Source organism: Choristoneura fumiferana, chromosome 18, assembly GCF_025370935.1.
Source record: "Choristoneura fumiferana chromosome 18, NRCan_CFum_1, whole genome shotgun sequence".
Lineage (NCBI taxonomy): Eukaryota > Metazoa > Arthropoda > Insecta > Lepidoptera > Tortricidae > Choristoneura > Choristoneura fumiferana.
In genome coordinates, this window is record NC_133489.1 from 5,986,527 (window position 1) to 6,050,430 (window position 63,904).

At 37.3% G+C, this 63,904-nt stretch overlaps 1 protein-coding gene, 1 long non-coding RNA gene and 1 other non-coding gene across 3 annotated transcripts; 2 read left to right on the forward strand and 1 right to left on the reverse strand.

Annotated features, from left to right (window-relative positions):
- The first annotated feature begins 11,435 nt into the window (after positions 1–11,435).
- TRNAV-AAC (transfer RNA valine (anticodon AAC)) lies at positions 11,436–11,508 on the forward strand. Its single transcript has one exon. It is a non-coding gene; the product is annotated as a tRNA-Val (tRNA).
- Positions 11,509–11,791: 283 nt separating this feature from the next.
- On the reverse strand, positions 11,792–17,763 carry LOC141438260 (uncharacterized). Its single transcript, XR_012452467.1, has 3 exons — positions 17,651–17,763; positions 17,363–17,513; positions 11,792–11,924 (listed from the first exon to the last, which is right to left on the reverse strand). It is a non-coding gene; the product is annotated as an uncharacterized lncRNA (long non-coding RNA).
- A 15,537-nt stretch (positions 17,764–33,300) lies between these two features.
- Positions 33,301–37,290, forward strand: LOC141438441 (uncharacterized). Its single transcript, XM_074102316.1, has 2 exons — positions 33,301–35,570; positions 37,201–37,290. The coding sequence occupies exons 1-2, from the start codon at positions 33,711–33,713 to the stop codon at positions 37,288–37,290; spliced, it is 1,950 nt and encodes a 649-aa protein (XP_073958417.1). The 5' UTR covers positions 33,301–33,710.
- The last annotated feature ends 26,614 nt before the right edge of the window (positions 37,291–63,904 follow it).

Consider the following 63,904-nt stretch of genomic DNA (forward strand, 5'->3'; position numbering starts at 1 on the left):
ATAACATCTTATGTCCTAATGTAATGTTCGTCCTAATCATCATTTGCCTTAACGCTTTTTTCTCTGAAACCGTAATTTTTCAGGGTTGTTATAAAATAAAAACTATCTTAACCTATACAGTTCTACAGAATTAACACTTCAAAATTTCTGAAATATTTACGGTTTCAAAAAAAAAACCGTAATGGAAAATGATGATTAGGACAAACATTACATTAGGACATACGATGTTATGAATCGCGAATGGCACCCGAACTGCGTCCCCAACGGAAACGAACTGCTACCAGAAAAGTAGGTTAGGTTAGGTTAGAACGGCGTCCCCAACAGAAACGAACTGCTACCAGAAAAGTAGGTTAGGTTAGGTTAGAACTGCGTCCCCAACAGAAACGAACTGCTACCAGAAAAGTAGGTTAGGTTAGGTTAGAACTGCGTCCCCAACAGAAACGAACTGCTACCAGAAAAGTAGGTAAGGTTAGGTTAGAACTGCGTCCCCAACAGAAACGAACTGCTACCAGAAAAATATGTTAGGTTAGGTTAGCACTGAGTCCCCAAAGGAATCGAACTGTTACTAGTGTTAAATCTTAGAGTAAACGTTAAGTATATTTTATGACAAATAGTGTTTAGGGCAAACGTCGTTATGGCAAGAGATCATTATGACCAAAGTTATTAGGAAAAATACAATTAGGACAAAATAAATTAGGGATTCCAATATATACCCATGATTATGGCATTCATTTATTCACTATTAGGATAGATAACTATTAGGACATATGAACATTAGTACTAAAGACGATAGTGCACATAAGTATTAGGACATACAATACTAGGGTAAAAAAAGTTATGGCACTTACATTAGGGAATACGTTGTTATGGCAAAAGATCATTATGACCAAAGTTATTAGGGAACATACAATTAGGACAAAAGATATTAGGATTCCAATATAGACCCAGTTTAACTAACAACGACCAACTTCATAGAGTTTCGGTGTAAGTACTTTCATGCAGCCGATCGTTGTACGTGTAACTGGTGAGTCCGTACTGAGTCCGCTCTGCTTGTGGTGTAAATTTAATAATAACAATAATTTAAACAATACATATTTATTTTCATTTAAAACCAATCTACCAACGAAACCCAACAATGTGAAATAAAAATAAATTAAACATAAGTATAGCCTTTAGTAGATAGCCTTAAATACAATAAGATGGATGTATAAAGTCTCTGGGTAAGTAAGATAACACCAATTTAAATAATGAAGAAATGCATATTACGAGTATGGTCTCTTCACTCTAACAGCCTTATTCATAAAAAATCCTTAATTGAGGTTTGATCGGTCTGTTACTTAGCAGACTGATTAAGCTTGTTAGACGGTTGTCAAGAAGTATGATTCATAAACGCTTGCTAGCAGTCTGCTAGTTGTTGAGCTGCTGATAGACGGATTAGACGCGTTATGTTGGCCACCTTGACAAATCAAAGACAAAAAATGGCCTAATCGATAATTAAAAAAAAAAATTGACAGCAGTGACAGCAAATTACCAGGAAAAAAAATAAAAAGCGAGATGTTTGTTTTCCCGCCATTTCCGATCCGCATGTTTATGTTGTGCAAAAAGCCATAATTATGTTAATCATCCTTATTTTTTTTCATATTTATTGTTAATTTATTGTTGCTAATTTAGAGGATTTTTAAATACAAATTCCTGAAAATAAATTTTCCTGTTTTTTTTTTAATCTGCGTAGCCCTGCCTTCACTATAAATATCTTCGGTACCTATGGTTTTTTGCTCTAGTCAAAGTCAGCTGTTCAAACTTGTGGCGGCCATTTTGTGACTTAGCAGAGAGATAAAGGAGGGTCTACGGTCCTCTAACTTTAGCAGAGCCTTGATCGACTGATTAGCGCTAACAGACGTTTATGAATCATGTTTTTTAGCATCGGGCCTTCAAGGAGCCTTCAAGGAGGCTCTAACTTTTATGAATAAGGCTGTAAGTCGCTACACTGTCCGTCGGCCAAGGATCAGTAGTAAAAAGTAATTTTTAAATCGATTTTTTTAGGAAAATAGTGTGGTAGTTTCTGATTGCCTTTCACACTATAGTGTAGGAGTCTGGAGTTCGTTATTGGCAAAAGAGAACGCAATGTCCATTCTCACATCAGAGGCCGAATTGCCTAACGTTTCCGACGCTCGCGATCGCAATCAAAAGTTTTGTATGCATATATCTGTGATTTGATTGCGATCGCAAGCACCAGAAACGTTAGCCAATACGGTCTCAGGTCCCTTAGTCGCATTTTATCATTGACATCTAGTATTTTACGGCACTAGACTGGCTGTTTGGATGGAACAAAACGCGCGGCGCATCAATCATCATTATTACTTTGACACAACCCCGTCACTGACGTCAACAAACTATAGTGAAAGATTCACAAATCCGCGCTGTGAACAAAAGAAACATACAGTCTATATGATGACATGATGTCGATGCCTTTTACTACCCTTGACTTTTACAACATCCTGTATTGAAACCAGGCACGGCACGGATAGAATTTTTAATATCTATAATGTCAAAATAAACTGTCCCTTCTGAATATTATGCGTCATACATTACATTACCTACTAATTTTGCTGTCATATAGCATTCTCTCTACGGGCAAAGCAAGACATTATTTTCTAATAGCATGCGAAGTCAACAAACGTGCCATTAATAATTCCTGTACCACTAATTAACGTGCCAGCCGCACATCTTTCCACAGCCATATTCGGCCAGTACACGCTGTTGCAAAACTACGCCGTTATCAAAGAGTTTTTCGAAATGGCTGAAATATGTAAAAAACCGGCCAAGAGCGTGTCGGACACGCCCAAAATAGGGTTCCGTAGCCATTACGAAAAAATTAAGTGGTATAAGGATTTCGTATTTTATACGGAATCTTTCAAGTTTAGGTATATTTCATACCTTAGGCTGCTATTTAAGAGTGGAACTACTAACAATTCTCAAGGAAACTTAGCCGTTATAGTTTTCCTTGAAATTTTGATATACTTACTACTATACTGAATTTTTTCAAATTTTTCCACCCACCGGTTTAGATTTTAGGGTGACGCTCGATTTTAATGAAAATTTGCACTTTAAAGTTGAATATTTCGCAAAAAAATTAATGAATCGATAAATCGTTTCAGCAAACCCCTAATGGTTTTAAAATACCTATCCAATGATACCCCACACTATAGGGCTGAATGAGAAAAAAAATCACCCCCACTTTACGTCTATGGGAGGAAACCTAAAAAAAAATTTTTACAATTTTTTATTGTATTATTTTGTCGGCATAGTTTACATATATATCCATGCAAAATTACAGCTTTCTAGCATTGATAGTCCCTGAGCAAACCCGCGGACGGACGGACATACAGACAGACAGACATGGCGAAACTATAAGGGTTCCGTTTTTGCCATTTTGGCTCTGGCTCCGGAACCCTAAAAAATCTACTCAGAACATTTTACGAGATTCGGTTGAGGAATGCAATCTGTAGAGGAGAACAAAAGCCGTGGTGGCTTAGTGGTAGTATAGGTGGTTCGACCGATGGCGTCTCAAGCAGAGGATCGTGAGTTCTATTCTAACCCGAGCTCATTCCCTCTCATAATGATAAAAAAGCTTGTATCTCCATTTTTCAAAATTCATGTGCGTAATTACATTCCTGCGAACCTGCGAAGCAATTCAGTGATGTGTGTGATGTTCCCAATCCGCACTGGGCCCGCGTGAGAACTAGGGGCCAAGCCCTCTCATCACACATTATTCTTTGCAGATGGTAACAGCTACTTATATATATTTTTTGTATGAGAAACTTAACAATTACGTAGAATTGTAGAACGTATGTACTCGTATTTCTAACTTCTACTTACAACCCATTCTTTAATGTGTGTTTGTAAGTACAAATATTGCCAGTTGAGAAACATTGTGAATATTGTCATGGTTTCAAAATGTTAAACCTATTTTTTTGATCACTTTCTTGATTTCCGATAGGGCTGAAATTTGAGATATATACTTAAGTAAGTTTAATGACAATAATCTAGTAGTGATATTTTGGAAGTCCGCCAGGACCATCGCCGCAAAACGAAACCCTTCAACGGGCAATACTTATAACTTGTTGCGGATTCGGGCGACAATAAAAGTTATCATCATCATCATCATGGTGGCCTTTTGGCTATCCAATGTTGGATGTAGGCCTCTTCCCTCTTCGTCCACTCTTGGCGATCTTGTGCAACTCATCATCCAGCCTCGACCTCCGTGCCGTCGAATGTAGACCATCCAGCGCTGCGGTGGTCTGCCGCGCTCCCGAGTTATCCGCTCTGAGTCTCTATTCAAGGACTCGTCTTGTCCAGCGACTCTCGTCCATTCTCGCAATGTGTCCTACAAACAACAAAAGTAAACTTACATTCAGGCATTGAAATTTTTACCATAACCTTGTACTGCCTAGGAGTCGATCCTAATTACGATTACAGTTAGAAGCCGGCGTTCAATTTCAGAATACGCCTAGCTCGATGGCAAATGCGCCATGTCCAAATTGTTGAAACTAAATTAGCGCAGTAAGCAGTCTAATGCATTCGTTTGGGCGAGTGGTTCATGTTTACCTTCACCCATAACAGCTGTAGTACGTGTTCATGTCTGAGTTAATTAAGGTGAAATACTTATAAAATCCTTACTAGGTAATATTATAAATGCGAAAGATCAATGAAAATAGTACTCGTGCCAAGACGCTGAGCGCCACAAGCTTTAAGGATTGATCGTTATAATTTCCATTGCAGGCTTAAAATAGGCAGGGCTTACCCACAGTACAGAAAAAAGGAGCTGTATAACGTCTTCATACAAACGGCCAGAACGCGAGTTATACCTACGCGCCACGAATTCTCAGCATACTTCGGCAACCATCAGTCGCGAGTGCTCCGCGGTTACGTCCGCGGACTCACGCGCATTTATTACATTCCTTAATGTGTCACAACGATATAAACAGTATTGTTCGGTGTACTGATGTTTAAAGTCGTCTTATAATGTCATACTTAATAAAAACGTATCTAATTAAGTTATTTACTAGACTACGAATTTTTTATACTCTTAAATTCAACAATAAAGCTTTTCACACATCCCAAAAGAGCCGCAAATACTTCTCGGTAGGTATAGGTATAGCTAATTTGTAGGTAACAAATGAAGCCAAATAAAACCGTTTAAAACAATACGTTTTGTTTTGTGGCTTATTAAAATAACTTAAAATGCATTTGTTAAACACTACTTTGTCCATTCTTTTCCATAATTTCCTAAAGCTCCTGATCCTTTCCCTGCTTTAAATTTCATGTAACATTATCAAATCAAATATATAACATCTAAGGCCCACTGGCAGTAAACACATAAATCTCGAGTTAGCGTTAAGCTCAGTTTAGTAGTGTCAAATTGTATGGAACTGTCAAGCTTAAGCCTGGATTAACCACTAAATCTAGATTTATTTTTTCCTGCAAGACGGCCTAAGTATATAACTGAAGAGTGACAGTTAGTGGAGTAGGCAGCTCTATCGCGCGTTTGTTTACCTGTCGAGCCGGCGTAGGTAATTATTATCAACCGAGTTAAAGGCCGAGACGTTATACTGCTTATTTCTATAATGTGGCTTACCACTTTGTAACTAAAGTAGGCAATGTATCATAACTCATAAAATAATCATACAGTGGTTATTTTTGATTGCAAAACCACGACAAACGTCTCTGTCTGCCTCTATCTATTTGTCTGTCTGTATGTTTATCTTAAGAAATAACTGAAATGTAAGTACATAAAGAATGCCTCAAATAGAAATAATACTTACTTCATTTTTTTTTCAAATTACGGGATGTCTTACCTACTTACTTGAGAGGACATTTGACTAGGTGAAAATGCAAAATGCTGATGCAGAATAAAACTTTTCATTAGACACTGAAGTTAATAATCATAGACAGCCATAAAGACCAGAATATTATCAAAAAGCAATAAATTTTGACCTCTCAAGCTCCATCAAAAATGATCACCAATTCTTTCTTCAATTTAAAACCTGAAGAGCTCTCGGAATATCTAATTTTGCTCGGCCGTAAAATATCTTTTTCATTTATAACCTTTAATTTTATTTCTTTTAATAAAAAGGTTGAGCAAACGGTCTTTTTGTCTGACAAGTTAATAGAAGGGCGAAAAAACGGTACCTTTGGGTGTAATTTATGCGTAAAATGAGCATAACTGGGACACGTTCCGCTTTTATTGTCGCGAAAAGTAGAAATGTTACAACTTTTTAAGTAGTAACTTGAAACTTAAGTACCTTTCCGTCACCGCTACAGAGTAAATAAATTTTGACGGGAGAAATTTTCAGAAAATTTAGGTGGTCAAACTTAGTCGGATGAACATTGATATCAGAAAATAGCATCCACAACGATACCTACCCCAATAGATCTTTAAATGATACTTAATTTGAACAAAGGGGATTTTTATTCCGGGTACGTGTTAAGTTTCCGCAGCATAAAATTAAGGGCATTAGCTATGAATATATTTTTATGGTTTGATATTGGTTCGAATGTAGATAAGTAAGTTGTCTTCAACTCTTCCAAGTTGAATATTACACACACTTCGCGTTGAGTTAATACGGATACAGGTGAAGAGATAAATTTGAAATTTAAACACTGTCAAGAAAAAGAAGAAGTAGAAGAAAAAATTAGAAGAAGTTGGCAAAATAACCTGTATCAAATATATTCTTACAAAAAAAAAACAGTTTTTTTTGTTTAATTTAGATTCGTAGAAATTCTAAATTATGTATTGTCTCGAAAAGAAACCAAATAATTCAATAACTAACAGACAGCGTACAGCTTAAACCACTTTAACTAGGGGCTTGTGGTAAATAAATTGCCTAAAGATCATTGAGAAACACTATGAAGCAAGTTTTCGAAATACGAATACCCACGCAATAAGAAGCTACTCTTAATAATAGGAATAAGCTGATTTTAACAGCAATATCAGTAGCCGTGCAAAAAGCACCCCACTCAGCTCAAATTGCCTTTCAAAATTTCCAGTTTCCACTACAATACAGTCGCCCTGTATCCAGATATCTGCGGTTGCTCCACACCTTTATATCTATACCCTGAACGTAAATTCAACCAAATACCGGTTCTGCTGTTCTACCAACAGGCATTAAACTACTACCCTTATTCCTTGGCGTCGAAGGCAGTACCGTAGTTGAAGTGACTGTATCTATAAGGTTGTAGAAATGCAGGAGGCGTTGCAGCATGCAACTGCGAGCGAGGAGTTGCTAATATGTGTTATATACTTATATGAGGATCTGTTAGAGAACTGTAATAAAGGATCGAAATTGAAATGGGACATCGGCTTTTGTTTGTTGAAGCGGTTAATTGGTTTGATATAAAAAAAAACAAGGTGATGCCCTGACTTTACTAACTCTGCCTTATCTCGTACCTACCCTACTTGGTTTAAAAATATGATTTGACTGTTTCATTAATGAATGTAAGATTGAACTCATAGACTTAATTTCTTAATACATATATTACAAATTTCATACACATCGTCCTGTTTTTCTTTTAGCTTGAACGAAAACTAAACAAAAAGCACATACACTCGCAAATTTGGTACTAATAGAGGAATAATTTATATTGCATTATAACTTATAAGTAAGTCAGTTCAACTTAGTGAAACTGTGGTCTCCAGGGAATGCAAAATTGACCTAAATATGTCAGAAGGACGTGATTGGGTAAATTTGATTAATCAAACACTACATGAATATGTCGGGCTACGTGTATGACATAATTACATTTAAGCAGAAAACGAATATGTAAATACGTCTGTTCCTCCCAAGTTTATAACTTATACAATTTTCAAGAAAGTTTTTAGTTTTTGGTTCCTTATATTTGCTTGATTTATAAGTTACAAACTAAGTAACAATGTTAAAAACTTAATACTCGATATTTATCCACCTTCAATAGTCTAATTGACTTGAAATTTTATAGGATGATGAAAATTACTGATGGTTTTCAAGTAACCGCTACGCGTAACAGCTAACATTTCTACCTACTTGATGTATATTTCTATTGCTGCTAACTTGCTAAGTACAGTCAGCATCAAATATATAGTAGCTGCCAAAATGGTCGAATAGTTCAGCACGCGATACAAAATATATGGCGTCCGTAAGTATTTGAACACTTTGGCTGCTACGATATATTTGATGCCGACTGTACAACAACAATATTAATAAGAATTATACTGCCCTCCTAAGCCAAAAGGCGCTATCTCAGAAAAACAATCTTGTGCTATTTATACAATTTGATGCAGAATGTTTTAAGCTAAACAATAGTATTAACACGTTCACTACGGCATCGGGTCGAATATATCCGATGTAGAACTTTCCTCCGGTGCGGGGATGAAATTACTGTTCTGAACGCTGGTGCGGGATAGATATCTCTGTATTTTGAATAAGTAAAAAAGGGACAGCTAGTGTCTTGTCAATGTTTCTTCAAATATAGGCAATTTACGCAAAAAACACTCATCGGATATTTTCGACCCCGTGTCGACCAGTGCGAAAGTATTTTCATCTAGTGCGTTTATCGGGCCTTAAAGACCCGATGCCCGGTGACCCGATAGCCGGACTAGATTAAAGCCTAGTTCAGCTAGTGCAGTCTAAATGTGTAGGTGGATGACAGTTGCAGTGCGAGATAACGTGAATAAAATTATCGACCATGAAGCGGTCGAGGAAAATGTTGTTTATGAGTGAAAAAGATGAGAATGAACCTGAAACCATTAAAAAGAAAAAAGAGGCTTTACCTGCCAGAAAAATAATAATTCGTAAGCGAAATATTGCTACAAATAATGTTTACACGACAATGGGCATAAAAAAACGAAATTGTTCGGGATGTTACGATAACTTACGCGAAACATTGAATAGCAAAGATATAAAGAATAAAGTCAAAAAAGTGAAAACAATGTGCGAAGCGTGTAAAAAAACATTTTGTCGCGAATGTTTATAATGTATCACATAAGTTCAATGTGTCGTCATAAATAACATAAGATACATGACATAACTAAAAACATTAAGTGCTGATTGTACAAACTATTATTTTGTATCGATATCGACATTTTATTTCTACCTCCAACACTAAAAAAATATCGATATTGTAAACAGTCAGTGCGGACATGGGGTCTAAAAGATCCGACAGATTGTTCTTTGGTTTGCCATCAAATCATACAGTGAATCTACCTGCGATTTGAAGATAGACTAGGTTGACTATGTAAGAATATGTTGTTTTAAATATATATGTATGAATCATCATAACTATGTAGATATTCACAATTAAACAAGAGCATACCCAACGGGTCTCTTTGACCCTTTAACGCACTAGAATATAGTTATGCATCGGATCTAAAAGACCCCATGTCGTACCAAGTAAAGTCATTGAAATTCTTTGCCGTAGTGAACGTGTTAATAACTCAAAAGTGTTTTTTTTTTGAGATAGCGCATTTTAGCTTAAAGGGCAGTATATTAAATTAAAAATCAAGGATGGTACCAACCAATTAAAAAATGTTCCTATACTGTGTACTTTTTGCTTAAAAGCACCCTGCTAACATTATTTTTTTAAAGTTCTTTGTATGGAACACTCAGAATTTGACTTGCACTCGGCCGTTTTTGTCATAAACCATCCATACATTTAATTATTATATAAATTTATTTTATAATTTAAAGTTAAAAATACCACCTCGATTTCCATCAGGTACAGCGACTAGCCGAGACCCGAAGCCTCCAAGCATGAACTAGCCAGACCCTTGTCAGAGGGTAGTCGTCATTTCACGCGTATCTTGCCCCTGCAGCCAATTACATTGTGATTGACCTGCGACCACCATCCTCTGACCTTCCACCCTCCCTTCGACCCATACGAACCCAGACCATTTCGACAAAGATATTAGAGAAACGACGGCTCTTGGAGAATTGGACAGTCATGTGTACCAAGTGTCTGGTCGAATGGTCCAATTGATTGGGACGCCTTTACTTTGTTCTGTTTCAATAATGAAGTGATTGGCTGTATCTAAATACTTATAGGATTTGTAAATAATTGGGTGTTAAGATGATTAATTGGATATCTGACCACATGACATCATATCAAACACATGAGAGATCCCTTTTTAGGGATAAGCTCGCCTTTGTCACAAAGATGGCAAATTGCTGATTTGGGACCATTTCGTGACATGCATTACTAACTACTTTTTTATTTATTTATTTTTTATTCTTATTCTTATCCATTCTTAGCATGTCACGAATATTTTTTTTCTTTCTTTCTTTCCTTTGCTCTCCTTTTCGTGTATTTGTATTTCTTTGTATTTTATTTTTATGTGCAATAAATAGTTTACATACATACATACATGCAAATGGAAACGATAATATCGTCCGGAATGCTGCATGTTTGTGCGTGTGTAAGTTAAAGTACAACAGCATGTTATTTTACCTACTGACTGACCAAGTAATCACCGCCCAAACTCTGAAACTAGAAAGCTGAATTATTTTATGAAGAGTCCCTTTACGATGTTGATAAAGAATATGGATGGATTTATATAAAGCTGGGCATAAAATATACATATGACGTACAATAATTTAAAGAACGGCAAAATAGCCATACAACGGAGCCATTTCTTGTTAAAAAAAATACGAGAACATACAAGATTAAAAGAGTCGTAGTCGAGCAAAATGAAATAAACTCAACAGGTGCTGAAATGGTTTCGCTATTGTAGCCATTCAGTGATAAAAGGAATTGTACTTATCGGTATTCAACGCAATAAAATGAAATGTCAAAGCGAGCCTTTAAGAAATCACAATGACAAGTATTTTTCGCAATAAAGAAACGTTACGGGCTATTTGTTGGAAATTAAAACATTTTTTATTTTGAAATGTAACTTACCGGTAGTTCTCATACTCTGATAGTCTCTAGTCTCTAGTCTGATAGTCTCTGAGCAAAGCCGCGGACGACGGAGAGACAGACAGATCTATAAGGGTTCCGTTTCTGCCATTTCGGCTACGGAAACCTGATAAAAAACACATGCCAAATTTCATGTGTCTAAACATAGCGTTTGAATTGTTCGGGTTTTGTCCCTATCCCGTGTGAATATCGGGGTAAATGTCTACGTGTTGTTTGACTATTCTACGTATTACTCTTATGGAATTACACACACGGATAGACGCACGCACATACAAACTTACGCATTTTTATTATAACTATACATAGGTAATATAATAAATTACCTATAATAAACATACCTACATGCGCCTACGTAAACGTAACAAAAATATGTACTACCGATACGATATGTTACGATATAGTACGAGTAGGTAAATAAATATTTTGTAAATATTGTTGTTGGCTTATCGTAAGACTAATACCTTAATTTGAAGCACATCACATAAGTTTCCGTGGTGTAGCGGTTATCACATCTGCCTAACACGCAGAAGGCCCCCGGTTCGATCCCGGGCGGAAACATTACTTTTTTGCTTTTTGTTTTTTACTGCGGTATACTTTTTGTCTCATTTTGTTAGCATTTTATCGATGATCCAAGGTCGAATTGTAATTATGATAAAGTAGTAAGATTAATTTATGTTATTATAATATAAACACGTATGATTTGATTAGGTACGGAATAGAATAAAAAGTTATATAGCTTTTTCATTATGTAAAAATAGTTTAATTTTCACTTATTTTATTATTTTTAACGATATGTACCTTAGAGTGAGCGTGCTTATTTATACTCTAAGGTATGTACCTAGGTAGTTTTGTTGTCAAAACACTTTTCTGGTTCTGTTCTGTTCACCTCTCCACACCTTATTTGGTTCAAAATTTGTATTCTATTTCCAATTTAGTGGCTCAGGGGCAAGGTCGAATTTTGATCGGCAAGTTAGCTGTAAATTAAAGTGACAAAGATAATGATGCCGTGTGGGTTCAACACTTAATGTCAAGTTTAGTATTTGTAAGGAGGCAAATAATTAAGGACCTGTTCTAACTATTTCACCCCCTTTGACAACTTCCTGATACTTATGTCAGTTATGTCTAACCTACCTGTATCATTTTTTTTTTACAAACGGGCGTACCTATCTGTCCAACATTTTATTGTAAATTATCATCTTTGAAAATTTGGGCACAAAATTATAAAAACGCACTCCAATGTAAACTTTGTTGAAATCTTGTTGCACATTTAACCTACTTCTGTAAAAACGATAACGCCTTAACTTGTCAAAACGTCAAACAATATTCGAAACAACGCCTGAGGGTGACCAAACTATCTTGTCTTACGAAATACGCCTAAATTTTGCCAGTAAATCATTCGCTTCCGTAGATAATTTACTGTCTTGGTCTGTTTATTCAAAAGGCCCTATGTTAATGCAACTTTAACATCAGTTACTCCTTTTTGTATGTGATGTTGATATTTTGTCGACGCGCTAATAGATGTAGGGCTTATAGTAGGTAGAGCAAATGTTTGAAACCGTGACACTTTTCATTGGTTCATTTTTAATGATAATTAATTAGGGCTTTGGTGTAGTTTAGTGTGTTTGGTGGTTGTATTAGCTGTTATTCTCATATTCCCAAAGTTTGAGTCCTGATTATAACAACCTCTTGTCATAAATTACATTCCACGTAATAATGTGCATAAATTGCAAATATCAAAATTATATAGCAATAAATTACAATTTACGCAAAAATTTGCTCAAAAATTTACTACATAACTGCTCGTGGAACTTGTCCTAGGTATAATAAATAATAACATATAATAATTATGTACTCGTAGTTAATCAAATAGGGAAGCAATAATAGGTATAGATGTATAATAGATAGGTACGTTAAATCGCTTCAAGTGTAAAGAAGACCCATTGTGCTCCTGTGAACCGGGAGGTGACCGAGAGTGCGACACACGTGATACTGGACTGTCCAGTGTAGGGTGTAGAACGCCATAACTTGGAGAGCGAGATGGAGACAAAACTGAATAGAGCGAGCATAAGGGAAATAATAAAAGGACAAAATAGATATAAATTTATAAATACTGTATAAATAGCAAGGAAGGTAATATTAAGAAATAAAAATAGGTAATTAATTATGCTAATATAATATAATGTAATATATTAATACTTAGCATACAAAATAAGAGTTACAAATTGTAGTTAAACAGTAGCGTAAACATATTGATAAGTAGGTAGATATGGGTTACGTTCACGTTACGTTAGATTAAGTAGAATGTAATATAATGTTAAGAAGACTAAGATAACAAGTTATGTAGGTACGCAATAAGTCAGAATAAAGTAACGGCTACATTATTTACCCTAAAATTACACAAAGCTCACAAAGATAAAGAAATTAGAGTAGATGGGAGTCCCACCCATAAAAAGCAGCGAAAGATGATGGAAGCAAGAAAGAAAAAGCATGAGGAATAAAAGTACGAGAAGAATAAACGCGGGAACTGGTATGAACGAGATAAACATAGGCTCCGATTATGTTGGAGGTTTAAGTATTATAAAAAAAAATAAGGTACGTTCAGTATTTACCTAAGCATTTTGAATACCATTACGAAATTGCTGAATTATGTTTACAAAATGATTCATAATTGAATAACTTTTGAGCTAAATTCCCAACTGGAAAACCTATTTGATTGTGAACAAGGTAAATTTTCATCATTAATTATGTTACTGTTTTCTTTACAAATAAATTTGGAACAAATTGTTGTAATTAGGAATACTTACGACATTGGTGCTGGCTGAGCAAGAAATACGCGAACATTAATTTGATTGCTGTACCTATTTAATTAGAATAATAACAAGAAACTAAAGCACGCAACTGTTATTTGTGGAATTAGTCACTTTCACAACAGATGTCGTTTTGGTGTTTACAATGTTATATGCGATTGTTTTTTTTGCATCATTATTATAGCTTTTATTCTTAACTTACGCAACGTTCGTATTATTTGCTCACTTGCAGAACAGACTTGCAAGAAAAATAATGCAAATTGAATTACACTGCGCCGCTAGATTGACCTTTTCAAATTTGTACGCTTTGCGGCCTCGCAATGTACAGTCGGTCCGCTAACATAAGTATCCACTTTTCTATACAATTAGTATGAAAAAGGATACATAAGTTAGGGAACCTAAACATTGCAACTTGGATGATTTTTCTTCCAGATTTGAACGGGGCCTCGGTTTGTAAATTACTTCCTCATGTTTGTATGTTGTGGTTTCAAAATTTGCTTCTTGGTATCCATTGATCTGGAATTAGGTGACAATACAGTAATCTGGTAGTGAAATTGATGGTACGGCCAAAATCATCTCATATACTACAATAGTTAAGCATTTTACGGCACAGAGAAAAAAAAATTGCACTTGCATGCAGTTGGCATGACAATGCGTTTATATGATAGACACAAAATTGATGCCATAGCGCCCTGGCTGGCTGGCTTTACTAGTATTTAATTATTGATAGCACAGACACGACATACACCTTATTATATGTACAGTCGAACCATTTGATTCCTGACCCACCGTAGAACGTTCTTACAGTAAGTGTCATAATTTATTTTCTTTTCAAGCAATACCACTATGACTTTTTCTACGAAAAGGTTCCACAGTGGGTCACGATTCAGTTGGTTCGAGTGTACCATCAATTTTGACAAAAAACATTTATATGGTACACATGACTTGATGCTGCAGTCAAACGCGTCTTCTTGTAAGAGAACTCCTATGATTGATAGCACAGACAAGAAACTTTGCATGTACATTCATTTTTGATGATATCCTGTATATAACGCTATCGCCGTGCAGTCTTCAGTAATTAACATCTCAAAAATTTGTTTTTATAAGACAAAATGTTCACGCTGCATTAAATGAAACAAGTTGTTTGTTGCCTTCCGATTCATTAACCCCGTAACAAAACAAACTTTATGATTAATGGAGCTGCGACTTTACAAGCTGATGTTATGAAAGAAAAACTTTTCAGTTTGTAAATGATTGATTAGCTGCTGGCAAATAGCATGAGTTGTTACAATCTGTTTTTTTCTCTATTGCTTGTCTTGAGTAACAGAAGATAAGGATCTGAATTAGTAACATTTTTAGTTTATTTTCAACTCCACACCTGTGAGTGTCAACAAGCAACTAATCTATTTATTAAGGGTCCACTTTGTGCTCGTACAGCTGTTGCAAGGTTTACATTTTAAACTTTAATAGGCAGAATGAAGTACACGTATTGCCGCTAAGTAGAGACAAAAATAAAGGAAAATTAGGTCCAAAACTGAAAGTGTGCCCATTTAAGAGATGTGATTCATTGATACGTTATACCTAGAGGTACTTCACAATTATATTGCCTCTAGCTAGTAGATTTTCAGGTACTTAGTTACACATAAAAAAGTCGAGAAGATTCAGCTACATGTTTTGGTAGTTTTACACCAGCTTTCCAAACACCACCTAAATCTGGACCTATTTTCGCTGCAGGGTTGCATTACCATTTTTATGGCGGTGCGTCTGAGTATTATGCAGATTGGCCCGCGTAACTACGCCAGCGATGTATGGTGTGTGGTACACATTTGTTTTAAATTGAATGAGAACATTGTTATATTTTACAGATTTTTACTGATTCTTTTCTCATCGGATATCTTATATCAATGATTAATTCTAAAGTAGGTATATCAAATCTGCTCATCTCATCATATTACTAGTATCGAATCCCATCTTACTATCCTAACTAATTATAAATACAACGGGTGTGGCCTGTAATACGAGCAAAAATTAAAACATTGATCGTCCTCGTCAAACTGAACAACATTAGTTCAATGACTTTTTAAAATAATGGAGTCTTTGAATTTTCCTTTTTTCTTACAAATTAAATACTGCTATCAATAGCCATCCTAGAACACAACTTTACTGACGTCGCCTGCCACGCTATAAGCATCAAGCATTTCGCTTTACACTGCTTCTTCGAATAAACTTAATATTACAGGCCAACTCGTATAGATAATAATAAGAAAACAAGGATGTCCATAGGTTTTACCTGAGTGACCCCAAATATCTGTTTTGGAATCATATTTTGAAACATGTCTGCCGCTTAGGGTTATTTTATGTCTCATCATAGTAATCATCAATGGCGAAACTTTTTGGCTATCACTTAAAATTTGACTAGGTACTTTACATTTTTTCAAGACTTGATCATCACTTTGATTTTAGTTGTAACGTGTCCTTTTATAACTTTATCATTTCAATGGGAATTGGAAAAGAGTTATAATAATTTTCTTCGTTGATAGAGGAATATGAGTGTAGAAAATTCTTTTCTGTGATTTTATTCACAGAAAATTAAAAACTAGTCAAGTGCGAGCTCGACCCGTGCACCGAAAAAAAATCAAACTCATTAAGTCCAGGTTCATGTTTGATGTTTGTTTTTTCCAACGCTTAAAATTATAATCTAGTTATCAGTGGCAGGCTTTGCAATACGAGTATCAATAACTGATGAAATATGAGCCGAAATGCTACATGCAAAGCCACACACCTTCGTTAAATTTGCACCAATTTTTCCGTTCTGTAAATCTAAGAATACTTGCAGAAACCTACATACACCATCTCTATTTCCTCTTCTTCTTTTGCTTGTCTTTATTTTTCTTTATCATCGCCTTATTCCTTATATGCTTTACCTTTTTGTGCCACTGTTGGGTGTCGTTTTTACTAAGCCTTGGCTTTTCTTATGTACCTCCAGAAATTTATCACCAATGTGGTTGACGTCTTTCTTCTCATTTCTTTCATGTATTCATTAAAACAACATGACTGTTATACCGTATAACAAATTATTTATTTTTGCATCGAGTTCTTTTACGTTTCTCTTTTTTGTACCACACCTTGCCATGTTCTGTTAGCGAGTGTCGCGCTAATCTATGCAAACCCGGTTTAAGATTGACTTGTTTGCAGCACTTTGTTCGTACACTGATTGTGCGATAGGCACGCTTGAGACTAATTTAGATGAAAGCATCGCGTGTAAAGGAAAAGGAAGCAAAGGATGATTTTTCATACGTGAACAGCGAGATGGCACTAACAACCTCAAAGAATCTTATTTAAAACGATTATTTAAAGGTAAAATGCGTTCTAAATTTAGCCTCATTTTATGATGAATTCAACAAATTTTCACTACCTACATATTTTTTATACTATTCATTAGCATTAGCAAGTAGGTAGTCTGGGATTAACATAATTATTTACTTATTTTAATTATTTTAAACTTCAATTGGTTTTAAGCTATCAACGTCAACAGCAGATGTTGCAGTTGCAAACGCGGATGCTAAGTATAGTCAATCAAACTGAATTTGCTTATTTTCTCTTACCCTTCCACAGTCGGTTTCAACTTGATTTCTTTGGTCGGTATGTCAATATAAAATTTGTAGCATAATTTTTCAGTCTGCTGCGCGATTCAGTTTCTTCAACTAGACTTTGTCACTTTAGCAGATTCATCTTGTAGGACAGTCCAATTTATGGCTGCAAAAATTACAAGAAATAGTTGGGAGCTGTGTTAATTTTGAGTCATGGCCGAATTACAAACTGGCAGTCTCAAAAAATTGTAATCACACAAATGTTTTCTTTAGTCTTAAAAGTCATTATAACAAAATAATAACCCCGTATTACTGCATACTTGGCCGCAATTCAAATCCTACAAAGAGTAGCGTAAAACTACAACGGAGTCTAGAGAATTATACAGAGCAAGCTCAGAACCGGCGTTTTCGAGAAATATGCGTTGCACTTTACGATTATTGCTTCCTTTGCGCTCAACGGTGATACTGGATATTTTATTGTTTATTACATCCCCAAGGATAAGGAGGAAATTGTTTTTAAAAATGTACTTTGCTTTGTTTTATTGAGGGTGTAATGCGAATGGAAGGTCAGCTTTCAATTGTTTTTTGTGCACAGTGATTTAAGGATTTACTTTTATGAGGTTAAATTATATTACGAAAACCAAAGAGTGCACACATGGGCTTTTGTGTTAAGTATACAGAAAAAAGCCCCAAAATTTTGTGTTGGGACAGCATTTGTTTTTACGTGCGAATGGTATTTTCAAATTGTAATAGGTACTTGAAAAATTATAATACTAGTTCAGGTGAACCATAATATGCGTCTTATAAAAAAATGCAAGCACAGAAACAGGCAAAATTAGAATAGGATTTATGATATTGTCACCAAGCCGGGCTGCATTAAGTTATAGATATCTTTGCATAGTGTAAGATAACTCTGGGATTCGTGAAAGATTTGGGGTGGTCTATATCATTAATCTAATACCTACCAATTAGGTGCAATCAAGGAAACTGAATCATGTACCAAAGTGGAACTTTTGTGCTACTAATGTCATATTGACATCCCATACATTTGCCGAAGAAGTCATAGCGAAATTGATTATGAAAAGTTCCACCCTGGTACGTGATTCAGTTTCTTGAACTGTACTTTGACAGTTTGGTTTATTGATTTTTGATTCAGACTTTTTTTGTCAATAGGTAGGTTATAGTTTTAAGAGCTTCCTATTAGGTATTGTTGGGTACTAAACATATTTCGCATGTATCTTTTTGCTGACATATTGTTTATTGTATGATTTTATTTATAGATGAAAACTTTGATGCTCCGTGATGTATATACATAGGTACTATAATACACAAAAGCGTAACTTTAAAATTTATCTTTGTAACAGTACAAGGAATTTCAACTACAAATCTCTGAACAAAAACTCTAAAGAATTTCTACTCTTTCACTACGTAATGTAAATGAGCACATTACACACAAAAAGGGAAAACTTCATGAGCTAGCAAACTTAATTACATTACTCGTATAAAGCTTTAAAAAATTAACTTTCCAAGTGAATTTTCATACCAAATTTTATTACGCGGTGCAAGTTGCTTTACATTGCAGTGGGTTAACGAGTTTCAAGTTTTAAATGCGAAACCGGTTGACAACATTTCAACCAACATTATGTATTAACATGTTTTTTTTTTAACAAAATATGGAACCGACTTCAAAAACCTTGAAAATAATTTTCTACTATTTTGAAGTCGGTGCCTCAGCACGAGCCAGCAGGAGTAGAACTATAGTCGTCTAACTCACCTACGTATGTATTTGGCTTTCATCAGTCCTGCTGGCTCGTGCTGAGGCACCGACTTTAAACTAATAGAAAAATATTTTCAAGGTTTTTGAAGTCAGTTCCATTTTTGTTAATCATAGTTTTTAGTGATTTGTCCAGTGCCAAAGTGCATCTCACAACGATTTCATTAAGCTCAAACACGGCATAGTTATATTATTTTATAACAGAGTACCGGTACCTACCGTCTTCATCATCATTTCCAGTTCACCAAATGATACTTTCTGAAAGTAAATACTTGACTTGGTGTTAAAAATGCCAATATCGCTATAGGTGTGCTTCTAAAATCCGAGGGTGCCCTCGATTTCTCTAGGATTCCATCATCAGATCCTGACTTGGTGTCAATGGGACCAACTCGGAAGTATGTCCTTTAGAACTAAAAAATAATTTTGAAATTCGGCCCACAATTGGCGGAGTTATCGCGTAACAAACATACAAAAAAAAACATACACCCGAATTGAGAACCTCCTCCTTTTTTGAAGGCGGTTGAAAAGTATTTGGCAATGGAGAAAGTGATATATAAAAATTGAGTTTTAAGCCGAGTTCAGACTTGCAAGAAAAATCGTGCAAGATGCATTGCGTTGCGGCGCTCGATTGACCACTACAAACTCGTTGGCTTTACGGCTCCGCAAGGTAATGCAACTTGCATGATTTTTCTTGCAAGTCTAAAGTCGGCTTTATAGTATACATACTTATAGTGGCATTTTCCAAAGCGCTCAATATCCAAATCTCATAGTAGGGGATCGTTCTTACCTGTTTTAGTACTAAAAAACTTTCAGCCTTTATACTATAACGAAGGTCCGGCCGTGGCCGCGGTGGCCTAGTGGTTTGACCTATCGCCTCTCAAGCAGAGGATCGTGGGTTCAAGCCCCGGCTTGCACCTCTGATTTTTCGAAATTCATGTGCGTAATTACAATTGAAATTTACCACGAGCTTTGCGGTGAAGGAAAACATCGTGAGGAAACCTGCACAAACCTGCGAAGCGATTCAATGGTTCGTGCGAAGTTCCCAATCCGCACTGGGCCCGCGTGGGAACTATGGCCCAAGCCCTCTTGTTCTGAGAGGAGGCCTGTGCCCAGCAGTGGGACGTATATAGGCTGGGATGATGATGATGATGAAGGTCTGGCTGCCGCGGGCTCTTGGTCCAAAACTGTGGTTTAAAATTTCAACCGGAGCACCACCACAAGGTACTGCACTGCAACTTGTTAGATTTTTCTTCGCAGATCTAAACTGGCCCTAATGATTATTTAACCGAGCTCGCCGTTGTAGTGACATTGGTTTGGATAGGTATTAATGTAACCAAATTTTAGCTGCTAGATTTGGTACATTCAAGGTTTTTATACATTTTACTTATCTATCATTGTAATACAAACTAGACTAGTGTAATTCAATACAGAAATGTAAATGATAGATAGTTTAATGAGGGAATTTCAATATTTCTGTGGCTCCAGTGAAAAGGGGTACATGTCGAAAAACCCAAGTTTACAGGAGACGCAAAAAACAGTTACGCCCGAGATGATTCAAACTTACGTTCATTACACTTGTATATTTACATATACTAATAAATGTGGTATGACAAAGGACTAAATTAATTGCGCTCTTTCTTATGGGGAATGTTATTTTTGCTCTTGATCTATTAGTTTATAAATTAACTACTTGTATCCAAAATAGAAGTATAAAAATAAGTGTAAAAAGGTTCAAGTGTTTATATATATCGCTATTCACCAAGTTTTTGTAATTTTATACGAAGTGAAAAAGGGTACGCATCCGGAATGTTTTTTGTAGTACATGTATAATATTATCCACAGAAGACTAGCTTACGAACTAATGGTGTAGAAAATGATTGCATTTTTCAATTTATGCAGTTCTTTGGACTTAATTACAGACATAACAGACATGTAGCCTTTTGCACGGTTTTTTTTTTTATTGTGTTTTTAGTTATAAGTAGACTTAAATAATAATGAAAAATTCAAAATGCTACTTGTATCCAAGTTGAGTGAATAAAACACATATGAAAGTATTTAAATATCTATTCAAAAACGCTATAAATTTTTCAAAAATCTTACATGCAAACATAAAAAATGCCCGTTTAAAACAAACTTAAAATTTCTCATCATTAGTATCTAAGTATGTCCATTCAAAAGACGTTAAAATAATATTAAATTATCTTGTAACATACAATTACAAAAAAACATGTTATTTATTTATAAAACTGAAAATCTCTAAGCTAAGCAGCTTGTCTTCTGTCGGTATCAGTAGATGCGTATCGACAGTTTCATCATTACAGATTAAATCTTTGTAAAGGTTAATCAGCGGTATGAGAGACATTAAGGGGCTGTTCCTATCTTCGATCCACAGCACGCTAGATCTCGCAGGTAGAATACTTAAAGCTCTAGCGGGCATTAACTGCGAGATTGCATGCTTGAATGAGGCCACGAATGCCTGGCTAGCTGGACCGAGTCCAAATCTCCCGTCCAAACCACATAGGCAAAGGGCCTGGGATACAATAGCCTCCGTCACCACCTTATAGGCATTAATAGAACCTTTAACAGGCAGGGACCGGGCCAGACTGTTAGCTGTGTCCAAGTCAGAATCTGGTTACTGGCTCCATGCATACCCCTCGCCCAACACTAGAACTTGTATCGACCCAGACACTACGCATAGCTGCTGGTCTACGGCTGGGAGTTGGGATCTGCGAAAGTAACAACTGTGTTTCTTGTGGGGCTCCAGTGGACCGTCTCGGCCAACATGGCCTCTCCTGTTCCTCGGGCGCCGGCCGACTGTCCCGCCACGCCACTCTCAACGACATTCTCAGAAGGGCACTCGTTAGTGCCAACGTTCCCGCCGCTCTGTAGCCCCAGATTGTACGGAGCGATGGCAAGCGCCCTGACGGAATGTCGTTGATACCCTGGAAGACTGGCCGTGCGCTGGTGTGGGACGCTACCTGTACAGACTCCCTGGCGGTGTCCTACCTAACAGCAACTACCAAACGTGCGGGGGCGGCGGTAGACGCCCGGAAATGCCTAAAGGTCACAAAATATAGCTGTCTCGGCGCCCAATATCATTTCTTTGCTTTCGGCGTCGAGGCTCTAGGTCCCTGGGGTAAGGGTGCGCTGGAGCTACACAGGGAGCTCAGCAATAGGTTAAGGGAGGCAACAGGCAACCCTTGCGCCGGCAGCTTTCTCGCGCGAAGAATCGCAATCGCAGTTCAACGCGGGAATGCTGCCTGCGTGATGGGCACCATGCCAAGAGGCCCACCTCTCTTTTTAATTAAAGTTTTAGTTTTAGATATTTAAATTAAATAATAGTTTTAGTCCTATGGATATTTTGTATTTTCTTAATCATTCTTATTAAATGATTGGTGTCAAGGGATATATCTTAATTAATACCCTTAAAATTAATGCAATGTGCAATATTAGTTTAATAATAAAATTGGTGTAAAAGGATATAACTTAATCGCGCAACCGTCGACTGCGCAGCTTGCAAGCGCGTTCTCCCTGCACAAGTCATCGCACACGATTGTAGCTCATCCGTGAGCGCCATGGCTCCCCACTCACCCGCTCATTCCCCCGCGCAAAGACTTATATCCTTTTCCACATAAACTTTTTTATATTAGATTTGTGAAAACGGGCACAGCTCGACTTAATCTTATATTTTATTTTATTTTTTTGTGTAAAGAGATTGAACTTAACTTGTATCAATGTAAACTAAATAAATCTGTTCCTGTTTTAGGGGTTCAAGTGTGCTTAGATTTTTTTACACCCGCCATATGAAAAAACAGCACGTACAACTAAATTTAGATCATAAATCACAAACAAAACTTTAGTTAATAGAAATACAACTTGACAAGTACCCTCTGTTGCTAACTTTTTTAAGGCAGTTCTACCCTTCACCACTAGAAAAGTCCGTTGTTTTAAAAGATATCTTAGATCCGTTTACACCAATCGATGCGTTATTTTTTTTTGTGTTTTTTGGTCTATATAACTCAATTTGGCCAAATTCAGACTTGTACCCCTTTTCACTGGAGCCACAGATTTAAGACACCAACGACACATCGATTTAAAATAATGTAGTGTATTGATTTCTAATGTATTGTTATTATTACTTCCTACATCAATAAATGCACATGCACATTCCATTCAAGACACCAACTAACGTTGTTTTGTTTACGTTTAGTTAAATTCCTATACAAACCAAGTATAGTGCCATAGGTATACTCATATGACAACCGACAAATGAATTGTATGGTGTTAGTAGAACGCCCACAATTTTGCTTCACAACTACATTTAATCAGAGTGCAATCTTTTAGATTGCTTTAACACCTGGTTTAGGACGCTTGGGTCTTTTTTGCTGATTTTTATATTTTGCATGTGCTAAAGAATAATAAAATTTAATATTGTACTGACGTACAAATTGCTTTGTCCATATTCCGAAACATAGTTATCTGATATCTATCATAATTATAAGCATCTTAAAATTATAATGTACATGGCATCCCACTAATATTATAAATGCAAAAGTTTGTAAGTCTGTTTGTTTGTTTGTTAATTTATCACGTCAAAACCGCTGAACTGGTTTAGATGAAATTCGGTACACAGATAGTTTGACTCCACGGGAAGCATATAAGGTTTTTTTCCAGGAAAATTGCATAGTTCCCGCGGGATAGCGATAAATGAATTCTACACTGACGGAGTCGCAGGCAGCAGGATATTATTTAAATAAAAAAATTACTACTTTTATTGAATATTTATATACCAAATTTCAAGTTGAATTGCAAACTTTGAACACGACTTACATAAAATGCAAGTTAAATAAAAGTTTGTAAAAATGCCCTACAAACTCCAAAAACGCATTCATTGGTAAAGTCGCAAAAGGAGCAAACTACTGCACTTCATATTCCCAGGGCGCGGCACTCGCCGCTCTATCCAAGCTTGAGCTTGCACTGTTTTCATAATCATAGGTTTAAAAGGGTTGAGTTGACAGATAAGGTAACTACGACGGTGAAATATACAAGATAATCTTCAAATTTTTTCCGGAATATTTCAGGAGGTGGTCGGTTTCTTGAACGCCCCTGTAAGTAAAGCGGCAATTACACTGCGTTGTTCACCTAATGCGGTCGCCGAATTAGTTTCAAACTAGGTGCTTCGGCGAACGACTGTCGCCTTTACATTAGTCTGTTCGTCTACTGCGGCGGCCATATTAAGGCGGTGGCAGCCGTCGCTCACCGAATGCGGCCGACTACCGTGTTCTTTTCACTTTTGCGGTCGCTACTTGCAGCATGCGGCGAACGACTCAGTGTAATTGCCGCTTTAATATTTTTGCGGGCTTTTTGGATACCGAATATTTCCATGTTTTGTTTAGTAACTATTTATATTGTAAACACATACCGTACATGCACACATTTTTTGATATTCTGAAAAAACGATATATTTAGAATGAGCTAATTATAACCTTTAATTTGATAACATATTGTTACAATGCAAAAAATGTTTTTAATCTACCGCCATATTGAAACATACTAAGCGGCATAAAATTTGGCCTATATACTACTCTACATACAAAATTACCTATTACTGCATATATTTGAGGGCCAGATTTTTTGCCGCTCAATAAAGGTCACTCCGATAGTTTTGTAAAATCTAATGATACCTTAGCCGTTAAGGTGACAGAGAGGACCAATAGAGATACATACACACGCTCCAAAAACAAAACCCTTCTTTGGGCAGTCGGATAAAAACGGGCAAATTACCTGGTCATCACAAACCACATTTTTTTACTTACTCGAGGACTTTCTTCATTTTAGAGGCTTTCACGGTCTAAAAGCGGCGACTGAGTTTTATCTTTATCCCCATCTATTTTACGTCCAACAAAATTGCACCAAAGAAACCTCGGCAAAAACCTCTACTAACAATCAGGTCGTAATATATTCAAATTACGGGTGGGGATAAAGGGCAAAAATCACTCTCTTCCCTTTATACAGCCTTAATACAGCTTTAATGTTTCGTTGTAGTAAAATTCGTAACAAGACAGCTTCCGCGAGGCTGACGACGCAATTAGGCGGTTTTTGTTTTAATATTGGATAGCAACTTTGTTTTATCCAGAGTTAAAGGTGGTAGAGTTTAATGTTAATCAGACTTGTTACATTTTGAAGCATTTACGTAGCTAAAAATCGGCCAAGAGCGTGTCGAACACGCCCAAGATAGGTTGCGAAAAAATCAAGTAATATTTTTCTAAGGATTTCGTATTGTGTACGAAGTCTTTCAAGTTTAGATATATTTTATACCTTAGGCTGCTATTTGCTCTTAAACTACTAATAATTCTCAAGCAATCTTAGCCGTTACAATTTTCCTTCTTAATTGTATTTACTTACTACCATAAAAATTTTCCATCCAACAGTTTAGATTTTAGAGGGGGGGACGCTAGATTTTAATAAAAATTTGCTTAAAAGTTGAATATTTTGCTAACAGATCACTGAATCGAAAAATCGTCCTGGCAACCCCCCAATGGTTAAAACCAGCAAAGATCTATCCAACGATACCCCACACTACAGGGTTAGTCGAAAAAATAACTCACCCCCACTTTTTATAATGGGAGGTACCCTGAATTATGTTTAGATTTGCTATCAACAATTTGCAGGTTAGGGTCTGATCCGAAGGCCGCTTGGGCATGAGGCCCCGTAGAGACTTTATTGTCAGATTCTGCCATTGAAATTTCGGATTTTTATTAATTTTCCATATCAATTCCAATATAGTAGTTGTGTATTGATACAAGGCTCACTTATTTATTTATTATTTATTAGAAGTCGTGGCGTGCCGTGCTCCACATAATTTCAAACCAATTCGTGGCTCGTTTTCAAGGGGTACTCAAATGGAAAACTAAACGTGAACTATGCACTGGAAGTGTGTATTTTAATAATTATGTACTTATGTGTTTCACGTTAGTTTTAGTTCAAAGAAAATAAATTATACATTCACCAAATTTCGCATTTGTAAAAAGATCAGGTAAGTACAAAATGTTTGCAACTTTGCACGATCATGTTGGGAGATATTTCATGATCACCTTTTTTATTTTAAACGCAGTTCTCCAAAATACAGTTCAAACCCTTACATTCGTTTCAGACAAGCCCACATCAACTCGGTATCAACCGTCGCAGTTCGCCGACATCGAATCAAATTTCACCAGACTAAAGCATAAATACAACCTGATTTAACTTCCGTACGTACAATTGTTTGGGAACAAGTCTCCCCGACTGAATTGACGCGACGGCAACGCACAATATAACAGAATTTGCATACAGATGCATTGTTTATAGCTAGGTGTGAGTAGATGAAATACCTACCTATTTTAAATGTAGTATACGCACAGCACAGCCCTATGAATATGGATTTTGTAGAAATAAAAAAAATTAAAGCAAAATCTTTTTATTGCTAAAATACAGTTTATAGGTAAGTTATGATGTTATGATTAAGACTCATAATGCATACCTGTGAGGCAGAGCACAAAGCAATGTTCATATCATATGAGTATGTATGTATACGTTCATCTTATCCTACTTCCAATATTATAAATGCGAAAGTTTGTAAGTGAGTGAGTATGTTTGTTTCTTCTTCACGCTGAAATGGCTGGACGGATTTGGATGAAATTTGGCAAAAAGTTAGTTTATAATCTGGATTAAAAAATTAAATAGTTTTCCTACGGGATAGGAATAAAATATCGAAATAACAACCGCTTAGTTAGAGTCATGAAATTTGGTAGGTAGTTGGACCTCTGGAATAACACAAAGGCTACTTTTTATCCCGATATTCCCACAGGAAAGGGATAAAATCTTGATATTTCAACCGCTGGGTTAAGAGTTTTGACATTTTGGACAGTTATTTTTAACGTAATCTCAATGAAGACCATGATATAAGTTTTATAAAATCCCGGAAATTCAATTGTAACTACCAGACCGAATAGTTTACGCGTGCGAAGCCGCAGGTAACCTCTAGTTTACCATAAAATAAGGTGGAGAAATTATACCAAGTAACCTCTCGACCTATATAGGTCCTCCCAGGGCATGAAACAGGCCTACTCTCAGGATGACAATGTTAACTTAAATAATGTTAGTCTAATAGTATTTGTTTTTTATTTTTAACCCCCGACGAAAAAGAGGGGTGTTATAAGTTTGACCGCTATGTGTGTCTGTGTGTCTGTGTGTCTGTGTGTCTGTATGTCTGTGTGTCTGTGTGTCTGTGTGTCTGTGTGTCTGTGTGTCTGTGTGTCTGTCTGTGGCACCGTAGCTCTTAAACGGGTGGACCGATTTGAATGCGGTTTTTTTTATTTGAAAGCTGTTTTTCTAGCGATGGATCTTAGACATGATTTATCAAAATCGGTTCAGCCGTTTCAAGATCATCAGATCTTTTGTTCGCTGCGGTAGGAGTCTTAGACGCATAATGGATATTTACTTTACTTTCAAACATATTTGGGACCTAAAATTTGAAACACCCATGTATGCTATATAGCTACGCAAGATTATGGAATCTCGGCCTGATGCTGCAGCCAGGATATCCAGAACACTAGTAGGTACACTCTATAAAAAATAATAGCACATATGTCGTGTTTGGATTCGTTTTGATCAGTAATTGATTCTACATACAATGCAGTGGTGGCAACACGACGAGCTGATGCTGCAGCCAGGATATTCAGCACACCAGTATACTCTTGAAAAAATAATAGCAGATATGTCGTGTTTAATTCGTTTTGATCAGTATTTGATTCTACATACAATGCAATGGCGGCAACACGATGAGCTGATGCTGCAGCCAGGATATCCAGCACACTAGTGCACTCTATAAAAAATAATAGCACATATGTCGTGTTTGGAATCGTTTTGATCAGTAATTGATTCTACATACAATTCAGTGGTGGCAACACGACGAGCTGATGCTACAGCCAGGATATCCAGCACACCAGTATACTTTGAAAAAATAATAGCAGATATGTCGTGTTTGGATTCGTTTTGATCAGTAATTGATTCTACATACAATGCAGTGGTGGCAACACGACGAGCTGATGATACAGCCAGGATATCCAGCACACCAGTATACTCTTGAAAAAATAATAGCAGATATGTCGTGTTTGGATTCGTTTTGATCAGTAATTGATTCTACATACAATGCAGTGGTGGCAACACGACGAGCTGATGCTGCAGCCAGGATATTCAGCACACCAGTATACTCTTGAAAAAATAATAGCAGATATGTCGTGTTTGGATTCGTTTTGATCAGTAATTGATTCTACATACAATGCAGTGGTGGCAACACGACGAGCTGATGCTGCAGCCAGGATATTCAGCACACCAGTATACTCTTGAAAAAATAATAGCAGATATGTCGTGTTTAATTCCTTTTGATCAGTAATTGATTCTACATACAATGCAGTGGTGGCAACACGGTGAGCTGATGCTGCAGCCAGGATATCCAGCACACTAGTACACTCTATAAAAAAATAATAGCACATATGTCGTGTTTGGAATCGTTTTGATCAGTAATTGATTCTACATACAATGCAGTGGTGGCAATACGACGAGCTGATGTTACAGCCAGGATATCCAGCACACCAGTATACTCTTGAAAAAATAATAGCAGATATGTCGTGTTTGATTCCTTTTGATCAGTATTTGATTTTACATACAATGCAATGGTGGCAACAAGATGAGCTGATGCTGCAGCCAGGATAACCAACACACTAGTACAGTTTAAAAAGATATACTTATATCAAAGTTTAAAAAACATGAAATAAAAACTTAAATTTAAAATTTAAAAAACCCCCGACTTAAAAAACGCCAGCAAAAATAAAAATAAAAATGCCCGGAAAAAACGCTGCTTGAAAAGACAAATAAAAAGTAAAAAATAATTATGCGCTACCTAGCTGTTGCCCGCGACTTCATCTGCGAAGAATTCGTTTATCTCTATCCCGCGGGGACTATGCTGATTGCCCGCAAAATTAGCCTAAGTTATTTTTGTATAAAGTATCTAGTAATATTTTTTTATCTAAGCGTTGTCGGTGTCGGGGGACCGCTAAGGTTAATACTTTAAAAAATACACATATTTAGTTTCATGTTAATTGAATAAATCGACGGGATCAATTGATCGATCCCGTCCAGTGTCTCTAAAACAATTTTAAATTAAAATCTAATATTTAAAGTCATCAAGATCAAGATCAAGATATTTGTATGAAAAATACGAATGTTTGTTCTCGAGTCTTGGGTGTTTAATATGTATTTAAGTATGTATCTATCTATATAATTATATTTATCCGTTGCTTAGTACCCATAACACAAGCTTTGCTAAGCTTACTTTGGGACTAGGTAAATTGGTGTGAATTGTCCCCTGATATTTATTTATTTATTTTATTTATTATTTATCATTCTCAACCGAAAGACCTCCACTGCCGGGACTAATGTGAAATTCAAAATCAAAGTATTGTACGGCCTCGCTCGACATCGCCGTCGCCGTCCGTATCCAATGGACTCCTTCTTCAGGTCATGAACCCACTTCGTGGATTTGTCTACCCGTGCTGCGTATTTTTAGTTGGCATTCAAGAACATATTGCATTGCCCCCTACGGGCGTTAGTTCTTCGAGTAGGTAATGTCCTTACTACCATAACTTTGCTCGAAGTTTGACAGTTATTCGGGATTCTTTAAATTAAACTCAATCAAAATTCTCTTGCTTGATTATGCTCAACAGTGCTCGGTGAAGAACTATGAAATTAGATTAAGATTTTATGTACTGACTAATAGAAAAAGTTAGGGAATATTAAACGACTTCGCGCTAAACTAGTGCCTGTGCCACAAAAAGATGGTCCGTCTCTAAGTTAGTCATGAATTGCCAAGACGTCTGCGTTCTGACAATGGTCTTAAGGTATAAGATTTTGACTTTTTACATTTTTATTGTCAAGTTAAACCTTAATTCGCAAGCTCTCTAACTCTTGCTTCTACAGTCACAGGGCATGTGGTGTCCTCCATGTCGTGTCCGACAAAGGCGAACCTTTAGGCTTGTTTATTATGTGCCCGAGTATGGCTGGCAAAGCCAAACTTAGTCTTAAAGGTCCTATTACAGGGCGCGCAATGTAATTGACCACTATCATTATACGTGTAAGTGTAGGAAAGTCTCGGGTGGGTTTTTATCATAAGACGTTTGGCATCCAGGTGTTCCGAGCGATGCGTCTCAAAATTTGCAACAGCCTTATTTACAGAGCGGCGCCATTCCAGTCTCTGCTTCGCACAGGGCTTGTACGATGACTACTTATTATGTGGTCTCACTGAAAAACAGCATTGCGGCTTGCCGTAACATTTTGCTTAGTGGGGCCCACTCTATACTATTCAATAGTATGTTCATTTTTATTCTTTCCTTTTAATGTTAGAAAAACTTCTCTGTAACGAATATGTGTAAATAAATGTTTCTCTCTCTCCCTCTTTCCCTCTAACAAACACACCCGCATACATCGACTTCCGCATTCATAACATTAGTTGGATTCAGATCTTCTAACTTGTGCCGTCAGCTCATATATTCCAGCTAGATGTGAATAAAATAATTTAATACTCGTCGAAAATAGCGTCTGTGCCTTCCGTCTCATGTCTCGTTTTGTCTATTATGATTTTACTAATATATACTTACTCCTTGCTACCTTACCATTATAGGTAATTATAATTTTCCGTACATTTTATACATTAGGTACTTAAATTAGAAATTAACTTTTGAAAAACTGGTTACTTAGAAAAACTAGCAACTTAGAAAAACTGTTTTAACTTAGGTGTATCTCTCTTCTAAGTACGATTATGTATTTGTTTTTATCTCTCTTCGAACTTTTTGGGATAATAGTGCCTTAGTACCTTGCCTTCTAACACTGTGCAGTTGGAGTCAATTGTAATCAAAACTGTAACATCAAATGGATCTAACAATACTAACGCCATCTAGCGATGTTTCGACTGTCAAAAACCCTTGGCCATTGATTGAATCAGACCATCAATCATCACCAACAAGAACTAGTTTATTTCACTAACAGATCCAATTATGTATTCTTACTAACTTTACCGGATTCCAGACGAAACACTGCATTGAATATCGCTCTTATCAGATTTAGGCAGTCCGAGCTAACCAAGTGGCCATATCGAGCCACTCGTATCGAGTGGCAACGAGGGCATCGCTAATATTCGAGTCGACTCCAATCCATTCGATACTCGAAACGATTTCGACGCAATCGAGTACTACGGTGTATCGATGCGTAATGCTCTTGATTTGAAGCTATGAGAACCTACGTAGTTACAGACTTCTGAGGAGATCGGACTTAACTTATAAGGATATTATTTGTCATCATCATGATTTCGGCCTATATAGGGTTGAATTTTAATTAAATTTCTTTGCAGGTGCGTGCAGACTGCCTAATTATGATTTCCTTCACCGTAAAGCTCGTGTTTAATTTGAAATGTAATTAAGCACTTACATTTCGAAAAACTTATGTAGAGGTCCAAGATCCTCTGCTTAAGAGGCCATCAAACCGGGATTCTTTCGACTGCCATAATTTTATAAGCCATAATCATTGTTAGTCATAGGTATTTTTTTCCGCTGAAACCGTACATTTTTCATAATTTTTCTAAATGTTATCTTGTGTAACTCTATAGGTTAGGTTAGGTTAGGTTTGTTTTATAACAATTTTGAAAAATAAATAGTTTCAGAGAAAAAAAGAACTATGTCAAACATTACATTATGACTAACAATTTTATACCAGTCGATATAAACCCCATCAATCCACTAGGGTAGCACGTATTCACTATTATGTATATAGCGTTTTTATAAGTACGATCTAAAATTCCTAAAAATGTGGTTTTATTTATAAAAATTTCATGTCAGTTTTTTTATTGGGCAAAAGAAAAAATTCGTATTCAATATTTTTTGACAACCTAACAAACGGACTAATTAGTTTTTTTTTACAACACTAGCCTAATTTGCATAAATTTTAATTTTGTTTTCTTGTGTTGATTTTAATTAATTGACTAGTACCTGGGCAATCGAGCTTCTCTCGGGCTGAAACTCGGTAACAAGCGTTTTCCCAGAGATAGGACCAAGATAAATCGATTTTTCACCCCTGAAAACCCCTACATACCAAATTTAATCTAAAACGTTGGAGCCGTTTCCGAGATCTCCGAAATATATATGAATTGCTCGTTTAAAGGTTGATGTTAACGATCAAACGAAACGAACGGTAAACTATGTAACGATACAAGATATGTAAAGCTTGAATCATGGTTTATCTAAGCGTCGTCGGTGTCGGGGGACCGCTAAGGTTAACAGGAAACTAAAGTAAATAAATATGTTGTATTTTTTTTAAATATTAATTTCAAAATTATATAGTGTCGATTTATTCCAAATAATCAAGTAATATTATAAATATTGACCGCAACAATCCTAAGGATTAGTAGGTAGTTAATTTATGAAATGTACGTGTATTTTTTAATGAAATAAACAGCTTTTTTTTTTTAGCAACAGCGCTGGTAAAAGCGTTACTATAAAACCAAGGGTTATTCAAAACGCGTGATTCAAAAATTTCAAAACGGCGATTTTGCAATTAAATTGAGATATTAGCACCCTAATATCAACCCTAACCAATTCCCCTCGATTCGGTTCGAATTAATTAACATAAGGAGTGTTAATTTAGTGGGAATTCTAGGTACCTATTTACGGAATGATGCGTTGCTCGAAAGGCAATGTATGTTAACAATTGTGTATTCGAACAAGGTATGCTATCCTATCCTATTTTATGAAAGTACTAAAAGTCTGTTGAAAGTTGAAAAATAATATAAAAATCAGGGGTTCTTAACTCATTAGGTACAAATACAAATATTCTTTTCAATATCATTATATAATGTGTTTGAATTCAAAAAAGTGCAATAAAATAACCCATGATCTGTATTCGTTTTTTTTCTTTCATAATATTTAAGTTTGACAGATCGTGTTGTTAACCGTTCGGTAAACTATTAGGTAAAAGCGCTTTTTAAACTCAAAACAATTATTTGCATACGGTTAAAAAGAAAAATATCTGAATGCTTATAGTTGAATCAAACATGGGTTACTTACAGATAATGAATTATTTTATTTAAGTATTGTAGAACCATAAACTAAGACATCTGTACAACATGCGCGCGGGCTCGAATACTTTCCCGCTCGCACAGTAACCTATCTCGCTCGGCGGCCCGATACACCCGAGCGCCTACGAAGGCTGCATTCGGAACTAATAAAAGGCGCTGCGCGGACGAGAGTGCATCATTCAGCTAGTGGTCTAGCTTGAGAGACGGCCTCTGCTATCCTCAAGTAAAACCAACAAGTGGGTACGGGGTGAGACGGCCTCTGCTGTCCATTCCATAAACTCACAGTTGTATGCCTATACTTTAGCTAGGTTATTTAAGTAAAAGTAAGCCCTAAACCTGTTTTGTAAGTTTTCCTGAATAAACTTTCTGAACTGTCTTCCTGGCGCTTCATTCACCCTACAATCTGGCGCCCAACGTAAATAACGTAAATGACTAGACGTAAATCAAAAGAACTTAAGCAAGAAGATAGCCAAGAAGAAACACATCAGATGGCGATTCAATTTACTCCTGAACAGTTTGAGGAGCTACTAAGTCGATTTTCCTCACATTCGACAACAAACAAAAATTTTACCCGTTGTACACTTAATTACAACGGTGAACGCGACTATAACAAAGTAGATGAATTTATTACGGGTATATCAATTTATAAACAAATTGAGGGTATATCCGATGAAGACGCAATAGCAGGTCTGCCGTTGTTATTAAAAGATATTGCGAGTACATGGTGGACGGGAATTCGCACAGAAATTAAAACCTGGCCAGCTGCATTAAGTGCAATACGTTCGGCATTTGCTCCAAAACTTCAACCGTATGAAGTATACCTACGGCTGTTCGAAGATCAACAAGGTGATTGTGAACCAATTGATAGCTTTTTGTGCAGAAAAAGGGCATTACTCGGGATGTTGCCGACTAAGCGTCATAAGGAAGAGGAACAAATAGACTTTGTGTACGGCTTATTAAAAATGGAGGTCAAAAAGAAAATAGCTAGATCAGACATCAAAAGCTTTGCCGACATGATAGATAAGGCACGTCATCTCGAATCGCTGGAAAAAAATGAAAAACCCCAACCGTCAACATCGAGAGAAACTGAAGCACCTTTTTCGAAGAAAAAACCCGGTATCAAATGTCTATTTTGCAAACGTAAAGGACACATCATTGATCACTGCAGAATGCGATTGGCCCAGTTATCTAAAGTGGACGGGCAAAGTAGCACAACTACGGATGCTACTCAATCATCTATCACTACGCTGTCCAAGCCAGCAGCAACCATTACGTGCTATGGGTGTGGTACTCCAGGCGTATTCCGCAGTAATTGCCCAAATTGTAAAACTAAAGATAGCCCGCCAAAACCTGTGCAATTCTACGCATATTGTCCCACTGTTCAGAATATAGCGAAAGTACCGACCATAGAAATAGTATTCGATGGCAAAAAGGGCCACGCCCATATCGATACAGCTGCTCGGACAAGTATTGCCGGCAACAAACTGTACCAATTAATGAAGGAAGCGGGAGCGATTAGTACGAGTTACGAAACGCAAGTGAACCTAGCGGATGGATCATCCAAATGGATGGAGTTAATGTCAATCACCGTAGAAATCACTATGGGGAATAGAGTACTGCCAATCAATTTTACAGTATTTCCAGACGCAGATACTCGAACACTTTTGGGCATAGATTTCCTGCAGACTAACGGCATTATATTAGACCTGGGTCAAAGAGTGTGGAATTTTGCTGATCAACCAGACACAAAATACGAGTTCCTCCGTATTCAAAATGAACTTACAAGCACAAAAATCAAGAAAATAGATTTCATTGAACCAGAGAAGGATACTGCGAGTACGGGAGAATCGTTGCCTGATTTTTTGGCCTGGGCATCAAAATTGAAAATGTTGTCGCCAATTCCTGACACACCGCCAGGATTGAGCCCAGCTCAAAACGACGAGTCATCTAAAGAGAAAGAATGGAAGCTGATGAGACTGGAAGCACCGCCTCCACCTGTCCGCCCCCGTGAACCATGTGAAATCTGTCTCGTTGAAGTTGACCTTCCAAAGCGAGAAGAACAAAATATTAGAGATGAGCAAAGAAAAGATGAAAAACTCAATTCCATCATAGAAGCCTTAGAACACAAGGAAGAATCAGAAAACTACATTCAAACATCTAAAAGAGGATATCTTCTCCATAAAGGAGTGCTTTATCGATTCACCCCAGATCAAGAAGATGACAATGCAAAACTAATGATACCGCGCCATGAAATAACTAATGTAATTAAGCAGTTTCATGATACACAAGTAAGTGGCCACTATGGAGTAGACAGAACTACCAAACGAATAGAGAAAAACTTTTTTTGGACGGGTCTAAGAAAAGATGTATTGAAATATGTAAAAAGTTGCTTAGAATGCCAAAGATATAAACCAGCAAACCAAAAACCAGCAGGATTATTTCAATCAACAGCTAATAATCAACGCTTTGAGGTTTTATCTATTGATTTGTTTGGACCTCTACCTAAAGGACAAAAAAATGAAAAATGGATATTCATTGTAGAAGATACCGCATCACGATGGGTAGAATTATTTGCATTGAGCGAAGCAACGACACAACAATGTGCAATTACACTATTAAATGAAGTATTTCTACGTTATGGCTTACCACGCAAGATAACTAGTGACAATGGAACACAATTTATATCAGCAGTTATGCAACAGCTCACCTATTGTTTGGATATTCAGCATATTCTTAGTCCTGTATATCATCCAGAACCAAACGTGGTAGAACGGAAAAATAGAGACTTAAAAACTCAAATAGCTATCATGGTAAAAGACAAGCATAACAGATGGCCTGAAACCTTACCTGCAATTCGATTCGCCATGAACTCTGCATGTAATAGGAGCACAAGCTTCACAGCAGCTTATCTAACATTTGGAAGAGAAATGAGGACTCCATTTGAAATTGCACATAATTTGAGCGATATCGTTGAGTCAGAGAATTTTGTATCAGAAATTACACCACAGTTAAAAAATCTGGCTAAAGATTTATCTACAGCGAGAGAAAACACTGAAATAATGCAAGATAATAACAGAGATAGATCAAACCAGAAATGACGGCCTGATCCTGGTTACAAAATAGGAGACCTAGTTCTGGTTGAGACTCACCCAATAAGTCGCCAAGAAAGTGGTTTTTCTGCTAAGCTTGCACCCCGTAGAGATGGTCCATACGTAATCATAAATAAAATGGGAAGTTCAATCTACGAAATTGCTAATGTAAACGAACCTAAGAAACCCATTGGAAAATATCACACATCTGCTATAACTCGATTTACAAAACGAGATGATAAGAATCCAGAGCCTGTCCTACCTATTAGACGACGGGGACGGCCGAAGAAACAGCAACTCGTTCCAGTTCCTGGTACTGGTACTCTTACGGGACGTCAACGAGTACCAGAGGGGGAGAATGTAGAACCATAAACTAAGACATCTGTACAACATGCGCGCGGGCTCGAATACTTTCCCGCTCGCACAGTAACCTATCTCGCTCGGCGGCCCGATACACCCGAGCGCCTACGAAGGCTGCATTCGGAACTAATAAAAGGCGCTGCGCGGACGAGAGTGCATCATTCAGCTAGTGGTCTAGCTTGAGAGACGGCCTCTGCTATCCTCAAGTAAAACCAACAAGTGGGTACGGGGTGAGACGGCCTCTGCTGTCCATTCCATAAACTCACAGTTGTATGCCTATACTTTAGCTAGGTTATTTAAGTAAAAGTAAGCCCTAAACCTGTTTTGTAAGTTTTCCTGAATAAACTTTCTGAACTGTCTTCCTGGCGCTTCATTCACCCTACAGTCTTAAAATGTACAATCACCAGCACTAACACCTGACACAAAAAAGCGTACATAAATATATTATCTGAGGCGACTCTGTTTCTAGGGCTGGTGGGACGTGTCAGATTTTGTACGCTCCGCCGTGGCTGATATTAATGAAGATGATACCAACATTTTGTTATTTATAAAAGACTAGCTGTTGCCAGCGACTCCGTGCGCGTAGAATTCGTTTATCGTTATCCGGCTCCCATGCAATTTTCCGGGATAAAAACTATCCTATGTCCTTCCCCGGGACTTCAGCGGTTTAGACGAGAAAAGGTAACAAACAAACAAACAATAAAAAATAGACTTTCAGACTTTCAAATTTATAATATATATTAGTGAGATGAATTTTCTGTAACAGAAAAAAGGTTAAAAAATATCGTCATTTCGCTAGTTTAGTTTACCGAAACACGAATATTCAGTCAGTACAGCGAGTATCAAATGTTAAGGTAATTACGTTACTTGCAACGCACAAATTAAGTGAAGCAATCGAGAGTTCTATAATTAGAGATCTCATAACACGTATTTTCGTACTAATTACGAACACACACTGAATCCCGACCATGGGCGCTACAACGCAGAGCTGAAAATGTTTAACACTATGTTAACGGCAGCGTTTTCAAATATTTTAACCGAATATTTCGGCCAACATGTTTATGAGCGCAACATTATTATTTGGTTGTTCTAATGAATAAGAGGAGTAGCTTAAATAATATTGTATAAAACTTGCTTTAATGTCGTTTTTGGCAAGTTGTAATGAGCTGTCTTAAATGCATAATTTCTACTCGTGACGCAAAAGGGGTGTTTGTTATTAGTTTGACGCCAATGCTGTCTGTAGCATCGTAGCTCTCAAACGGATGTACCGATTTTGTTTTTGAGATATTGAACTTTGAAACAATAATGTGGGGGTGTTTCAACTTTTCTTTAACCTACAGAAAGGGTCTCTTGACAACTTATATTATTTGAAATCAAGATGCTAACAATAATCATTATCTTCACTAATAAAAAGGGAACTCTGTTTGTCTATCTATCCATCATGACAGCTCAAACCGAAAAACTGAGTTGGATAAAATTCGACATTGAGATAGTTTGGCCCCCGGGTGTATAGGGTAATTATTATCTCGGAAAATTGGTTTACTAATGTTTCGGCGAATAACGTTTGGCAACCTGTTTCATTTCGCAACTTTTCATTTCCCAACTGTTTAATATTTCTGAAACTGTAAATATTTCAGGGTTTTTATAAAACTAACCTAACCTAACCCAAAGGGTTCTACACGATGGCCCTGAAATAAATCCTGAAATGTTTACAGTTTCAGAGTTCTTGTCAGTTCTTGTCAGACGAAGTCGCGGACAAAACGCACTTCATTTTTGTCATTTTTTGTTTGATTGAAAGAAATTTACGTGACCAGTATTTTCTTATGATCTAACGACGAACTTAATAGAATGGGATTTTTTACCCAGAAAACTACTCGATAGAACAAAGATATATTTTGACTTTGACTTCGTTTACACCGCTGTATAGCTATTATATAAGGGTACGTAGCATGGCCCTTGCGCGGGGCCGTTTTCTTATCTAAAAGCTAACGAATCCCATAGAACTGTTACACAAGCGTCTAATTTATCCCACCTTTAAGGCAACGTCTAAACCTCACACGCTCATGAGGTGCAAAGAGATTTGCCTCACAAATTGAAAGCCTTCCGTAAGCGACGTAATCGGATTATGACGGGCTTAAGGCTTTGGGTCCGCGAAGACAATTTACGCTGTTTTGCCATTTTCTCACCGGCTGCCGAGAATTATAGTAAATTATTGGTTTTCGAGGTCAGATTAACGCTGGATGCTCAAAGATATTTATCTAAAAACTTGTACAGAGCTCAGTACACGAGCCCGACTCGCACTTGACCGTTTTTTATGTCTAACAGTTATCCTATTGTGCAGTATATTTTATGTTCTCATTTCAATTAAATGATCAATTTTACACTTTTCGTTCATCAAAGTTTCACGGCACACTAGTGTCACCAGTAAAAAATAATCAAGTGCGAGTCGGACTGGCGCGTAGAAACAAAGAAAGAAAGAAAGAAAATATTTATTCGTGACAAACATGAGAACAATGGATAAAAAAAAAGAGAAAAAATTTAAATATCTTAGTTACGCATGTCACGAAATGGTCCCAAATCAGCAATCTGTCGGTCTTACGAACGGCGCTGGTCTTCCTTTGAGACCATCTGGAGAATGGTAGAGTACCTAAAGGGTTCCGTACAGTATACCCATAATGTGTATAACATAATGGACAGCGGAGGTTTATTAATAGGGTCTCGTTGACAAGTTTTGTACGAATCGCATATACTTCGCGGCAATCGCGGCACACCTGAAAATATGCGCGACATGACTGTTGAAAACCTCTGATCTAGATTATATCCGTTCCAGTAGTATACGAGTACATAGGTATCAGTACAATACAATACAAATACTCTTTATTGCACACCACAAATCAGTACAAAATCCTCCTAGTGTGAGAGAGTTTGGCCTGTAGCACAATACAAGTAATAGGCAGTAGATCGACTTCATACTAGCGCCCGAATCGACGCACGCACACAGCCAAGCATCATTTACACGGCCGCTAACCAATCTTCGCAAGAAAAAACTACGCAGTGCCACGCCGCGCGCCACGCAGTCCGGTCGCTGGTTGAGTGCTGTGTCGCGCCGGCCGCTCTATTCACCCCCGTTACGATTCCGTAACGTGGCTATAGCGCTTGGTAGGTGCTAACTCTTCATAAGAATGAGAATTTTTTATGTGATTAAATTCAACAACAAGTCGTATCGAACTTGCCGCCATAGACGCAATTTCTTTTATATTACCAACTTATAATTTAACTAATAAATTATCATAAAATTAACATACGTAATATCCCTACCCCTACAACTACATACATACAATAAAAATCTACAAACGTCGGTTTCACTTTTTGTAGACGCCAACCATTAGCGCTCCGCCCAGCTGTAGGTATAAATTTAAAGAATACGGCTGAGTCAAAATACTGCCTATTGCTTGAATTGTGCCTGTAGATTGTAATTTACACGCGTACATTCATTTCTAGCGATGTTTTTTTTAATCACCGAAATGCTAATAGTCTATTTTCAATAATAATTTACACAAATACCATGTATTGCGAAACTAAAGTGGCAGTGGGAGGGGCACGTTTTTCACTAGACTGATGGCCGATGGCGTCAGAAGGTTCTAGAATGGCGTCCGCGGACCGGGAGACGAGCTGTCGGTAGGCCTCCAACAAGATGGAGGGACGACCTGGTTAAGATCGCGGAATCGCGTTGGATGCGGAAAGGACCAGACCGGTCTGAGTGGAAAGCCTTGACCAAAAGTGGACGTCTTCTGGGCTGACACGATGACCAGTTTTTAAATAATCTAATAATATTTTAGATCATCTATTGGCGCAATATAATAATCGTTTAAAATGCATTGTATTTATTAAACTGCCGTCGTTAGGCGTCGGCCCCCTCAATTGGCCCTTGGATTTCATTTAGTGGCTTCCCCTTAATCGTTTCAGGTAGGTTATATTATATTTTTAAAAGAGAAAATGTCAGTAGGCTGGCTTTATCATAGAACCGTCGACACATTGACATGTCAAAAATGTACAGTCGCCCAGCGCACACACATAAGTCGACATAGTCGAGCAGATTAGCTCGTCGATATATAGCACGGAGAACAGAGGGCCTATTCCAAAGTTCGAAAATCAAAGTTCATATCATACCATCCCTCTCCCTTTCGTAATAAATGGTATAAGCGTTAGAGGGATCGAACGACACGAACTTCGATTTTCGAATTAGCCCTGTAGATGGCTATTGGGGTAGAAAAGTTCTCGAATAGATACCGCGGATATGCAAACGCTGTGTAGGGCGTCCACGGATGGACGGTTTTACCAGGTCATCCTGGTAAAAGCCACAAGCTTGCGCTAGATGCTGGGTGCTTCCAACTAAAGCAACTGGAAATCGACGGCTGATATGATGATGATGATGACAGTCACTATCATGGACTGGACATAGAAACTGCTTAGTGGGTCTAAAATATTAGAACACGACCATATGCGTACCATAGTCGGATTACTTGCAAGGTGTTGCAATAAATAAATACCTACTGAATACTGAATACTTTGGCCCTGAAGGGTAACTTTGACCATTAGTATTAACTTTTACCACATGAGCATGATATGGGTACCTACAGAAAAAAATATGGCTTGGTTTTAACAGAATAAAGTATTTTCAGCGGTTTGTTTTACATAATCTGTATAAACTTTCCGATTTTTTTTTACTGTCAGATATCTATCATGTTGTCAACAGAGACGGTATTATATTACTAAATATCTGAGGACAAAGACGACAAAAAATGAAATAAGCAACAAACAAAGACAACAACACTAAACAAACAAAGTGGTGAACAAGGGCATAAGATTCCAAAATTGTTGTGTGCTCCTGCTGTATTTTTACCTATTTCTGCATCTTGGCAGAATTTTCCCTCAGGATAAGCATTAGAGGTGCATTTGTGATACTAATTGAAAGAGGGGGATATATTGATCAGCTATATTTTCCTCCAGGCACTTGTTTGATTTGCCGGCTTTTGTTTATACTGTCTCAAAACAATTGAATAAAACATAATTAATTTGAATTAAGAAACTTTTTTTACGAAAGTGATAATGTGCATAAGCAAAAGCATTCACCTGCTTACCTCTATTATATACCCTTAGGCTTCATTTTATGTAATCTTATAAGAGATTTAATAATTTAATAGATACATGTATAAAGTTCCTAATTATATATAATACAACATTAAAGTGCCGTAATCCACAAATATTTTTTCACAAAAAATCTGTCAACACAAGTGATTCGGAAGAAACACTGGAATAATAACATTAAGAGCTTTTATACCTTCTGAGCTGGCAACGTTGCATTTTTGTTAATTTTTCTCTTTAGGTATTCCATTAAAATTGATCGTTCGTTAACGGAGGATATAGGTTTAGGTATACCGTAGGCGACAGGCTAGCAACCTGTCACTATTGTACCATTTTTGTCAAACTTAAAACCTAAAATTGCTCTGCCTACCCCATTTGGGAATACAGGCATGATGTTTGTGTGTGTGTGTGTGTGTGTGTGTAAACGCTCTTAAAAGGTAGTCAATTTGTAGTCTAGCCCTTCTGCCGATTAGGTCATTTTAGATCTAGTCAGTTCAACACCGATTTTATCCTCAAAATAAAGTCGAGAATCGATTCAAAGCATGAATATCTATGAATGAATTTATAATGTTATTATCAACTGTAAACAATTTTAATACTTTTCTAATAAATACATCATAGCTGAATCCTCCATCATAATATTCCGGGCGGTTCACTCCCCACGTAGTGACTAGGTACTAAAACTAACAAAACTCAACTTGATTTATTCATAATCACGTCCGTATTCAAACACTTGAGTGAGTCTTTACTCTGACATTTTTAGAGAAAAGGGGTGAAAGCGACTGAATAGTTTAATTTAAAGCTAACTTTGTTCTACGATCAGTTCATCTTTAAATTTCTGAATTCGTAATAGATCACGCGACGAGTCCAGTTAGTTTAAAAATTTAATTGTCAGCATTTCCAGGCATCTACTGGCCTTCTTTAGGACTATCAGTGCGCATTGGGAACTTTACATATCGGGGTGGAGAATTATAGGCTTTAACAATTATTTTAAAATACCTAATTGTTAAGAAATCAAAGTCAAAAGGTTTTCCGAATAAGGCTTAAAAGTCTATCAGTATAGAAATGGAAAGCCATATAGATATACTCGTAGGTACTCAAACCAATTACTTTCCTTTTTCCAATCAAATTACAAAATCTATTACACGCAAATCACATTGACTTCACACTCGAAATTAAACCGCACCGTGCGTCGAACAGTTTAATTCGAAACAAATGGAAATGTTACCGGAATTAAATGCAAATTTATTCAATTAATCCACAGGCTGTATTGGGTGTCGTCGGGCCGTGATTGGCGTTAAGTTGTTCGTCCGTGCGAAAGTGGTTTGGCGTCTACAGAATAGGGACGTATGGTAATGGCGTGCATTCGAAATTTTGTTTGGCTAGAAGATTGGTACGCCCTCCGGTTTATCTTGGTCCTTGGATTAGGTCGAGACGAATTGTATCCTCTCGGCTTTAATCGCAGGGTTAGATAATCAAAATACCACGTTAAACCACACGAGTAATATTTACCTCGAGGTTTCAACCACATTACAGTGGCCGTTCGTTGTCTACAGATTAGGAATGAGAGTTTCTGAGACGGGCTACTTGGCGCTAGTATCCTGAGCTCCGTTTGAAAAGTTGGATAACTAAATGAGCCGATTGCAAGCAAGTCTGTATCTTCAAAAAGACTTCCGAAACCCCCAAGACAGTGTTTTGCTTCATAGACAAGGCCAACTGAGCGTTCTTGATGAACAACGAAGTGAATAAGTGAATAAAAGCTTCATACAGAAACCACGCCAGACCATGTCTATGAAACAGTGCACCGGCCATCCAATAAATTAAGTGGAAACATCGTGCTCAGCTGTAAATTAGACCATAATGAACCATTAGCCCAAAATTAGGGATATAACAGTGGTAGTTACTAATTCTGACGGCTGTTACGACGGTACTGTATTACAGAGGCGTCGGGTTTTTGCCGTCACGCTTAGGGTATTGTACGTGTTTGAAAAATGTGGGAGTTCCCTTTTTAGGGTATCTTAGCGAAAATTGCTAAAATGGAATCATTTTAGTTTCACCATGTCTGTCTGTTAGTATTAAAAAACTGTAAGTATTTGATATAATTATAGAATAAATAACAAGACAAAGAAGTAGCAATTTTTTATGATTAAAACAATCGATCCTCTCTTACATGTACTCGTAAATTGTGGATACCTACTATGGTTTCTTGTCAAAGTATCCTCTGAAGATGTGTTGTAAGCTACTTAGGTCTTTAAAAACCATACCTGGTTTGCAAAAACGACTTCTTGATTCAATATTTCAAAGTTCCTACAAATTTTCCTCGTTTTTCAGCTAGTTACTTGTTTTAAAGATACATAAATAAATTGTTACAAATTTACAGAGAAAATTATTTGAGCGATGTGGGCTTTAGGTACTCATGTCAATGAGTAAGCACCTGGGCGACCGAGCTTTGCTCGGTTTAAAACTCGATAATAAGCGTTTTCCCAGAGATAAGACTAAGCTAGATCGATTTTTCATCCCCGAAAAACCCCACATACCTACCAAATTTCATCGAAATCGTTGGAGACGTTTCCGAGATCCCCGAAATATATATATATACAAGAAGTGCTCATTTAAAGGTATTAGATATATTAGATGTGTGACCAAATCCTGATATAGGTATGTCCTCCTAAGCCAATGGGCAGTATGCCAAAAAAAAAAAACAGTTATGAGTTATTGTGTACCGACTTTCTGTATCACATGGTATAATTAAATTACCTCACATGTGTTTTTTTGAGATACCGTCTTTTGGCTTCAGAGGGCAGAATATTTTTGTATTTTTGTAGCTGCTTGGCTAATTATAAATTTAAATGGTCAATTAAGTTTTTTTTATATGAAATTCTAACTGCCATATTCATAAACGCGTTTTGTCTTTATCTCTTAGAGCCCGTTCCCTCTTGTGGGGTGTTAAATCCGTTTCGTGTTTGATGTCAGTTATATCATCAGCCCGAAGACGTCCACTGCTGGACAAAGGCCTCCCCCTTAGAACGCCACAATGAACGACAACTCGCCACTTACATCCACCGGTTTCCCGCTACTCTCACGATGTCTTCAGTCCACCTGGTGGGAGGCCTGCCAACGCTTCGCCTTCCGGTTCGTGGTCGCCACTCGAGGACTTTTCTCCCCCAACGGATGTCAGTTATTACTATAGAAAGTGGTGTCGGGCAAGTCCATCCGATTAAAATCCGGACCCAACAAGTGGGAACCAGAGGCTGTATTGTCTAACACTTCTGACATTCGCGATCACAATCAAATGACAGTTTTCGCATACAAAAACTGTCACTTGATTGCGATCGCGCGCGTCAGAAGTCTGAGGAAATACGGCCTCAGCTCTTATTTGTGACGCAGATTAAACTTTGTTTCCTCAAAAGTACGCATGAAAAAGATCTGTTAAGTAGACTTGTCAAATACAATACGAAGTTGCCTGCCGTTTCAATCCAATTGTTTCAAAATCTCCCCGCGATACATAGTCCCGTAACCAATTTTCTTAAGCCTTAAGAACGGAACGTATGATATTTCAGAACGGAAAAGCTCCTACAGTGCCATACAAATCCCTTTCCTGCAGTCTGGTATTGGATTATACGGAAGTCGTTTTCAATGAGACCGGACCATAGTGCGGGACAGATGTAGCTGGAAGACAGAGAGAGAAAAGGTGCTATTAAAACCCGCAGCGTAAAATTCCATGACATCGTAAACAGGATTTTAAAGCAAGCAAGTCGCAAGTTACTGCTAGAGGCTCTCTTAATTTTGTGTTTTCTGTGTTGATAGTAAAGTTGTGTTTGCAGTGTCACTGGTCTGTTTCAGGACTTTGAAAAGGCTTAATAATTTTGAAGGCGTGCCTAGTTGGTCGTCAGAGGGATTGCGGAGATTTGTCGGGGATTTTTTTTATTGCTATTGTGGAATTATTAACGCCGCAGGGCGCTGGTAGACAAATAGTTTTTAGGGTTCTGTACCCAAAGGGACCCTATTACTAAGCCTGCTGTATGTCTGTCCTTTTGTCATTTTGAAACGCAGTTTCTTTTAAAACGTAATTAATGGCACGTGAAATCTTTTCAATGTGTGTTGTACTCGTATAGCTGTTTCAAAAGAAAAAAAACGTTACCGTATTTTGGTCTAATGATTTAACATGTGACTTCTCTAGCAGTTAGAGGGTTCGAGCCTAGGATGACACCTCAGAATTTTACTTCACAGACCGAGCTCTCTCGTTCTGAAAGGAAGTCTGTGCCCAGCAGTCATATTAAATAGGCTGTTATTTAACATAACTATTACCTATTGTTCAATCTTAACAACTGGCATTGGGGAGCTAGATAATTAAAATATGTGTATCCAAGGCCTTTGTAGTAAGAAATAATTAAAAGAAAACAAATTAAAAAATTAAAGGAACCCAATGCAAGAAACTTTTTTTTCGGTACGGTGGTACAAGTCACCCGCATTAATATCTACCACGGCAGAGCGTGCAAAAATATCTGACACATACTACTTAGTAGAACTAAGGTTACTGACATAGCCCGAAGAATTGCGAAACTAAAGTGGCAGTGGGCGGGGCACATTGCTCGCAGGACTGATGGCCGATGGGGTCAGAAGGTTGTCGAATGGCGTCCGCGGACCGGGAGACGAGCTGTCGGTAGGCCTCCAACAAGATGGAGCGACGACTTGGTTAAGATCGCGGGATCACGGTGGATGCGGAAAGCACAAGACTGGTATGAGTGGAGAGCCTTGGGGGAGGCCTATGTCCAGCAGAGGACGTCTTTCGGCTGACATGATGATGATGATGATGATGACATACCGGCCCTAGAAATGAAGTAGCACCCGATATTTATGCACGCCTTGTTGTCTCAGATATTGATGCTGGTGAATGTACTTACTCGTATGTACTATTGTCACGCAGTGAGAATAAGCAGCACTAGTGTTGCCTACTCTGTCTTTATCTGGTACTAGCGAGTGCGTGCGGGTGCAGCTTTTGGTGCTACCTACCCTCCCTTAACGCCACTGGGTGGTACCGAACTCTTCGTGAGAATGCGACTCGCACTTGGCTGGTTTCCTTAGCCGTGGCCGCTAGCGATTTTACAGCATCCCCGTTTCATGTAGGCTATTAACAATGAACATGACCGTTGAATTATTTAATTTTACTCTCATTACAATAAATAAAGCGTACCTAGTAAACACCACGCTATAAATTAAAAGTTGTTCAGTGTTTTCTATATATGTTTTTGCGTAGCCGCCATGGTGTGTGCTCCGGGAAGGGCTACAAATTAGCTCGAAACATGTCGAGATAAACACGATTAAAGGCGTGAGTTATCCAGGCTTATTTCACTAATGTACGGGTTCTAAATCTATTTCTCGGGTCAAAGTTGAATACTTGTCATAATCTGTATGATTTTGTTGAAAATAATGTACAAGTCTCCCTTATTTCGTCAAAATAAGTTATAACTTTAATATACAACAATAAAGTTGTTCAACCCTTTTCTAAAACTCTAGCAAAATCATCTCCACCTTTATTAACACCATTAAAAAAATAATATTTGCTTTGAAAAGGAAAGTTTTAGGAAGACAGATTGTTCTAGAAATAATTGAAACATCGGAATGGAGGTGAAAGGAACATCCAAGTTGGTTCGTGTTTTATTTAAATACAATGTTGCTAACGAAATTAGGAGCTCGTTCCACAATTTGGACAAAATTTATGACGAATTATTTGCAAAGGATATTTTCATTTAGAAATTGAAACAAAACACTGCTGTGACCAAATCATACTTAGTGCACTTTTGTACCAAGGTTTCTTAGAGTATCACGTACGTAACGCCATTCAAGTTTGTGCTTTTACAAGTTGTTTGCTTATAGCACCATGTCCGTACTATACATTCAATTTATAAATTTTGATTCGAAAGCATTAAATTATTAAAACTATCAATCAAGGTTGAATTTGAAAATTTTCTGCACCGCCTTAAACTCATCATCATCATCATCATCATGTCAGCCGAAAGACGTCCACTGCTGGACATAGGCCTCCCTCAAGGCTCTCCACTCAGACCGGTCTTGTGCTTTCCACATCCACCGCGATCCCGCGATCTTAACAAAGTCGTCGCTCCATCTTGTTGCAGGCCTACCGACAGCTCGTCTCCCGGTCCACGGACGCCATTCGAGAACCTTCTGGCCCCCATCGGCCATCAGTCCTGAGAGCAATGTGCCCCGCCCACTGCCACTTTAGTTTCGCAATTCTTCGGGCTATGTCGGTAACCTTAGTTCTACTGCGGATATCATCATTTCTCATTCTATCCCGCAGAGAAACCCCGAGCATAGCCCTCTCCATAGCCCTCTGAGTGACTTTGAGTTTTCTCATGAGGCCCATCGTTAGCGCCCACGTCTCAGATCCGTATGTCATCACTGGCAATACACACTGGCAACACACACTGGTCAAAGACCTTAAAGTCAAATACAGTGAATTTGTCCTAATAAACTAAATTTGTTTTACTGTACTACATACTGTTACATATAAAAAGGCATGCTTTAAAATCAGATATGTATTACTTGCAGGCCTATCATATTTTATGCAGTCTCTTAATTCTTCGTTCAAACCTTTTCGAATGTGTCATGTAACACATCCATCATGACCAAAAAAACCGCATTTTAAAAAGCAAGCCCGTGTCACGTCGAGAATTTAAACGAAAGCCTCCATAGCACCCTGTCGCAGTCACATCACGCATTAGATTCTAAGCGAGATTGTTCAATAGGTGAAAAAGATAAGGTTCTAATGTGATGTATTTTGGGTAGCTGTATGTCGAGGGGGATTTGATCCTGGCCGGTTATTAGCACCATTCAGAGGGGTGCATAATATGAGACTAATTTGCTTACGGTCTAGCGAAGATATGTACATAAATTACGGTGGTTCCGTTTTTTTTAGACGTGATTGAAAGCGTTTTGTGAAAAAGTTGATGTTACTTTTGTTTTTGTGACTTTTTAGCCAGTAGATACGTACCAGTACCTATCAGAAATTAAAAACATTTTTTTTTTATTCAACTGGATGGCAAACGAGCAAGTGGGTCTCCTGATGATAAGAGATCACCACCGCCCATAGACGACACCTGCAACACCAGGGGCATTGCAGATGCGTTGCCAACCTAGAGGCCTAAGATGGGATACCTCAAGTGCCAGTAATTTCACTGGCTGTCTTACTCTCCACGCCGAAACACAACAGTGCAAGCACTGCTGTTTCACGGCAGGATTAGCGAGCAAGATGGTGGTAGCAATCCGGGCGGACCTTGCACAAGGTCCTACCACCTGCAACATAGCTATAGTTTTTTTTTTCATTTGACAAGATTTTCAGGTAAGCAATAGAAAACAACTTTGAGGCATAAATAGCTTTTTACACAACACTTGCTTAGTTAAGTGTCATTATAGAAATGAATTGCATTAAAACTTCTCAAAAATCTGGTATACCTATTGCACAGAATTCCATTACTGCTCTTTTGATGTAAGGGTATAATAGTACTGTAATAGTTTGATTGGCAAAGAAAAAACGGGTAGTTAAATACGGGTAGTAATGTTACTACCTGTATTCTCTTTTTTCATTTTTTTATATAAAAGTCTTGATGACGTTGCCAGTCAAACGATTTAATTTTAAATAAAAAAGTACTGGCCACTAGCACTTTTAAAGCAGGCAGATGTTCCAATATGACCGGCACATGTCAAACCTTTACGCTGTAGAGCTAGAGATAATCTTACACTTTCTTGTTGTATCCTGCGAATCGGACTTTAAAATACTATAATAATCAAGTACTGTTAAAATAGCTTGCGTCGAAAACTTGTGTTCTCAAAGGACTAAGGCAATTTAAGGAAATGTCTCAAGTCCTTGTAGTTTTGATGCCAATTTTTACGCATTGTGTCAATCTCAAAAACCTTTTTGGCACGAATATTTGGAAATTCACGCGTAAATTCAGACCAATTCGCACTGTTTACCAGGACTCGTGTCATTAGCAATTAGTTGTCCTAAACACGACACTCATTAGAGCAACACGCAGCTGTTTGGCAGGGCGTTTGGCACGCGTTGGCGAGTCAGCGCCAAGTCATCGCGATTTGGCACTTGGCAGTCTTTGCCAATAGAAAATGCTCTGTAAGTGAGACGATGGTGTTCAAATGTAGTGAATCGTTCTCATCGGGAAAATTCGGAACACACGACTACTTCTGGTAATGATGATGTATATAAGATGACAATACAAGTACAGCCAACAAAACTGCAATAAGTAATATTATTGGTTATAAATATGTATGTTAGTCTGTAAGGTATTTATTGTATGGGCCAAGTTGCCCGAAATAAATGAATTTATTATTATTATTATAAGACGTGGTGGCCGAGTGGTTTGACCAATGGCCTCTCAAGCAGAGGATCGTGGGTTCAAACCCCGGCTTGCACCTCTGAGTTTTTCGGAATTCATGTGCGAAATTACATTTAAATTTTACCACGAGCTTTACGGTGAAGGGAAACATCGTGAGGAAACCTGCACAACCTGCGAAGCAATTGAATGGTGTGTGTGAAGTTCCCAATCCGCACTGGGCCCGCGTCAGAACTACGGCCCAAGCCCTCTCATTCCAAGAGGAGGCTTGTGCCCAGCAGGGGGACGTATATAGGCTGGGATGATGATTATAATTATTAAAGATGCAAATTTTGCCCAAACATTAATAAATAATAGGTAGGTATTATAAAACTTACGTAGTTTGATACTAAATAAAATATTGGTTTGTCCCGCAGATATTATGATGTCTACGTACACTTTAATTTCTACTTACTAATCAACGAACCAATTTACCCAGCAACTGAGCATGTAAAGAAAGTCATCAAAAAGTTATTTTACACTTCGCGCCTCAGAAATCATTTTTGTCTCCAGTAATTATATGCGTCATATATAAAACGTTCTAAAGATTGGAGTTACCCTTTGATGTATTTCTCGAAGGCATCAAAAACGTGACGGTTCTGTCACGGAAGCGTCATGAAAATTTTAACTGATTACGTCACGTACCCGACACGCGTGGCTCGTTTTTCTCCGCGCCGCCATTTTTTGTTGAAAGCGTTATGTACAGTCACCAGCATTAATATCTGCCACAGCGGAGCGTGCAAAAATATCTGACACGTCCTTCCCGCCCTAGAAATAGAGTCGTATCAGATATTTATGCACGCTTGTTGTGTCAGATATTGGTGCTGGTGACTGTACTCGTAGAAGGAAATGTTTTTGTGTCTTACTTTTCTGGCTGTGACAGTTGAATGTGTACATTGTTATACATGGAGTTAAAGAATCCTCTACTAAGTATAATACTATAGTACATTTTTTATAGTAGGTATAGCACAGGATTTTTTAACTCCATGTAAATTATAATTTAACCCACATTATGGCTGCTGATTACTAACTGTTGTAAAAGTAACAAAACGACTGTAGCGCCATCTAGTTGCTAATATGAGAATAAGTAGGGTAGGAAGTGTATTTGATTTAAAAAAATAAATTCAGTTCGTTCACCGCAACAGAGTGTTTTACTTCATCAGGTTATGGGCTACACGTTATAATCAAGAAAAAAGTGATTTAAAGAGCAGAAAATGGCATCAAACATTATGTCGAGCATTCCTAAACTCAAGGGCCGCGAGAATTACGAAGAGTGGGCGTTCGCAGTCGAAAACTTCCTTATTTTAGAAGGAATGGAGTCGTGCATCTTGACTTGCAAAAAAGATCCCGACGCAAACGACACAAAGGCACGAGCAAAAATTATTCTAACTATTGATCCAGGACTATTTGTGCATATCAAGAATGAAAAGAGTGCCAAGGAATTGTGGGACAAGCTAAGAAAAATGTTCGATAACACAGGCTTTACGAGACGGATTGGATTACTTCGCCATCTTATTTCTATAAGAAAAGAAAATTGTGAAACAATGGAACAATATGTGACTGCAATCATTGAAACTAGTCAAAGATTGAACAATACAGGTTTTACGTTAAGTGATGAGTGGGTTGGATCATTACTTTTAGCAGGTCTACCCGAAAAGTTCGCGCCTATGATCATGGCCATCGAACATTCTGGCATTGACGTCACAACGGATGTTATTAAAACGAAATTGATGGACATGGAAGAGCATAGTGAATATAGCGCCGGAACACCGAGTCAATCGGGTGCATTTGTGTCCAGAAGTTGGCAGCATAAAAGAATAATGGCAGCTATGGCGCTAATGTCACTTCAAATGATACGTCAACGTCAAACTTGTCAAAGTCAGTTAAACCAAATCGATGGTGGAAGTCTCAATTGACGTAAGGGACAAAATGCTACTTTTCAGGAGAGCGAAAAGAAGTTTTTGGTAATTTTCAAACCCTCACAGCATTGTTAATGTTTAACTTAGCAGGACGTTATAATTACGTAAAATCTTGAATTTTCTTGTTCTTCAACGTGAAACTATAGACATTTTCGTAAAAAGCTTAATAAGAAAAATAGCTGTCCCTTACGCCCGTGACATACGGGTGTCATAGCCCCCTTACACTCATAAACCGTAAATAAATAAATAATGTAGTAACCGATTTTTGGTCTTATAGGACATCATATATTTTATTTGCTACATATTTGGACGTAAGTTCCTGTAGTAAAATAAAAAAAAATAGTGAATTAACTCAAAGAACCACTTTAATTATTTAAAATAACGCGCAAAAGCCATATTTTTTTGCACGTCCCTTAAAAAATATGTAATTTGTAACATTTTCTTTAAATGGACATTATAAGTTAAAAGTTAAATAAAACTCAAATAAATTTTATAACGTTACTTTCGTGATTTCATTCTCACTCATAGTCAAAATACCACCAACGGGACTTATCACGCTAACACACACGAGTAATATTTACCTCGACGTTTCGGCAACATTGCAGTGGCCGTGGTCACGCACTAGTGGACTGAAGTGTGGGGTGTCAAGTCTGCCTAGCAGCGCGAGTCCTACCCGCACTTGATCACTAATAGTACCATCACTCGTATCACTAACTACCCGCACTTGGTGATTTTTATTTGTAACCCATCACACCGACTCACAACACTCATCCCGACGTCGACACTTATTAATAACAGGATTCCACGAAGATGAAAGCTTATATCCATTGTCCCGGTTGACATTTTTATGCTTTTTTATTTCAACTGCTTCACGTACCATTCTTGAGTAGAAATGACGTTCCGTGGACAGAATTTTGGGATTGTGAAGCTCAATCCAGTGGTTTGGTCCTGACTCCAACAAATGCTCGGCTATGGCTGACTTGTTTGTTTATAGCTGAGAGGGTCAAGGAAGATATTGCAGCTGTTAAAAATCGCCAAGTAAATAAGTTTTTATCCCGGAAAATAGCATAGTTCCGGCGGGATAGCGATAAACGAACTGATGATGTTGTTGATGACGATGATGATGAACTGATTTTCACTACCACCACTGGCGTACTAACTCTGCTTGCTTGCATTATTGCTTACATGCTTGCTTGCATGCTTGCTTGCATGCTTGCTTGCATGTTTGATTGCATGCTTGCTTGCACTATTTCTTGCACATTTGGGAGTATTCTTGCTTGATTTGTTGTTTGCATGCATGCTTGCCTTCTGACTTCACGCTTGCTTGCATGCATGTTTGCACTATTTATGCTTCTTCCAACACACTGCTTGCAGCTGTGAGGGAGTGGGACGCCAGCCCGCTTCATGAGCGCTGGAGGAGATACCATAGACCGGTCATCGCGGGATCGGGGTAGCCCGGGGTAACCCAGGCCGATAAAATTGCATGTTTGTTGATTTGATTGACAAAATTACATAGCTTGCAAGTGAGCTTGCTTAGGTGGTTGCTTACATGCTTGCTTGCATGCTTTCTTGCATGCTTGCTTGCACTATTTCTTGCACATTTGGGAGTATGCTTGCTTGAGTTGTTGTTTCAATCACTACAAGTTCTAAAAACCATCTGTTTTGATGCCTCCTACGACCTAACATTAACAAGGTATTTTAATGAACTAACAGAAGCAAGCAAGGTATTTTACTTTAAGTGCCCTTACACCCATAAAGTAACCTCAATTTTTAAAATGCCTGTTTGTTACTGTCCCTTACGACCAACAATTTACTCTAGTTTTAGCTTTTGATGTCCCTTACGCCCATAAGAGTATTCCTTATTTTATAAGTTGCTGTTGTTTAATGCCCCTTACGACGTACCAATTACACCTTTTTTTAAATGTCTGTTTGCTACTGTCCCTTACGAGCGACAATTTACTCTAGCTCTTGCTTTTTATACCCCTTACGCCCATAAAAGTATTTCTTATTTTATAAATTGCTGTTTTTTAATGTCCCTTACGACGTTCCGATTATACCATTTTTAACTCTCAACATACATAATTAATTATACAGGCCAATTATTATTATGTATGCATCATCATCTCGGCCTATATACGTCCCACTGCTGGGCACAGGCTTCCTTTATTAGGATCTGTCAGGACAGCTTAAAATAAACAAAGCAGCTAAGAGAAATTTACCTCAACATCCTTGACTGAAATTCCACTACGGAAATGTTAACTCGACGTCAAGCCATTAGAGGATCCATCAACTTAATCTTCTTTTTTTGTTTTGCTTTTGGCATCTTATAAAAAAATACGCGCGTTGACAAAGAACAAACAAACGTAGGCAATCAAATACGTCCTCCGTGTTTGACGTGTCTGGCACGACTGACCGAATGTGTAATGCGCAAACGCTCGGCGCGTGGAAGGTAGGTAGACGCGTTAGTATTTTGATTTTAGGTACAAGAAATAGGTACAGGCGGTAAGGTTACGCCCAACAACTTCTTGCTTTTTTATCTTATTCGTTATAAAATGTTGGGGTGTAAAGGGCAATGAAACAATAATTGACCCATACGCCCTTTTATTATATTTGTTGGGTTTTTTTTAACGACATGAGCCGAGTCGTAAAGGACATATGAGACTGCCACAGCCCCATACGACCCAAATATTAAAAAAATAATACATTTACGCCATTTTTCAGCTCAAATATTTTATATCATGTCCCATAAGCTATTTTATTTTAATATAATAAATGTTGATAACAGCAAAAGTAAGGGCCGTATCGTAACTTGAATACTACCAATCGACAGAGAAAAAAAAACTCTAATTTTCTATGTTTAAAAGTGATTTTCGGTATTTTGTCCCTTACGCCAATTGAGACTTCCACCATCGAAATGTCAAATGTTATAAATGCAAACAAACGGGTCACTACAAAAACAAGTGTGATTTTAAACAGAAAAAGAAACAATCAAATGCATTTAGTGCGATTTTTCTTAGTGCGAAATTTAACACTACGGATTGGTACCTAGATTCCGGGGCAAGTTTGCATTTAACAACACAAAAACACTGGTTGAAAAATGTATCAACGGATCACATCGTCAAAGACATTGTGATAGCCGATAGATCACAAGTTTCTGTGGAATGTTGTGGAGATATCCAGATTACAACAGTTGTAAATAATACAGAATTTGACATTCCGGTCACGGGAGTTCTATACGTACCAAGTCTCGCCACAAATTTGTTATCAGTTAGCCAGCTCATTAAGAAAGGAAATAAAGTAATTTTTGAAGAAAACCACTGCAAAATTTATAACCAAAAACACGAAATAGTTGCGACAGCAGATATGGTGGATGGTGTATATAAACTTAACATCAAGCAAGTTCACTGCTTGCTTACACCAGCTTCGGGGCGTGTGTGGCATCGCAGATTTGCACACTTAAACTGCAATGACCTTGACAGGATGAAGGAAGGTGCCGTCATTGGCATGTCATACACTGACAGATCCCATGTGAACAAAACAAACTGTGTAGTATGCTGTGAAGGGAAGCAGGCACGGTTACCATTTCTAAACTGTGGTAACAGAAGTGCAGATTTGCTTCACACAGTACATGCTGATATGTGTGGACCAATGGAAACCAAATCAATAGGAGGATCTAGGTATTTCTTGTTGTTCGTCGATGATCATAGCAGAATGGCTTTTGTTTACTTTCCAAAGACAAAAGACCAAGTTTTTGAATTTTTTAAAACATTTAAAACGATGGTGGAGAACCAAACAGAGAAAAAAATCAAGATTTTACGGACAGACAACGGACTAGAGTTTTGTAACAAGCAATTTGAGGTTTACCTGGAACAGTCAGGAATAATGCACCAGAAGACAAATGTGTACACACCAGAGCAAAACGGACTATGCGAAAGAAATAATCGCACAGTAGTAGAAAAAGCAAAATGCTTGTTATTTGATGCAAACTTAAGTAAAAGATTTTGGGCAGAAGCAGTTAACACTGCAGTTTACTTAAGAAATCGTTCAATTGCATCAGGATTAAATAACAGAACACCGTTTGAAGTGTGGTCTGGTGAGAAGCCTGATGTCAGTCATATACGCATATTTGGCAGTAAAGTAATGGTACACATACCCAAAGAAAAAAGGTTAAAATGGGACAAAAAAGCGAAGCAATGTATCCTAGTAGGATATCCAGAAAATGTAAAGGGTTACAGAGTATACAATCCCGACAAAGATACTGTTGAAATCAGTCGTGACATTGTCGTGATTGAGGAGGAGATTCACACAGATGTGCCAGTAATTATTACAGAAAATGGCATGGACTTCAAGATGAAAGAAGTGACCTCAAATGTAAGCCCAGGAGCAGTGGAGGATACAAATAAATGTAAGATTCCAGAGAACATGAAGATGGATTCAAGTTTAAAGCAGGAGGACCCAGGTACTGGCAGCAGTAGTTCTGAAGAGGATGAGTTTGTTGACATTCCAAATCCTGAATCGCCAATAGGTGTTCCAGAAATTCCTGTAGAAACTAAACGCATCCGAAAAAAACCAGATAGGTATGGCTATGCTAGTGTTAGTGTGCATAGTGAAATTGAGAGCAGTGCAGTGACATTAGAAGAAGCTCTTAATGGACCTGAGTGTGTTCAGTGGAGGTGTGCCATGGATGATGAACTAAAATCATTCGAAGATAATGAAGCATGGGAGGTCGTTGACTTGCCTGTCAACTGTCCTGTTGTTCCATGCAAGTGGGTGTTCAAACATAAAGTGGACAGTGATAATAACATTGGACATCGTGCAAGGTTAGTGGCTAAGGGTTTTGCCCAAAGACCAGGCATTGATTTTGATGAAACTTTTTCACCCGTATTGAGACACTCATCTTTGAGACTTTTGTTTGCCTTGGCGGTTCAAATGAATTTTGATGTTACTCACCTTGATGTAAAAACCGCATTCCTTAATGGCTTCTTAAATGAGACTGTTTACATGAAAATACCAGTAGGTTTTAAATGTGAGAATGTAAATAAAGTTCTAAAGTTAAAAAGAGCCATTTATGGGCTAAAACAGGCCTCAAGAGCCTGGTACCAAAGGGTCAATGATTTCTTGGAGAGTATTGGGTTTAAAGCATCTCATGTAGAGCCCTGTTTATATAGAAAAATTAATAATAATGTTAAAATAATTATTGCATTGTATGTCGATGATTTTTTTATATTTTCCAATAATGTAAAAGAAACTGAAAAATTGAAAGAGAGTTTGTCATCAATGTTTAAAATAAAGGACTTGGGATGTGTAAGGCAATGTTTAGGTATGCGAGTCAAAATAGATAAGAAAAATGGTGTGATAACTTTAGACCAAGAACAGTATATTGATAAATTGTTACAGAGATTCAATGTTCAGAATTGTAAAGTTGCAGTAACACCAATTGAATCTAAACTAAATATAAACAAAACTGAAAGTTGTGACACTTCATTGCCATACCAACAGCTGATTGGCTGTATGATGTATCTAGCAGTACTTACTAGACCTGACATAGTTTTCTCAGTTAATTATTTAAGTCAGTTTAATAACAGCTATAATGAGGAACACTGGAATTACGCAAAAAGGGTCTTAAAATACCTAAAAGGAACTAAAGATTTTGTTTTAAGGTACACAGCTAGTGGTAATCCCAAACTAAGAGCTTTTGTAGACGCTGACTGGGCAAGCAACATTATAGACAGACGTTCATACACAGGTTTTTTCTTTTCCTTGTCTGATGGTGCTGTTTCCTGGGAAACAAGGAAACAAGTCACAGTTGCTTTATCCAGTACAGAGGCGGAGTATATGGGTATATCAGATTGTTGCAGGGAAGCCATATATTTGCGTAATTTGCAATATGACATAACAAATGATTTGTATGATATAACAATCTACAATGATAACCAATCTGCTCAGAAAATGGCTAACAGTAATATTCATATTAAAAGATCTAAACATATAGATACCCGTTACCATTTCTTTAAAGAGTATATTAATAATCATACAATTCAGTTGAAATATTTGGCAACAGCTGATATGCCAGCTGACTTGTTTACAAAAGGCCTAAGTGCATCTAAGCATTATAAGTTTGTAAAAGATTTGGGATTAATTAAATTGTAAAAGTGAAGGTAAATATTAGGTGTTTATTTTCTTTTGTTTACACACTTTTTATTAGCTTCGTTTGGAGCTAAATATGTTTTTAGTTTTTTTTTCCTAAATTATTAGGCTGTATTATCTTTTATTTCATTGGATTGTGTATCTAGATCCGATGAAAGATAAGTGTTTTTTTTGTTTAGTATATGCACATTTCCTTACTGTGTTTTGTTAAGTGGAGGTGTTGTAAAAGTAACAAAACGACTGTAGCGCCATCTAGTTGCTAATATGAGAATAAGTAGGGTAGGAAGTGTATTTGATTTAAAAAAATAAATTCAGTTCGTTCACCGCAACAGAGTGTTTTACTTCATCACTAACACGATACAAGAAACGGATGGAGCGATTTTGATGCGATTTTTTACTTAACAGCCAGTTTTCATGCGATAGTTCTTAGCTATAAATAATAAATCCATTTATTTCGGGCAACTTGACCCATATAATTAATACCTTACAAACTAACGTACAGTCAAGGAAACTGAATCACGTACCCGGGTTTCATAATCAATTTCGCTATGATTTCTTTGGAAAATGTATGGGATGTCAACATGACATTAGTACCCCCTGGCACTTGCTTCAGTTTCCTTGACTGTATATAATATGTCGGTGGTCGATCGTAAAATCCGCCAGACCACGAAATTCCTAGGTAGGCATATCGTGAAATGGTGCCATTTCACGAATGGGCTAAGGGACATCCACCATATCGTTCATAACAAAAAAGTCAAACCGACTCAAAAAAAAATTACAAAAAATGGAACCGACTACAAATCCCTTGAAGATATTTTTCTAGGTAAGTACCTACCTACTAGCTCGAAGTCGGTGCCTCAGCACGAGCCAGCAACGTTACAGTTGCCGTGGTCACGAGTAGACTGAAATGTGGGGTGTCAAGTCTGCCTAGCAGCGCGAGTTCTTCGAACTACCCGCACTTGATCACTTAATAGTACCGGCACTTGTATCACGAACTACCCGCACTTGGTCACTTTTATTAGTCACCCTATCACACCGACACACAACACTAACAACGTCCGATCGTCCCTCCGAACATTCATCCCGACGCCGACACTTATTAATAACAGGATTCCACGAAGATGAAAGCTTATACCCATCGTCCCGGTTAAACGTTGAGGTAAATATTACTTGAGTATATTGACTATGAGTGAGAATCACGAAAGTGTAAAACGTTATAATTTTTTGTTTTTTATAAGGTGACCCGGGGCTATTGTAGCTGGGGGATATTGTATCTGAGCCGTCTGATGGTCTTTACGACGCCATGTTTTTCTCGGCCATTTTATGAGTGTTCGCCAGAAGACTGTCTTTACACAACACACATGAACATGGCGACATGGCGTCGTAAGGACGCCCTCATACGGCTCAGATACAAATTCCCCCCCCCCCTACCTACAATAGCCCCGGGTTACCTTAATAATATAACTATAACCATATACATAATAATATTATATCAGTGCTCTGGAATTTAACGTAAACTATTTACTTATTATTATTTGTGCGAGTACCTATTCACGAACATTGAAATTGGGTCAAAATATAGAATATATTAAAAATATTATTTTCCGTTCTTTCGTCCGTCTGTCCATGTATCTGTATATTTGTCTGTCTCTCTGTCTATCTATCTGTCAAAATCGGTTCATTCATCTAGGAGCTACTATGCCACGGCAGTAACAGATACGACACATCGCCAATAGGTCTACCATTACTTTCACAAGCTCGTAATTCGGACATGGTAACGTGAGTGCCCATAAACACTTCACCTCCTACCTCCTAGCATTGCCGGATGCATCTACCACATTCCTAGCCCAGTAATTGTCATTTATTACAGTAGTCGAAGCACCAGTTTATCTTGTTTCCTAGTGTACTATGTGTGTGCTATCGGAAGTTTACGACGTGCGAGCAATTTAATAAACAATTGAAGTTTTTTAGTAAATAAATGTTATTAAGTATGGTCTTAATGATTTTTTAATGATAAAATGTAATTATACTTAGCACCTCTTAAATTATCGCTTTGTGCGCAATTTCATTTAATTTGACATTGTAATACTATTTTTTTTTATTATTATTTGTATAAAATTGAGTGATATTAAGTTAATGCACGAGATAAAATTAAGCACATTATACCTAATAAATTCTTTGCATTGTAATAATCTAATTTAATATGTACCTACTGTAATTTTTTGTACCTAATTATTATTATTGTGTGCCCTTACAGGGCGTCATGGACTGACTGATAATAACTAAACACCTTTTATAACTATGTACGTACATGACTTTACAATGAAATGACTATGAATATGAATATGCCCAAATGAATAGAGTTATGCTGTGTTAGGTTAGTCGTGTCACTATTTTTTTACCCTCAGTGCTCGAGAAGGGTTATTTTTTTCTTTTCACTGTAGCCCGAACGGTTGGACGGTTTCAATATACTTATGAGGTAGCATTAGATTTGTCATAATTTTCGGAGTATCACTTAATATTACACGTGGTATTATAAAATATTACAAAATACCGCCCACGAAAAAAAAATGGAGCGGGGATTAAACATTTTATTACTGAAACTATATAATTATACGGTACTTATCATGTGAAGGCTAATAATTAGCCCATTCCAAATATATGTTATCACACTTTTAAGCTAACATTTTCACAGGAGCATCGAAAAAGTAGGATGTAAAAAAGAAATGAAACCTTACTGCTTTAAAAAAACTTTAAACAAAAGTAAAAAAAACAAGTCTAGTACTCTAGAACTTTGTTAACTAACTTACACTTCAGCAGTCGGAACCCATTACTGTGAAATTTTAAGATAGTCACTATTTCGAATAGGTACCCACTTGCTAAAATTTTAGTTAGGTACTTATAAAGCAATAACAAAACGAATACATTTAAGTTAAACACTCAGAAAGTTTTATTTTTTAATTAAATCCAATCAAAAAGCATCAATTTTCTTTACATCAAAAACACTCATTTCCAAACAAAGACCAACTTGCTTTCAGCGAAGCATTAAAAGCGTCTGCGGGAGCTTTGTGTAATTTAATATTATACATTTCTGGTAATTTCATATATTTTTATAAATAGTACACCATCAGTGTAAAACATGAGCTTTCCCCAATTCTCGGGAACATTGCCATGGCGACGCCTGCGCCTTCGTTCGTCAGTTCATTAACTTTTTCGCAGGTTTTGTTTCACGACGCAAATGATGAACTGACGCGGGTGAGATTCTGAAGCGTTTCATCCGCCGTTTCTCGTGAGTTACGAAATTCTTAGGATAAAGTAGATAAACTAAAACCTATTGGGTACCTTGGATGTTACATATTACATTTTTTATCGATAGTTGACTTAAAATGTAGCTCACTCCTGTAGATAGTATTTTTTTCACTTTCCGTTTTTTTTTGTAAAAATAAATTGAAACTTGTTTCGGAAAACCACACGTTTGGTGAGATTAACAGGTTTTGTGCGTTGGTCTGTGTGTTTTATAAAAAAGAGGTCGTATTGACAGCTGTCAGTTGTCAAATGTCGCCATATAACGACACACCGGATAAGCGAGGATTCGATTTGTAGCATTCGAACATGGCGGATGTAGGCAATATCTAATTTTGCTATTTCTGTCTCTTTGGCTAGTTGAAGTATAATTTTGATAGTGTTTTATGCGGAGATTAACCTTAACAGTAAACAGTGATCACAAAATTCTATATTGCTCTCGTGTCTGGCATTTTTTAAAGTGCAAGTTGTCTCCACGTGGTTTCTGGAATTTAACTATCAAGTTGCAAAAACTACAATCACCGTACAACGTCCCTCTCAAAGAGAGTTTACCTTGACACCGGCGAAATTGTCCTATTAATTAGGACAGAAAAGCCATATCTTAAAAGAGAACAAGAAAATAAGCGAACTGAAAGATGCACAGAAAAACCAGAAAAAGAGACCAGCGCTGGGAATCGAACCCAGGTCCTCAGCATTCCGTGCTACGTGCTATATTTTGGTGTAGCGGTATAGCACGCAGCACGGAATACTTCGGTGTAGCGGTATAGCACGTAGCACGGAATGCTGAGGACCTGGGCTCGATTCCCAGCGTTAGTCTCTTTTTCTGGTTTTTCTGTGCATCTATGTTTCAGTTTGTATTTTCAAAATAGAATAAAAGTAGCTTAGAATAGAAGAAATATATAGTAGGTATTAAATAGTGTTTATGTATTTGGTATTCATGGGCCGTAGTGATTATTTCACATTAGATGATGCCTCACTATCATAATTAAAAAATAAAAATGATATATCATTTTTGTTCTTAAAAACATAAAAATGATTATATCATTTAGTTTTTACAGGCAACGTCACTACACCCGCGAACCTTTCCTGCCTTAAAATCTTGCTGTGACTCGTAAAAAAATCTCAGCAATAAATCTTTATTGCCGTGTTGTTTGCGCCGCATTATTTGTGCCGTCGCGCAATTTTCGTTTTCTTTGACGACTTCATATTCGTACATGTACACTTGTAGTAATTACTGTTTGGGAAGCTTTGAAATTGAACGTTTTGTCGCAATCAAATTTGACAGCAGCAAAATGTGGCAATTGCGTTTTTGTATACAATAAAATGTGTCACTTTTTGAATATAGAATATTTTAATGAACTACTTGTACGTATTGTTTTTTGCTAAGGTCGTAACCTAAATTTCACCCTCTTCTAGCTATCGAATTGACTTGGAATTCGATACAGATACGTAGCTTAGGTGACAAAGCAAGTAAAGCCAACAAGAAGAGTCAACAAAAAATGTTGTATATATATATTTTTTTTAATTGATGGACTAGCTGACGCGGCAAATGTTGTTCTGCCATATAAATATTTAATAAATTTAATTTAAATACATATTGCTCATACAAAACTACTAAAATTGCGATTAGAGAATGAAGGATTGGCTACGAATAATATACTCGTAGGTGATGGAGGTAAGAGAATGAAAACATTTTGCACCTTTTCATTACATAGGTATTAGGTCTTCACTTTACTTACCATACCTACAACACTTTGTCGCAGTTCCCCAGTTATTTAACCTTTCAATATCCGTTTAAGTGGTAGTATTCTCCAAGCGAGCATTACCCGTCAACGAAAAGTGGAATCAATGGTATCGACGCTTGGGGACCGTGTGGACTCAGCTTTACCACTGCCCTATAGATTGCCACGTAAGAATTTACCGAGACTTTTAATGTGGGAATAGAACTAAATAACAAGCCTGTCTTTCTTTTTGTGGGCTTAGGATGTGTTCACAGCTAAAGTGATTCTTATTAGCTTTTTTAGTCCGAAATATTTCGGCAGGTGAAATTGATTGAACGTCCTTCTATATTTTGATAAATGATTCCATCATTGGTCAATATGTTTGTGTGCGGTGTTAAATACGTGAATAAATCTTAAACATAAATAAATTAAAAAGGTACAATTGAAGTTACACTAAACTACTATATATACAATTCCCCCAAGTCTTGTCCCTGAGGAAGAGTGCCCATAAGGCTGGCTGCATTTCCGCGTTG

Excerpts from the sequence above, each read along its gene's own strand:
- LOC141438441 (XM_074102316.1), top strand. The coding sequence starts at position 33,711 with ATGACTAGACGTAAATCAAAAGAACTTAAGCAAGAAGATAGCCAAGAA. Across the intron at positions 35,571-37,200 it reads AGCAGTTTCATGATACACAA|GGCTGGTGGGACGTGTCAGA; the intron begins GTAAGTGGCCAC and ends CTCTGTTTCTAG.